Below are 72,089 nucleotides of genomic sequence, written 5' to 3' on the forward strand. Positions count from 1 at the left end.
ATGAGTGTGTTGCGATAGGTATCATCATGATTCATTCTAAAACATGGGTATCATTAGTTATGTTCATGACCACATAACTAATATTTCCACTTCTGAAGATAGATAATTGTGCAACTCCATTATAAATGCTCACACTCACGATACCCTCAGGCCCAGAATCCTACTGTGATAAAAAATGAACATGACCCAGAAGATAAATAAACCTGAACAAATTCACCAGTGACCCTTGAAGGGGTTGTGCAGTCAGGGTTGTGCTCTTCGCTCCGCTGTGAGAGAATGGCAACACCCTCACCTCAAGCTGAACCTAAAATGCAGCACCAGACCGAAATTTATGATGTAATATAAATTATGTTACTTCCATCCTAAACGGCTGCCAACTAACTTGATCAACATTGCAGCTCACAGCTTGTGGAAAAAATAATCAAAATACAGCAAGCTAGGTTCAGGTATAGAAACCTGCAGACTAACCTATTTGCGTTTTCCCGATTGACATAGAGATGCATATATTACCCCCACTAATAGTAACCACAAGTAAAAGGAAGAAATTTTTATACATAACTCTCGGTTCAAATTCTCGTACCACAAGTGTATTTTGTTCCCATTTTCTGAATCTACAATTTTTGGTACATATGTGAGTGCACAGTACAGTCCTTGGCTTGAAATTATTAGGTCAATTTGGTAAGATACACCCAAAAAGAGTTTCTACTGAATTGTGTGATCAAAAGAGGGGAATGAGGGGCAACATAAAATGGATGGCAGAATGAAGATTATTCGGTACATGTGAACAAAGAGTCGAGGTCCAGCCAGACAACTTGTAAATTCGTATATGAACAATTACAATCATAAGAAAAGAAAAATAGTACCTCCTTTTGCTGAAGTCTTTTTTTCAGATCTTGCAGCTCCATATCCAGTTTTTCATGTATGGATGAGTGTTCTCTTTCCTTTTCTCCTTCGTTAACTTCATCTGAAAAAGAAGAGTGCTTATTAGAGAAAGTGTCACGAACACATGATATTGTTTCTGTAACTTACTTGACACTTTGAGTGTTCCTACTTCACAACCAGAACATAGATCGTCTATAAGCGCATGCCCTTATCCAGTGCAAGTTGATCACGCAAACAATTTCTGCAGGCAGCGGAGAACTTCTGCAGTCTTAGTTCAGCTTCCAACTGCTGAATCTTCCGTATATATACGTCTTAATAAGGTCCATATTCTGCTCAGAAAAAAATATAACAATTCAAGTAGGGTGGCATGTCAATGTGCATACAAAACTATGCATCTAGTAATTGTTGGGTTGTAACCTTCCTTAGGCGAAACTTGTACAGGGAGAGCTCAATCTGCTGCTGAAGATTGCTCACATCTCGCAGAGTCAGCGAACTCTGGTCCTCACCCACATACTGCTTCATGATGATCTTAATCCTATTGCTCTCATTCTTCATCTTTGACATCTCATTGATGATTTTCTTTGCGGAAAATAAAAGGAAGATTATTAGGAAAAAGCCAACGACGTTATTAGGTTTAAACTAAATTGGTGCACCTGCTGGACATCCATCTCATCAAAGCAAATGATGTGGGCTTTCAAATATCTGTCAAAGATGCTTGTAATCCTGGTGAGGCGGATAGAATTAAAACCGGGGAGGATGAAGAGAAGATGTGTACGTGCCTTGTATCTGTACATCACATCAACCATGAAAATTTACTTTGATTCTCTGAATACCAAATCATGAAATCAAACCATCCCGGCCCAGTGAACAAAAGAAGCGATCAGTAGTAACGGCGATCGCCAAAGCAGCGCCGCAGGTCGTTTTTGCAGAGGGCGTAACAGCCGAGGCAGTAGGCGAGGATGAGGAGCGCGAGGGTGGCGGCGCTGGCACGAACTGCGGCCCTCCAGTTTCTCTTGGCGGTCGCCACCACGTCCACGTTGGCACGCCTTGCCCCGGAAGCACGTCACGGTAGGGATCGTTGCTCCACGCCTGGCAGTCCGCGCTCGTGGGTCCCTTGTATAACGTTGTGTTCACCGCCCTGGACCCTCAGTACGCCATCTTGCAGCTGAGCATGGCTCCGGTGAGCTCCTGTGACCCTGGCGGACACGAGGTTGAGGAACGGGTGGTGCCGGACAGCTCAAGGCTTGAACCACGATGTAAGCCTGGCCAACACAGGATGGCGGCACGCCGACGACCTGAGCGGGCGCGAGCTCGAAGTGCCCCAACTTCCCTTCCTCAGGAACATGCTTGCGCGCCTCGCCGCAAACTGATGCGTCGTCGTCGCCGCGAACTGATGCGTCGTCGTCATCTCAGCGGCCGAGGTTGCTGGGTTGCATACGTGTGTATGTGTCCCACTCCCGTCCCCTGCTCAAGGTGGAGGCCTAGCTTCCACACAGCCGGCCACCTCCGCGACGCGCGATCTGGTTCGACCCGCCGCCGAAGCTGAGGCCCGAGGGTGCCGTCGCGGAGATGAGCCGGATGATTGAGATCTAGTAACCGACCCCATCGAGACTGACGGAGCCAGCAACGCAGGGGAGCGAAAGGGTTGGGTCTTGGGTCGAGGGACTCGTCGACCTCGATGAAGCGGCTGACGCCGTCGGCTAGTAGCATGACGGACGGCGGTGGTGAATTTTCTCGGGATTGGGAGGAGCGAGGGGGTTGCTGGACGTGGGACGTGCGAGGTGTCCCTGTTACGGGTCGTGGGCTCGTGGCTGTTTTTTTTTCTTATCGCGGTTTTCTTGTTTCCTTTTATTGCGGGGGAGAGAGGGATCGTAGGAGGGTGGGGTGGAGGGAAGCGAGGGGATCGTAGGAGGTCGAACCATTACGACGACTGCAGATTCCCCTTTAATAGTAGAGAAATAGGCTCGCGGATGCGAGTCCCACATAAAAATTCCGGGACAACCCGATTTGGCTGATCTGCTCGGGCCGGGATATGGGATGAACCCCGCAAACTGACGGTTATTTTAACCGATGGCCCGGTTTGCGGGATCTCCCATAGATGCTATTACATCGTGGGACGGAGGGGATAGCTGTTTGTTTCAGAATCTTGTTGCGTGAAGCTGAAACACACAGGGGCGAAGAACGCCGCCGCGTCCCGGGGCCGCCGCCCCGGCTTGCTGCACTAGCCAGCGCATTGCTATCGCCACCAGGTCACCAATGCCACACCACCATGCGTCGATCACCACGGCACTCCCAGAGCTGGATACGCGCGTATGGAACGCCGGACCACGCTCGAGGTCGAGGCACCACGAGGCCCGTGGCCGAAGATCGAAGCCCGCCGGCGGCCTCGTCGCGGGGTGCCGGCGCGGCACTGAGAAACCTCTGGCGAAACGAGCTCCCTTCGAAGGCAATGCAAGTTACCGCCCACTAGTCCTGATGATGCCAAATTGCCAATGGCATGGCCGGATCAGCACAGAGCGCCTGCGACTGAGATCATGACATGCCCATGGCCTGTTTGCGTTTATGCCCAGCCAAAACCACTGCTTTTCCTGCATGCCAGGTAACGGTTGCTTTCAAGCCATGAACCCTGGTTTGACGCGGGTTGACTAATGACTTTAAAGAATTGAAAATTTACCGTGATTACCTTGACAGCGATGGACCTGGACGTGACAACGAAATGTTTTTTTTACTGAATTTGTTTTTTTTGCTGGGAGCAGATATTGGGGTTGGACATATGCGCGGACACCATCGTCGGTGACCAGATGCAGAGGGGCATATCTGGTGGCCAGAAGAAGCGTGTCACCACCGGTAATCTCATCATCGTGTCATGCTTATTTCATCATTTGTCACATGCGCATGCAAAATAACTGAAGAAGGTTGAGCTGCTGCTTCCAGCATTGGTTTCTTTCCTTTTAGAGGCCAGTAAGGGGAGAGAAGCGCGAATGGACGTCAATTTGGATCTAGGCGGAAATTAGAAGTCCCTCCTGAAAGGAGTTTGCTAAACATGTTGGTCTTTCTAGACTATTTGTTTTAGGTGACCATACGGTTTCTTCAGGCGTACGAATGACCGCCACGATCCAACTTCTAAATCAACTAATTGCAACACTGACATGCTAGAGTTTCTTGCCTGTTCTTTTAGGCTTTAGCAGCATCCTATGCCATAGAATTACTATGTGATGACAATTTACCGAGTTACTAAAACTAACTGACCAGAAGTGCAGGGAATAACATATGGCTGAAAATGTTCATGGTGATTTAACATTACGGGCAGGTTGCAGTTTACGTATGTTTCCACTTGTTAACTGATCATTCTTGCATGACGAGTTTTCTGGCATGTTCTGCTTTTCTAGAAACAAGACAGACCCATTACATATTTTGTTTTCAAATTGCATGTTATGTTTCTTCTTTATGGAAGGGCATTGCTTCTACCAATTTTCCAAGAAAAGAAAATACATTCCACATATTGAAGCCAAAAGTACAATCCGGAAAGCAGATTTTTTTATTACCTTAGAAATGTATACCAATGCGAAAGCAACAATTTCAAATCATTTCATGCGGATTTTGTGTTGAGGGGTCAATTGTTGGTGTCATCATGAGATTGCTTGTTATCAAACTGTATTAATTTCTTAATTAAAAAGCTAGAGCTTCTGCCAGGTTCCTTGAAAATAGTAATATTAATTACAATTACAATTATTATTCTTATTGTTATTATTATTATTATTATTATTATTACTATTATTATTATTATTATTATTATAGTGATAGAGTAATAGTAACTGATTGATGAATTAGAAGAATTTCGGAACATTGCCAGGATGCATGTTTTTGAAATAATTTCGCTCATTTGCATTTGCAGGAGAAATGATTGTCGGTCCGACAAAGGTGCTATTCATGGATGAGATATCAACTGGGTTGGACAGCTCCACCACCTTCCAGATTGTCAAATGTCTGCAGCAGATTGTGCACTTGGGCGAGGCCACGATCCTCATGTCCCTCCTCCAGCCAGCCCCTGAGACCTTTGAACTATTTGATGATATCATCCTCCTGTCAGAAGGCCAGATTGTTTATCAGGGACCCCGTGATTATGTCCTTGAATTCTTTGAGTTGTGTGGCTTTCACTGCCCAGAGCGCAAGGGCACCGCAGACTTTCTTCAGGAGGTATCATCAAGCAGTAGCCTAGTTATTACTACGTTCCTGAAAATTCCATGTCAATTATTATTTTTGAAGGGATGAATATTCCACGTTATGATATAAATGAAAGCGTTGTATCTGTCTAATTCTCAGGTCACATCAAAGAAGGATCAGGAGCAGTACTGGGCTGACAGGCAGAGGCCGTACCGATATATTTCAGTCTCGGAATTTGCCCAGAGGTTTAAGAGGTATCATGTTGGGCTACAACTCGAGAACCATCTCTCGGTGCCATTTGACAAGAGCCGCAGCCATCAAGCTGCCCTTGTCTTCTCCAAGCACTCGGTGTCAACTCAAGAGCTCCTCAAGGTATCCTTTGAGAAGGAGTGGCTCCTCATAAAGCGCAATTCGTTTTTTTACATCTTCAAGACCATACAGGTGGGCATGATTTTCCTGTCCATATCGCCACTTCTTAAAATCCACAATGCAGAGGACTTGACATTATTTCTCGGTGAACTCTGAAGCTCATCATTGTAGCCCTTATCGCGTCAACGGTATTTCTAAGGACCCAGATGCACACAACGAATTTGGACAATGGTTTTGTCTACATTGGAGCATTGATTTTTACTCTGGTTGTGAACATGTTCAATGGTTTTGCTGAGCTCTCTTTGACCATCACAAGGTTGCCTGTCTTCTACAAGCACCGGGACCTCCTCTTCTACCCTGCTTGGATATTCACACTACCGAATGTCGTTCTCACAATCCCATTTTCAATTATCGAAACCACAGTCTGGGTGGTTGTCACATACTACACTATGGGATTTGCCCCAGAAGCTGACAGGTACATATCAAGTAGACAACACTTTGTTACATGAATCAGGAACTATCACTTTTGTGACCCCTAAATTGCAATCTTTGTCCGCAGGTTTTTCAAGCAGTTGCTACTTGTGTTCTTGATCCAGCAGATGGCTGCTGGGCTTTTCAGAGCAATTGCTGCACTGTGCAGATCCATGATCATTGCTCAAACCGGAGGAGCCTTGTTCCTTCTCTTCTTCTTTTCCCTTGGAGGCTTTCTTCTGCCAAAAGGTCGATTACTTATCTTGTTCATTTTCACTTCACACTGACTTCTGCAGATCAGTGCTGCAGCTTTGCTGACTAGTCCTTCCCTCTCCATTGTTAACAGACTTCATCCCAAAATGGTGGACCTGGGGTTATTGGATTTCACCGCTGGTGTATGGATATAATGCTCTAGTAGTGAATGAATTCTATGCTACTCGATGGATGGACAAGTTTGTAACGGTTAGCTCATTGCAGCACTGATCTTTCACTGATTGAGGTGTATGCTTTTTTAACAAGCTGTGTTAATGCTGATAGGACAAGAATGGTGTTTCCAAAAGACTAGGTATAGCTATTCTAGAAGGCACAAACATCTTTACTGACAAAAACTGGTTCTGGATTGGAGCAGCAGGGCTGTTAGGTTTCACAATCTTCTTCAATGTGCTCTTCACTATGTCCCTCACGTATCTGAATCGTAAGTGTTGGAACATTAATCTAAGTGCCCCCTGAATTCTGATAATAATTTCTTTATCGGTATGTGACCCACTTACTCTTTGCTTGTTAGCCTTGGGCCAACCACAAGCTGTTATATCTGAAGAAACTGCAAAGGAAGCAGAAGGCAATGGCCTCCCAAGAGAGGCAGTTAGCAATGATAGTACAAGAAGATATGGCAGGATGAAATCGAAGGATGGTTCCAGTAATAGTAAGTAATTCTGACTGAACTCATATGTAAATGTGACAGAATAAGTAAAAAAATTCTAAAATTGATGAATAAAACTGTAACTATTTCAGAGGAAATGGGTGAGATGAGACCTATGACTCGTTTGGGCAATAGTTCATCAAATGCGATTTCACGAGTCAAGTCCGTTGGCAGAAATGATTCTTCTCCAAGAAGAGGAATGGTTCTTCCATTCTCCCCTCTATCCATGTGTTTTGAGGATGTGAACTACTATGTCGACATGCCTGCAGTGAGCCCACCTATGCACATTTTTTTCCAGAATTCTTTTCCTTCAATGTTGTCATGTTATTATCTTAACTTCCATCTCAGTTTAAAATCTGGAATATTTCTGAGCACTTTTTTTTTATCTATATAGGAAATGAAACAAAGAGTGACGGATGATAGGCTCCAATTGTTACGTGGCGTTACTGGATCATTTAGACCAGGAGTGCTAACAGCGCTCATGGGAGTCAGTGGAGCTGGAAAGACGACTCTTATGGATGTTTTAGCTGGAAGAAAGACTGGTGGTTATATTGAAGGAGATGTCAGAATTTCTGGTTATCCAAAAAACCAAGCAACATTTGCAAGGATTTCTGGTTATTGTGAGCAAAATGATATCCATTCACCTCAGGTCATGATTAGAGAATCTCTTATATACTCCGCCTTCTTGCGTCTTCCTGAAAAGATCGGAGATCAAGATATCACTGATGATATCAAGATAGTAAGTCATGTCTTTTTGCCTCTCGGAATGCCTATATCTGTAGTTGTTTCTCAAGTTATATTGGAATTATCAAATCATTTTGCTACTTCAACGAGTTGAATAAAAAGTTTCATATGCTTGTTATAATCAGTGTATATAGCTCTTGGATCTTGGTGTAAGTTAATTAGATGTTTGAGATTTGATAAATATGTCAAGAAACGTTCATGTAACTTGGAAATTTTCGTTTGCTTTATCAAGCAAGTATCTTACATGTTTCTATGGTTTCAGCAATTTGTTGATGAAGTTATGGAGCTAGTGGAGCTTGACAATCTGAAGGATGCTTTAGTCGGCCTGCCAGGAATTTCAGGGCTTTCAACAGAGCAAAGAAAGAGGTTAACTATAGCTGTGGAGCTTGTCGCAAATCCATCGATCATCTTCATGGATGAACCGACATCAGGTCTTGATGCAAGAGCAGCAGCAATTGTCATGAGAACAGTGAGGAACACCGTTGACACTGGACGGACAGTGGTTTGCACAATCCACCAGCCAAGCATTGACATCTTTGAAGCTTTTGATGAGGTGACTACTGAACATGGAAAAATAATTTTAAGCAGTAGTTCAACTTATCAGCATCTAAGCGATAACTCGTGATCTTTTCTGCAGTTGCTATTACTGAAAAGAGGAGGCCAGGTGATATACTCTGGGAAACTGGGTCTCAACTCACAGGAAATGGTCGAATACTTTGAGGTACAGATAATTTCACACGATGATGATCTCTTTTTTCAGTGGGAGATATCATATAAATAACTAAAAATCAAATTTTTTCTCTAATCTTATGTTCAATGCTACTAGGCAATTCCTGGAGTGCCTAAAATCAAAGATAAGTACAATCCTGCAACATGGATGCTTGAGGTCAGTTCAGTTGCTGCAGAAGTACGCTTAAACATGGATTTTGCTGACTACTACAAGACTTCAGATCTGTTTAAGTAAGCAAAACATGTTCTTTGTCGCATGGGCCTCTAATGTTTTTCTCAAAGCGTATAATCGACATACAACTTGATGTAACAAAATTCTTATGGAATACCCCGGCTGTATTTCTAGGAAAAACAAGGCATTGGTTAACCGGCTAAGTCAACCAGAACCAGGAACATCAGATCTGTATTTTCCTACAGAATATTCTCAATCCATTATAGGGCAGTTCAAAGCCTGCCTCTGGAAGCATTGGCTGACCTATTGGCGCAGTCCAGATTACAACCTCGTCAGATTTTCCTTCACTTTGTTCACAGCCTTGCTGCTCGGCTCCATATTTTGGAAGATCGGCACCAATATGTAAGTATTGTACTTATCTTCATCTTTGATTGCTTAAACCTAATGTATCAGCATCTGAATTTTTGGTGCCTTGTGATGCAGCGGAGATGCCAATACTCTTAGAATGGTCATTGGAGCAATGTATACAGCAGTGATGTTCGTCGGCATCAACAACTGTTCAAGCGTTCAGCCAATTGTTTCAATCGAGAGAACAGTTTTCTACCGAGAGAGGGCTGCTGGGATGTACTCTGCAATGCCCTATGCCATTGCTCAGGTAAGAAAATAGTAAAACTGAAAAGCTAAAGTAGCAAGATTGTCATTGGCTTCTTCAGGTATCTCAAGCCTTGTGTGTTGCTTCAGGTTGTCATGGAGATACCTTATGTCTTCGTCCAAGCCTCGTATTACACCCTCATCATATACGCGATGATGGGCTTCCAGTGGACAGTTGCCAAGTTCTTCTGGTTCTTCTTCGTCTCCTACTTTTCCTTCCTCTACTTCACCTACTACGGGATGATGACTGTATCAATCTCACCAAACCATGAAGTTGCAGCCATCTTCGCCGCAGCTTTTTATTCCCTCTTCAACCTTTTCTCTGGATTCTTCATCCCGAGACCGGTGAGTTCTGTTTCTTGATTAGAATATTGTTGCAGTTCCTTCTCTTTCGTAAGACCAATTACTTAGTTTCCTCTTGCTTTGTTTAGAAAATCCCCAAATGGTGGATCTGGTACTACTGGATTTGCCCATTGGCATGGACAGTTTATGGGCTCATAGTGACACAATATGGAGACCTGGAAGAGACCATCTCCGTCCCAGGACAATCAGACCAGCCAATCAGTTACTACATAAGTCATCACTTTGGATTCCACAGGAGCTTCATGGCGGTCGTTGCACCGGTGCTTGTGCTCTTTGCGGTGTTCTTCGCGTTCATGTATGCTCTCTGCCTAAAGAAGTTGAGCTTCCAACAACGATAGTAGGAACTGAAAGTCAACAGACAAGATCTCGGAAGGCAATATGGCTGATTTTTCCCGGAAACAACTCTTCTTTAGTCCTTCCATGTTTACCAGTGTAAGTATGGATGTACTCTTTTTTTTTGGATTACAAATAGATACACAAATATGGTGAGGATGCACACAACCTTCCAGGCTTGTAAGAGCAACTCTTGCAGGTTATGTAAAATTCCATTCTGTATAATGACTTTAGAGTGCACTGTAAAATAATTTTAGAGACCTTGTAGTTCTGCTAGATCCATATTCCGTAAAACCGCAGTCTGTATAAAATTTCTTACATTTGGGACCCGCTTGTCAGTGAGTCTTCGTTTCTTCCCTGATTCCCCACCTCCTCTTCCGCTTCACTCTCTCACCCCCGCCCCATGACCGCAACGACCAGGGCCACCGTCGTTGCGATCATGGGAATTCGGGAAAGAACAGGGACGCGGGAATTTGGGAAACGCGGCGAGCAAGAAAACAGGGACGCGGGAGACAGAGAAGTAGTAGCAAGCAATTTGAATCCGAGTCGGCCCAGGCATAGCTAAAACTGGCGGCAAGAGACTCGGATTCAAATTGCTTGCCACCTTTCCAACGCCTCGGAGAAAGCACAAATGAGCTCTCCATGCATAAAGCCCAGGAGAGCAAGATTAAACATGATGGCAAGATGTCAGAATCAATTTTGGTAGCGCAAATGATAAAGCCCTCTTGCCGGTATAAGAAATCTAAAACGCCGGTGTGCCAAAATCCTTACACTTTGTTAACTTTCTGGCCTGCTTGTACCAAAATCGACAATCTATACATATTGCAATACGCGCAATATTCTCTGAAAATTGCAATACCATTGTTTCTAAGCAAATCGACAATCTGAACATATTATTTCTGGAAGAAAAAACATGCCATGTCAACTATTTGTAACATTATTCTTGGAAACGAAATCAGCTACTCCCTCCCATTCATATTATTTTTTCTAGAACACGCATAAGCATGCGTATCATATATTCATAGAAGTAGTCAAGATAACCAATACAACGCCTTTCGGCAAAGTGCTACACCAAGAAGTTAACACCCACATCCACCAAGACAACACCGGCACACAACTCGCTTTGCCCACACTCAAGCCAAACAATGGTGAAGAGGACGGACACAGAGCACACAGGCCGCGTCCCAACCGCACCGAACACCTCAGAGCACGACAAAAACACCAAAGTAAACTAGACCAACGCACTCTCCACGCATGGCGCCTAGGAGATCGGCAAGTGGACAACAAGAGCTAGCCTATCTCGATGAAGACGCCGTAGATGAGGCGTCGATGATGGAGTACATAGTGCCCCAGATGTTCATGCCGATAGCAACAACCAACAAAAAGACAACCCGACACCCCAAGCCTCGCCGCTGAGGCGAATGAGACACCCACACCAGTTACTCCCCTGGAAGACACTCCAATCACCCAGGCAACACCTTCAAGAAGGGGACAACACCGTGCAGTCGCCGCTGCCCGGATCGGCGAACCAAGCATAGGGTTTCCTCCAGTGCAGAACAAGGGATGGACAAGGCCATGGCAATGCCTCCAGGGAAGAGACATCGCCCACAGGCGTCGTTGTTGCCTGCAGCCACATCAGCGCACATATCTTCTTGGCCTTGTCCGTCACGTGAGCGCCGCAAACTGGGAATGGAGGGTAAAGTCTTCACCTTTGGCCATCACAATGGAGAGGAGAAGCCGTATGCCCCCTTGCCGCCGCCCACGCCGCGAGAACAAGCGCGTCCACCAACCTCTGTGCCGGCCGGCAGCCACCGCACACCGGCCAGAACTCGCACCACTGCGCCTCCTTGTCGCACGGTTTTCTGGGGCCGCTGCCCCGGCTTCCACTGCGAGGATCCACCGCCCTACCATGGAGTCGGCCAACCCCTGATACGTCTCCAACGTATCTATAATTTTTTATTGTTCCGTGTTGTTATATTATCAATCTTGGATGTTTAATATATATTTATTAGCAAATCTATATTCTTTTTTGGACTAACGTATTGACATAGTGCCCAGTGTCAGTTGTTATTTTTTGCTTGTTTTTTACTTCGCAGAATATTGATAATCCCCAAGTGCAAGGAATCATCATAGCAATTTCCGAAGATGGAAATGATGTATGGAGTGTCGAACCCACAAGGAGCTAAATGTAAGATCAATATTCTCTCAAGTCCTATCTGCCACCGATACAACTCTATGTACACCGAGCGTTTGCTTTCATTTTAAAACGAGAAATAAAACTACGTTGTGGGTATAAAGAGGATAGCTTTGCATGATATCAGAGAGCTAAAATATAAAAATAGGTGTTGTTAACATAAAGCTAGAATATATACAACATATTATATATAGTGAGTGCGGAATAATGATGGATCAGTGTGCGAAATTGTCCTAGGCAATTGTTAACAAGATCGGTAATCATTATTGCAATTTTATATATGGGAGAGGCATAAGCTAGCATACTTTCTCTACTTGGATCATATGCACTTATGATTGGAACTCTAGCAAGCATTCGCAACTACTAAAGATCATTAAGGTAAAACCCAACCATATCATTAACGTATCAAGTCCTCTTTACTCCCATACACAACAACCGCCTTACTCGGGGTTTAACCTTCTGTCACTCTAGCAACCCACCATAAGCGAATCATGAACATATTGCAACATCCTACAACAGGAATCCCTCACGTGTGTGCGGCACGGAGGGCATCATATGACAACACCAATATAAAACATACAACTCAAATCAATCAATATCATCAATCAACCCAAAGAACAAAAAAGATCTACTAAAATATCGTAGGATGGAAACACATCATTGGATAATAATATGTGGCATAAAGCACCATGTTCAAGTAGGCGATTACAGCATGGTGCGGGAGAGTGGACCGCCAAAAAGAGATGAGGAAGGTGATGAAGACGGTGATGTTCATGAAGACGATCATTGCGGTGATGGTTCCCCCGGCGGCACTCTGGCGCCACCGAAAGAGAGAGAGGGGGGGAGAGAGTCTCCCCCTTGTGCTTCCTCCTCCATGGCCTCCCCTGGATGGGGAGATGTTCTCCCTCTGGTCCTTGGCCTCCATGGTGCCCGGAGGGGCAGGAGCCCCTCCGAGATTGGATCTCCCCCTCTGTTTCCTTCTGTCTGTGACCCTGTTTCTGGCCTTTCACCATTTCTTAAATTCCCAGAGATCCGTAACTCTGATTGGGCTGAAATTTTAACACGATTTTTATCTGAATATTATGTTTCTTGTGGCTAAAGAAGGGCACCAACCGCCTTATGGGATGGAGACAAGCCTCCCAGGCGCGCCCCTAGGGCTTGTAGGCCCCTCGGGCATCGTCTCGTGTTGATTCTTTTTCCCCAAAATCACAAATATTCCAAAATAAATATCCATAAATTTTTATCGCGTTTGGACTTTGTTTGGTATGGATATTCCGTGAAACAAAAACATACAACAAACATGAACTCGCACTGGGCACTGGATCAATACGTTAGTCCCAAAAATGATATAAATATATTGGCATGAAACAAGCAAAAATTATAGATACGATGAAGAAGTATCAACATCCCTAAGCTTAACTCCTGCTCGTCCTCGAGTAGGTAAATGATAAAAAAGATAATTTTTTATGTCGAATGCTACCTAACATAATTTTGATCATATAATCTAATCATGGCATGAATATTAAGACACGAGTGATTCAGAGCAATAGTCTATAATTTGATATAAAGACATCAATACTCAGGCATCCCAACAAACAATCATGTCTTTCAAAATATCAATGCTAAAGAACGTTATCTCTACAAAATCATATAGTCTTGTCATGCTCCATCTTCTTAACACAAAGTATTTATCATGCATAACCCCGATGACAAGCCGAGCAATTTATTCATACTTTTAACGCGCTTCAGCTTTTTCAACTTCACTCAATTCATGAGTGTGAGCTATGGATATATGTAACGCCCCAGATGTAACTTTCCATAATTATAACTCCAACACTTGCCATTTCCGACTACGTGATATGTTATTTTCGCGATGGTTGGGTTTTTGTCTTTCGTTTTGCATTTTGTTCATGTCATGCATTTAATCTCATATCATCATTCGCATCACATCGGCATTGTTTTCTTAAAACCTGCATCCGCTCATAGTTGCCGCTCCTCGCTTCTCTCCGTTGTGTTCGTTGACCGTTCCGAGACCAACTGTGTTTTCATTTCCCTCTTGTCAAACCACCTAACCTCTCTGCACAACCACCGACCCCCTCTTGCGCGCGTCCGAAAACTGCTCCGAACCCGAACTGGGCTGTCGTGACCGATGAGTCCGGATCATCCCCAAGCATCCCCCTAATATCTTCGGTTCTTTGTTGGACTCCCCTAAGCCATTTATTCACAACCGCTCGATTTGATCGGAGGATCCAAATTAACTCTGCATAAATCCCCTTGCTAGATAAACTAAATTCTAACCCTAAATCTTAGGAGCAATGTCCCATCCATTCCATTGCCCGCCACCACCTACCTACCTTCTTCCTCGGGATCCCTCCCGATCCCTCTCCCAACCAACCGGCCGCCTCCACTCCCCATCTCCTCCCGATCCAAATCCTCTCTGACCCCCTCCCTGTTTTTCAGCGCCGCCCAAATCGCAGCAGCGAACCACCATCCTCGCCCGTACCCAGCGCCTCCAAGGCACCAGCCTCCCGTCTTCGTCCTTCGCCCCCGAGCTCCTCTCATATCGCACAAGCTGCGTGACCCCGACGGCCACCTTGTCTGCCTCGTCGCCGGCCGACCGAACCAGCAGATGAGCCCCGCGTCGCTCCTCCTCCCCCTCCCCTGTGTTCTGCTCCTTCCTCTCACATCTCTCTCTCTGAACCAGGACCCCGCCTCGTCTCCGCCCGCGGGCTACCTCAGAACAGAGCTCCACCGTCGCCCTGGCCTCGGATCCGGCCATCTCCGACGCCTCCTCGCCGGAGCCTGCTGCAGCTCCGTCCCCGCCGCTGTTTGCCTCCGCTGCCGTCAGAGACGCCACGGCCGCGCCCGAGCTTGCCTCGTTCCCCGACCGTCGCCTGCCTCGTCGTCATCGCGCCAAGGTCGGCGCCCATCTACTCAGCTTGCCTCGCCGCTGCTTCCCGCGCCTGCTTCCGCCAAGCCTCGCCATCCTCCTGCCGGTGCCCACCCGGGGATGAACGCAGCATCGCCCCGCTCGCCTTCTTCGTGCACCTGCACTCCATGCCGAGCTCGTCCTCGAGCCCGACGCAGGTCCCATCGACGAGCCCTGCTCCTTTCCTCGCCATCTCTATTTCCTTCTCCTGTATCTCTCTCTTTATTTCCTTCCTCTGTTCTTCCCACATGGAACAACCAGAGCACCTTGGAGATCGCCGCCATCGGGATTCGCCAGGTCCAGCAAGGCCCTGCGTTCCTGGCCTCCTCCCCGCCAAGTTCACCGCCGCCGCTCCCCAAGCTCCTCCAGGCCGCCGCGCCAAGTCCGGCCACCTCCTCCTCTACTTCTGCTTCGGGCAGAAGTCCGACACCCCCGCCTCGAGCCACGACCGCGCGCACCTAGCACATTGACCGCGGCCACTCCATGCGCCTGGGCCGCCTCCTCTTCGCCCGTTGACCGAGGCCCAGTCCCACCTCACCGACCGGCCTCAAGGCCCAATGTGAGCAGCTCCTACCAGCCCAGTTCGCCTCAGATTCAGCATGTTCTGTTTTTTTTCTTTCCTGTGATTTTAGCTATTATCCGGAGTAAAATAGTTTTACAGAAAAGTCCCTCTAGATCATGCATTTAATAACTCACAAATGGTGCATCATATTAAAATGTTTTAAACATGTAAAATGCTTAGAATTTCATCTAGTTTCATAATTTGCAACATTCATCCATGCTTAAAATGTTTAAACTTGTTGTTTGTTTAATTTTGCATAAATGCCATGCTAAAATGATTAATTTCATAACTAAATAACCGTAGCTCCAATTTTAATAAACTTTATATATGTAATGGGGTGGAAAAATGCATAGATTAACTTGGTGCACTTTGTTTTACTGCTTAACAACATTAAAATATGGTTTAGGGAAGAACAGTACCAAATTCGAAATATGGACATGAGGATTTTCCAGAATTGTTGTTTGTTATTTCCGGCCTCATTTAAACTTGCCTAAATAGTTAGTTTACTTTGTTATTTTCCAGAATTGTTGTTTGTTATTTCCGGCCTCATTTAACAACATTTAATATTGTTGTGTACCTAAATGAGAGCGAACTAAATAACTCGAATGTGGTGTTTCGTTAATATGCAACTCGTCGCATATTGAGCTCCACTTAACTTGTAGTATTGTTTGTTGCACTTTGCCATGCCATGCCTCACTAAACTGGTCATGCATCATACTTGGTTGTGCATCGTGCCTTGTTTATGTGATGGTTGTTTACCTTGTTGTTTTCTTATTTCCGGTTGTGCTTCTTCTCGATAGTTCCCATTTCGTTGCAATCGTGAGGATTCGTTCGACTACGTTGGTTCATCTACTTCATGGACTCGTTCTTCTTCCTATCAGGATTTCAGGCAAGATGACCATTACCCTCGATATCACTTCTATCTTTGCTTGCTAGTTGCTTCGTTCTATTGCTATGTCGCGTTACCTATCACTTGTTTATCATGCCTCCCATATTGCCATGTCAAGCCTCTAACCCACCTTTGCTAGCAAACCGTTGTTTGGCTAAGATACCGCTTTTGCTCAGCCCCTCTTATAGCGTTGCTAGTTGCAGGTGAAGTTGAAGATTGCTCCATTTTGGAACAGGATTATTTTGGGATATCACAATATCTCTTATTTAATTAATGCATCTATATACTTGGTAAAGGGTGGAAGGCTCGGCCTTTTGCCTGGTGTTTTGTTCCATTCTTGCCGCCCTAGTTTCTGTCATACCGGTGTTATGTCCCTTGATTTTGCGTTCCTTACGTGACTGGGTTTATGGGAACCCCTTGACAGTTCCCTTTGAATAAAACTCCTATAGCAAGGCCCAACCTTGGTTTTACATTATCCTAACAACCTACTAACTTTCCCATGGATTTTCGTGAGCCCGAGGGTCATCTTTTTTTAACCCCCCGGGCTAGTGCTTCTCCAAGTGTTGGTCCGAACCGGGTGATGTCCAGCGCCCCCTAGGCAACCATGGTCTATGCCAACCCGACGTCTTACCCATCCGGTGTGCCCTGAGAACGAGATACGTGCGACTCCTATCGGGATTTGTCGGCACATCGGGCGGTCTTGCTGGTCTTGTTTTACCATTGTCGAAATGTCTTGTAACCGGGATTTCGAGACTGATCGGGTCTTCCCGGGAGAAGGAATATCCTTCGCTGATCGTGAGAGCTTGTGATGGGCTAATTTGCGACACCCCTACAGGGTATAAACTTTCAAAAGCCGTGCCCGCAGTTATGGGTAGATGTGAATTTGTTAATATCCGGTTGTAGATAACTTGACACTTGACTTAATTAAAATGCATCCACCGCGTGTGCAGCTGTGATGGTCTCTTCTTGGCGGAGTCCGGAAAGTGAACACGGTTTGGGTTATGTTTGAACGTAAGTAGTCTTCAGGATCACTTCTTATCACTTCTAGATGATGACCGTTGCATAGTTTCTCTTCCTACTCTTGTACTCGCCTGTTAGCCCCCATATTTTGCTTATCAAATGCTGCGACTCCACCTCATTACCTTGTCCTAACCTTAAGCTTAAATAGTCTTGATCTCGCGGGTTTTGAGATTGATGAGTCCTCGTGACTCACAAGATACTACCAAAACAGTTGCAGGTGCCGATGATATCAGTGCAGGTGATGCAACCGAGCTTAGTTGGGAGTTCGATGAGGATCTTGGTCATTACTAGCATTTGGGGTTATCTTATTTTCATTTGGTTTTGTCCGTGGCCGGACTATGTGTGAACTCCGAATGATGTATGAATTATATGATATTTGTGTGAAGTGTTGATTGTAAGCCAAGTCTTTATCCCTTTCTTGTTCATTACATGGGATTGTGTGAAGATGACCCTTCTTGCAAAACAACCACAATGCGGTTATGCCTCTAAGTCATGCCTCGACACGTGGGAGATATAGCCGCATCATGGGCATTACAAGTTGGTAATCAGAGCCATCCCCGACCTAGGAGCCCCCTGCTTGATCGAATCACTGACGTTGTTGAGTCTAGAACAAAATGTTTTGAGTCTTAGGATTATAAATATCGAAGAGTAGGATTCTTTTACTCCTTAGTCCTTTCGTCGCTCTGGTGAGGCCTCCTGACGTAGATGTTTTGTCTTTCCTCTCCTCAAAGTTCACTATTTTTTTAGGATCATGCGGGTATCTTGGAATCGTTCTGATAGTTTTGTGACGAGAACATTGTTCTTGGTGCCTTCTGACATTTAGGGTTGTGGCAGTGTCCCGGGGAGTTGAGCTCCGAGGTGTTGTCGTCACAATTTTATCGTTGCAGTTCTGGAATACCTGAGTTTTCGCCGACATTGAAAATCTCTTTTATGCAGTTAGTGGTGAGATAACCTCGATGCCACCCAGTACTGGGGCGGGAGTTCGGGAGTATTGCCATAACTTGTATAACAGATGCTTTTCGAAGGTTGAGGTACACGATTTCCGGAGTTTTCTTGGTTATGTGTTGACGGATGGATACAGCTAGATGTAGGGATTGTTAGTTTTGGGTGAGATATATATTGCTTCCTCTGTATCCCCAACACCAGATTGCATAACCAGAAAGTTTTGGGAGTTTATAGGTGGGAATTCAAGTAGCTCTAGTTTTTTTTCTTTCTGACAGATGCATGATATGAGATTGGGGTTCGATGTCTAGTGGTCCGCCTATCCATGATCGTTTTTACAGTGGTCTTGTTGTGTCTTAAAGAGTCCTTGGCTATGCTGGCTCGGGGACGCTTCGTATGTCATGTGCACTGCCTTGTACATGATGGTGTTGTACGATCAAGCCCGTGTGGGCCCCACCACAAAAACTTCGGACGAAATCTCTGTCATATGTTTGTTTCCGGCTTATCCTGCAAGCCAAATCCTTTGTTTTGTTTTGAGTTGTGGTATTCGAGTTGCTTTGATGTCAAGTGTTGATCCATACCTTCCCTAAATGGCGTTCTCATATTTCTATGGGAGTGCTAATCCTTCTTGATAATTGAGGTTGTCATGTTAATTCTTTTCCAACCGGTGTGCTTCTCTTCAAGTGTATCCGATCATTTCAACATTCGCCAGAACAATTCAAAGTTTTCTCAACGGTATCCATTCCATCTGCCCAAGTTGCCTTTGTTTTCCCGCCCTCCCACACCTTTTCTTCAAGGACTCAGAGATATCAAGTCAACTATCCATTTTATTGTGTGAAGTCTCTTCCATTTTTTTCAATCAATGTTCTTACCCGGTGATTATCATGAAGTCGGCCAGGAGTTTCAAGTTCATCATCCTCCATTCTCTTTTCTTCTCCGGTGGATTCAATTCAAGCTTTGTTGATCATATTCCTTTCCTTGTTGCAAATGCTTTATCATGCCGATGCACCTCTTAATCATTCACTTCTCGCTATTCATTTGTTCTGGAGTGCTAAAGATATCTCAGAAGGCTTGTCTTTTCATTCAAGATCCGTTCAAGCTATTTGGAGATTATTATCTCATTCAAGTCATTTAATTCAACCGGTGCAATCTCTCTTTCAAGTAATCTTTTCCAACAGTGTTTTCTTTTGAGTGGGTCCTAACCCACAGGTCTTTTTCCAGGATCTTACCTGACTCTTCTAATTTTCCCAGAGCCATTTCCCAAATTCTTTTTGAAGTTTGACATAAGAATGAATTTCATCAGTAAGATGTTTTCCAACATTGATTTCAAATTATTTTTCATTGTTGGCTCAACCTTTTTGTTTTTCATTCTCCCGGAGTATCTCAACAATTCATGGTGGTGTTTCTCGTTGTCATTCTCAACATTTGAAGACCGAAGAAGGATTTCTCTTAAATCTTGCTCCATTCTCTTCAAGATTCATGGTTCTAGCTTATGCTATCCTCTCATAATTGTCTTCGATTGTGAGAATTCTTTTCACCCATCCGGACCATTTTATGTGTTGTTTCCATTTCTTTCCTCCGCAAGCCATCAGGTCATAATTCTTCATTCTCAGCGTGTAGCTATCGTTCTCCAAATCTTACCGGTGAATCATTCAAATACCCTCTAATCAGTTCATGATCTCTTAGTTCTCAGGTATCTAAATCCCCTCAAGTATCGTCATTCATTTTCCAATTCTTCCTAGTGAATTGTGCCTTTGCTACTTTCATTTTCAATTTTTACGGTGGTTTGTTCAAGATTTCACTTCCTTCGTTATCATATCAATTCATTCATTGTTTCCAAATCCCAACGGTGGTTCCATCAATACCTTCTGAAGTTTGCGCTATATCTCTCTTAATCCTTTCTACGGGAATAAGTAGTATGCCAAATCCATTGCTTGTCATCAATTTAATTTGATGAAGGATAAGCATACAATAAATCTTATTCTTATTTCCTCGAGGTGGTACAATTCTTTTCTTCTGGAGATTGTTCATGATGAAGTAATTCTTGTTTCTAGTGTTTCATCTTTTCCTTTTCCGGAGTTCCAAGTTTTATTGGTTATATCGTCGCAAAGCTCCATCTAAATCATTGCAAGGCTTCACCTTGTGTTTTCAACCTCTCTTTCTTTCTATCATCCTTTTATAACCGGAGTTCTTCATGGAGGCTCTACATGATGGTTCGTCAAGGATTCTTTTCATTCTTCAATTGTTCTTCAAGATTTCTCTTGAAGTTATGATCCGCCAAGCTATACTCAAAATTAAACATGATGCTCAACACATGTTTTGTATTGAGGCGTTCAAGCATTCTTCATCTTGCATTCCAAAGTGCAATTCTCCTAACTTATCTTTTGAGATGGTGTTATATCATTCTTGACAATCTCCATTCATGTTTCGCAATTCACATGTTGTCAAGAATGAGGTATTTTAAATCCATTAATCTCTTCGTTGGAGTTATCTTGTGTCATATTTCACCTAAAGCCTTCCCTAAGGAATGTTGCTATTGTGGTGATTATCAATGGTCCAAGTTATCTCTCTATCATCATGGTGGAAGAAGTTTTTCATCTCGTTGGTGTTATCAATTATATTATTTGTTTCCGTAGTGGCAGAATTTCGCCTCAATTTTGAGAAGTTTTCCATAAGCCCACTACAAGTTTATTCGTTTTGTTGTTGGTTTTCCAACAACTCCGTTATAACCTTCTTGGAAGGGCGCTTTCCAAGCTCATTTGTGGCAGAAGTTTGCATTTTCTTCTCCATTCTGTTATTCCAATGATCTCTTTTCTTTCATTTCTTCCGGAGGCATTGTGATGTTGCTCTCTTCACCCATCATATCGCTTTGTCAAGGTCATGTTCTTTTGATGCTTATCCATTTAACCGGAGTGTCGTGCCTTCTTTTCAATTTCTTTTCATCTTATCAAGTCTTGCATCTCTTTTCAACCGGAGTGCTATCCGAATTTGTTCTTCCTTGTTCCTTGTTTATCTCGTTTCAACCAGAGTGGTTTCAATTCCTTCTTGTCCATTGTACTCGTTATTCACAGCTTTGCAACCTCCAAGGTTCATATGGTGTTCCTTGTTTCTATTTTCTACCGCAGTGCTCTCAATTGTGTTCAACTCTGTTGTGTTCTTTCTTTCAGCTTTTCAACATATCAAGGTTCTTTGGTTTCACTCATTTGTCGAAGAAGCAACTTAGTTTTACCTCTTCCCTTCCTCTTCGTTTCTCTCCGGTGCCATCCTAGATCTCGGGACGAGATCCTCTTGTAGTGGTGGAGTGTTGTAACGCCCCAGATATAACTTTCCATAAAATCAACTCCAACTCTTGCCATTTCCGGCTATGTGATAAGTTATTTCTGCCATGGTTGGGGTTTTGTCTTTCGTTTTGCATTTTGTTCATGTCATGCATTTAATCTCATGTCATCATTCGCATTACATCGGCATCATATCAATTCATTCGTTGTTTCCAAATCCCAACGGTGGTTCCATCAATACCTTCTCAAGTTTGCGCTATATCTCTCTTAATCCTTTCTACGGGAATAAGTCGTATGCCAAATCCATTTCTTGTCATCAATTTAATTTGATGAAGGATAAGCATAATATTTCCTCGAGGTGATACAATTCTTTTCTTCCGGAGATTGTTCATGATGAAGTAATTCTCGTTTCTAGTGTTTTATCTTTTCCTTTTCCGGAGTTCCAAGTTTTCTCGGTTATATCATCGCGAAGCTCCATCTAAATCATTGCAAGGCTTCACCTTGTGTTTTCAACCTCTCTTTCTTTCTATCATCCTTTTATTAACAAAGTTCTTCATGGAGGATCTACATGATGGTTCGTCAAGAATTCTTTTCATTCTTCAATTATTCTTCAAGATTTCCCTTGAAGTTATGATCCGCCAAGCTATACTCAAAATTAAACATGATGCTCAACACATGTTTTGTATTGAGGCGTTCAAGCATTCTTCATCTTGCATTCCAAAGTGCAATTCTCCTAACTTATCTTTTGAGATGGTGTTATATCATTCTTGACAATTTCCATTCATGTTTCGCAATTCACATGTTGTCAAGAATGAGGTATTTTAAATCCATTAATCTCTTCGTTGGAGTTATCTTGTGTCATATTTCACCTAAAGCCTTCCCTAAGGAATGTTGCTATTGTGGTGATTATCAATGGTCCAAGTTATCTCTCTATCATCTTGGTGGAAGAAGTTTTTCATCTCGTTGGTGTTATCAATTATATTATTTGTTTCCGTAGTGGCAGAATTTCGCCTCAATTTTGAGAAGTTTTCCATAAGCCCACTACAAGTTTATTCGTTTCGTTCTTGGTTTTCCAACAACTCCGTTATAACCTTCTTGGAAGGGTGCTTTCCAAGCTCATTTGTGGCAGAAGTTGGCATTTTCTTCTCCATTCTGTTATTCCAATGATCTATTTTCTTTCATTTCTTCCGGAGGCATTGTGATGTTGCTCTATTCACCCATCATATCGCTTTGTCAAGATCATGTTCTTTTCATGCATATCCATTTAACCGGAGTGTAGTGCCCTCTTTTCAAGTTCTATTCATCTTATCAAGTCTTGCATCTCTTTTCAACCGAAGTGCTATCCGAATTTGTTCTTCCTTGTTCCTTGTTTATCTCATTTCAACCAGAGTGGTTTCAGTTCCTTCTTGTCCATTGTACTCGTTATTCACAGCTTTGCAACCTCTAAGGTTCACATGGTGTTCCTTATTTCTATTTTCTACCGCAGTGCTCTCAATTGTGTTCAACTCTGTTGTGTTCTTTATTTCAGCTTTTCAACCTCTCAAGGTTCTTTGGTTTCACTCATTTGTCGAAGAAGCAACTTAGTTTTACCTCTTCTCTTCCTCTTCCGTTTCTCTCCGGTGCCATCCTAGATCTCGGGACGAGATCCTCTTGTAGTGGTGGAGTATTGTAATGCCCCAGATGTAAATTTCCATAATTGTAACTCCAACTCTTGCCATTTCCGCCTACGTGATACATTATTTCCGCCATGGTTGGGTTTTTGTCTTTCGTTTTGCATTTTGTTCATGTCATGCATTTAATCTCATGTCATAATTCGCATTACATCGGCATTGTTTTCTTAAAACTTGCATACGCTCGTAGTTGCCGCTCCTCACTTCTCTCTGTTGCGTTCGTTGACCGTTCTGAGACCAACTGTATTTTCATTTCCCCCTTGTCAAACCACCTAACCTCTCTGCACAACCACCGCCCCCCTCTTGCGCGCGTCCGAAAACTGCTCCGAACCTGAACTGGGCTGTCGTGACCGATGAGTCCGGGTCATCCCCAAACACCCCCCTAATATCTTCAGTTCTTTGTTGGACTCCCCTAAGCCATTTATTCACAACCGCTCGATTTTGATCGGAGGATCCAAATTAACTCTGCCCAAATCCCCTTGCTATATAAACTAAACTCTAACCCTAAATCTTAGGAGCAATGCCCCATCCATTTCCCTCCCCGCCACCACCTACCTACCTTCTTCCTAGGGATCCCTCTCGATCCCTCTCCCAACCAACCGGCTGCCTCCACTCCCCATCTCCTCCCGATCCAAATCCTCTCCGACCCCCTCCCCATTTTTCAGCGCCGCCCAAATCGCAGCAGCGAACTACCATCCTTGCCCGTACCTAGCGCCTCCAAGGCACCCGCATCCCGTCTTTGTCCTTCGCCCCCGAGCTCCTCTGTTATCGCACAAGATCCGCGACCCCGACGGCCACCTTGTCCGCCTTGTTGCCGGTCGGCCGAACCAGCAGATGAGCCCCGTGTCGCGCCTTCCTTCCCCTCCCCTGCGTTCTACTCCTTCCTCTCACATCTATCTCTCTGAACCAGGACCCCGCCTCGTCTCCGCCCGCGAGCTACCTCAGAATGGAGCTGCACCGTCGCCCTGGCCTCGGATCCGGCCATCTCCGATGCCTCCTCGCCGGAGCCTACTGTAGCTCCGTCCCTACCGCCATTTGCCTCCACTGCTGTCAGCGATGCCACGGCCGCGCCCGAGCTTGCCTCGTTCCTCGGCCGTCGCCTGCCTCGTCGTCATCACGCCAAGATCGGTGCCCATCTGCTCAGCTTGCCTCGCCGCTGCTTCCCGCGCCTGCTTCCGCCAAGCCTCGCCATCCTTCTGCCGGTGCCCACTCAAGGATGAACGCAGCATCGCCCCGCTCGCCTTCTTCATGCACCTGCACTCCACACCGAGCTCGTCCTCGAGCCCGACGCAGGTCCCGCCGATGAGCCCTGCTCCTTTCCTCGCCATCTCTATTTCTTTCTCCTGTATCTCTCTCTTTATTTCCTCCCTCTGTTCTTCCCACAGGGAACAACCAGAGCACCTCAGAGATTGCCGCCACCGGGATTCGCCAGGTCCAGCAAGGCCCTACATTCCCGGCCTGCTCCCCGCCAAGTTCACCACCGCCGCTCCCCAAGCTCCTCCAGGCCGCCGCGCCAAGTCCGGCCGCCTCCTCCTCTACTTCTGCTTCGGGCAGAAGTTCGACACCCCCGCCTCGAGCCACGATCGCGCACGCCTAGCGCGTTGACCGCGACCACTCCATGCACCTGGGACGCCTCCTCTTCGCCCGTTGACCGAGGCCCAGTCCCAGCTCACCGACCGGCCTCAAGGCCCAATGTGAGCAGCTCCCACTAGCCCAGTTCGCCTCAGATTCAGCATGTTCTGTTTTTTCTTTCCTGCGATTTTAGCTATTATCTAGAATAAAACCGTTTTATAGAAAAGTCCCTCTAGATCATGCATTTAATAACTCATAAATGGTGCATCATATTAAAATGTTTTAAACATGTAAAATGCTTAGAATTTCACCTAGTTTCATAATTTGCAACCTTCATCCATGTTTAAAATGTTTAAACTTTTTGTTTGTTTAATTTTGCATAAATGCCATGCTAAAATGATTTATTCATAACTAAATAATCGTAGCTCCAATTTTAATAAACTTTATATATGTAAATGGGGTGGAAAAATGCATAGAGTAACTTGGTGCACTTTGTTTTACTCCTTAACAACATCAAAATATGGTTTAGGGCAGAACAATACCAAATTCGAAATATGGACATGAGGACTTTCCGCAATTGTTGTTTGTCATTTCCGGCCTCAGTTAAACTTGCCTAAATAGTTAGTTTACTTATGTTTCACCTCTTGCATGTTTACCAACACTTAATATTGTTATGTACCTAAACGAGAGCGAACTAAATAACTCGAATGTGGTGTTTCGTCAATATGCAACTCGTTGTATATTGAGCTCCACTTAACTTGTAGTATTGTTTGTTGCACTTTGCCATGCCATGCCTCACTAAACCGGTCATGCATCATACTTGGTTGTGCATCGTGCCTTGTTTATGTGATGGTTGTTTACATTGTTTTTGCTTCTTTTCGGTTGTGCTTCTTCTTGATAGTTCCCGTTTCGTTGCAATCGTGAGGATTCGTTCGACTACGTTGGTTCGTCTATTTCATGGACTCGTTCTTCTTCCCATCGGGATTTTAGGCAAGAAGACCATTACCCTCGATATCACTTCTATCTTTGCTTGCTAGTTGCTTCGTTCTATCGCTATGTCGCGTTCCCTATCACTTGTTTATCATGCCTCCCATATTGCCATGTCAAGCCTCTAACACACCTTTCCCAGCAAACCGTTGTTTGGCTAAGATACCGCTTTTGCTCAGCCCCTCTTATAGCGTTGCTAGTTGCAGGTGAAGTTGAAGATTGCTCCATGTTGGAACATGATTATTTTGGGATATCACAGTATCTCTTATTTAATTAATGCATCTATATACTTGGTAAAGGATGGAAGGCTCGGCCTTTTTCCTGGTGTTTTGTTCCACTCTTGCCGCCCTAGTTTCCGTCATACCGGTGTTATGTTCCTTAATTTTGCGTTCCTTACGCGACTGGGTTTATGGGAACTCCTTGACAGTTTGCTTTGAATAAAACTCCTCCAGCAAGGCCCAACCTTAGTTTTACATTTGCCTAACAACCTACTAACTTTCCCTTGGGTTTTCGCGAGCCCGAGGGTCATCTTTTTTTCAACCCCCCGGGCCAGTGCTTCTCCAAGTGTTGGTCCGAACCAGGCGATGTCCGGCGCCCCCTGGGCAACCAGGGTCTATGCCAACCCGATGTCTTGCCCATCCGATGTGCACTGAGAACGAGATATGTGCGACTCCTATCGGGATTTGTTGGCACATTGGGTGGTCTTGCTGGTCTTGCTTTACCATTGTCGAAATGTCTTGTAACCGGGATTCCGAGACTGGTCGGGTCTTCCTGGGAGAAGGAATATCCTTCGTTGATCGTGAGAGCTTGTGATGGGCTAAGTTGGGACACCCCTGCAGGGTATAAACTTTCAAAAGCCGTGCCAGCGGTTATGGGCATATGGGAATTTGTTAAAATCTGGTTGTAAATAACTTGACACTTGACTTAATTAAAATGCATCCACCGCATGTGTGGCCGTGATGGTCTCTTCTTGGTGGAGTCAATGAAGTGAACACGATTTGGGTTATATTTGAATGTAAGTAGTCTTCAGGATCACTTCTAGATGACGACCGTTGCGTAGTTTCTCTTCCTACTCTTATACTCGCCTATTAGCCACCATATTTTGCTTATCAATTGCTGCAACTCCACCTCATTACCTTGTCCTACCCTTAAGCTTAAATAGTCTTGATCTCGCGGGTTTTGAGATTGCTGAGTCCTCGTGACTCACAAGAGACTACCAAAACACTTGCAGGTTCTGATGATACCAGTGCAGGTGATGCAACCGAGCTTAGTTGGGAGTTCGATGAGGATCTTGGTCGTTACTATGTTTCTTTTCCGGATGATCAGTAGTGATGCCCAGTTGGGACGATCGGGGATCTAGCATTTGTGGTTAACTTCTTTTCATTTTGTTTTGTCCGTAGCCGGACTATGTGTGAACTCTGAATGATGTATGAATTATATGATCTTTGTGTGAAGTGGTGATTGTAAGCCAACTCTTTATCCTTTCATTTTCATTACATGGGATTGTGTGAAGATAACCCTTCTTGCAAAACAACCACAATGCGGTTATGCCTCTAAGTCGTGCCTCGACACGTGGGAGATATAGCCGCATCGTGGGCGTTACAAGTTGGTAATCAGAGCCATCCCGACCTAGGAGACCCCTACTTGATCGAATCGCTGACGTTGTTGAGTCTAGAACAAAATGTTTTGAGTCTTAGGATTATATATATTGGAGAGTAGGATTCTTTTACTCCTCAGTCCCTTCGTCGCTTTGGTGAGGCCTCCCGACGTAGATGTTTTGTCTTTCCTCTCCTCAAAGTTCACTATTTTTTTAGGATCACGCGGGTATCTTGGAATCGTTCTGATAGTTTTGTGACAAGAACATTGTTCTTGGTGCCTCCTGACATTTAGGGGTTGTGGCAGTGTCCCAGCGAGTTGAGCTCCGAGGTGTTGTCGTCACAATTTTATCATTGCAGTTCTGGAATACCTGAGTTTGCGCCGACATCGAAAATCTCTTTTATGCAGTTAGTGGTGAGATAACCTTGATGCCACCCAGTACTGGGGCGGGAGTTCGGCAGTATTGCCATAACTTGTATAACGAATGCTTTTCGAAGGTTGAGGTACACAATTTCCGAAGTTTTCTTGGTTATGTGTTGACGGATGGATACAGCTAGATGTAGGGATTGTTAGTTTTTGGTGAGATATATATTGCTTCCTCTGTATCCCCAACACCAGATTGCATAACTAGAAAGTTTCGAGAGTTTATAGGTGGGAATTCAAGTAGCTCTAGTTTTTTTCTTTCCGACAGATGCATGATATGAGTTTGGGGTTCGACGTCTAGTGGTCCGCCTATCCACGGTCGTTTTTACAGTGGTCTCATTGTGTCTTAAAGAGTCCTTGGCTATGCTGGCTCGGGGACGCTTCGTATGTCATGTGCACTGCCTTGTACATGATGGTGTTGTACGATCGAGCCCGTGTGGGCCCCACCATGAAAACTTCGGACGAAATCTCTATCGTATGTTTGTTTTCGGCTTATCCTGCAAGCCAAATCCTTTGTTTTGTTTTGAATTGTGGTATTCGAGTTGCTTCGATGACAAGTGTTGATCCATACCTTCCCTAAATGGCGTTCTCATATTGTTTTCCCGCCCTCCCACCCCTTTTCTTCAAGGACTCGGAGATATCAAGTCAACTATCCATTTTATTGTGTGAAGTCTCTTCGTTTTTTTCAATCAATGTTCTTACCCGGTGATTATCATGAAGTCGCCCAGGAGTTTCAAGTTCATCTTCCTCCGTTCTCTTTTCTTCTCCGGTGGATTTAATTCAAGCTTCGTTGATCATATTCCTTTCCTTGTTGCAAATGCTTTCTCATGCCCATGCACCACTTAATCATTCACTTCTCACTATTCATTTGTTCTGGAGTGCTGAAGATATCTCAGAAGGCTCATCTTTTCATTCAAGATCCGTTCAAGCTATTTGGAGATTATTATCTCATTCAAGTCAATTCAACCGGTGCAATCTCTCTTTCAAGTAATCTTTTCCAACAGTGTTTTCTTTTGAGTGGGCCCTAACCCACAGGTCTTTTTCCACGATCTTACCCAACTCTTCTAATTTTCCCAGAGCCATTTCCCAAATTCTTTTTGAAGTTTGACGTAAGAATGAATTTCATCAGTCAGATGTTTTCCAAGATTGAGTTCAAATTATTTTTCATCGTTGGCTCAACCTCTTTGTTTTTCATTCTCTCGGAGTATCTCAACAATTCATGGTGGTGTTTCTCGTTGTCATTCTCAACATTTGAAGACCGAATAAGGATTTCTCTTAAATCTTGCTCCATTCTCTTCAAGATTCATGGTTCTAGCTTATGCCATCCTCTCGTAATTGTCTACGATTTTCACCCATCCGGAGCATTTTATGAGTTGTTTCCATTTCTTTCCTCTGAAGGCCATCATGTCATAATTCTTCATTCTCAGCATGTAGCTATCATTCTCCAAATCTTACCAGTGCATCATTCAAATACCCTCTAATCAGTTCATGATCTCTTCGTTCTCATGTATCTAAATCCCCTCAAGTATCTTCATTCGTTTTCCAATTCTTCCCGGTGAATTGTGCCTTTGCTACTTTCATTTTCAATTTTTACGGTGGTTCGTTCAAGATTTCACTTCCTTCGTTATCATATCAATTCATTCGTTGTTTCCAAATCCCAATGGTGGTTCCATCAATACCTTCTCAAGTTTGCGCTATATCTCTCTTAATCCTTTCTACGGGAATAAGTCGTATGCCAAATCCATTTCTTGTCATCAATTTAATTTGATGAAGGATAAGCATAATATTTCCTCGAGGTGATACAATTCTTTTCTTCCGAAGATTGTTCATGATGAAGTAATTCTCGTTTCTAGTGTTTTATCTTTTCCTTTTCCGGAGTTCCAAGTTTTCTCGGTTATATCATCGCGAAGCTCCATCTAAATCATTGCAAGGCTTCACGTTGTGTTTTCAACCTCTCTTTCTTTCTATCATCCTTTTATTAACAAAGTTCTTCATGGAGGATCTACATGATGGTTCGTCAAGGATTCTTTTCATTCTTCAATTATTCTTCAAGATTTCCCTTGAAGTTATGATCCGCCAAGCTATACTCAAAATTAAACATGATGCTCAACACATGTTTTGTATTGAGGCGTTCAAGCATTCTTCATCTTGCATTCCAAAGTGCAATTCTCCTAACTTATCTTTTGAGATGGTGTTATATCATTCTTGACAATTTCCATTCATGTTTCGCAATTCACATGTTGTCAAGAATGAGGTATTTTAAATCCATTAATCTCTTCGTTGGAGTTATCTTGTGTCATATTTCACCTAAAGCCTTCCCTAAGGAATGTTGCTATTGTGGTGATTATCAATGGTCCAAGTTATCTCTCTATCATCATGGTGGAAGAAGTTTTTCATCTCGTTGGTGTTATCAATTATATTATTTGTTTCCGTAGTGGCAGAATTTCGCCTCAATTTTGAGAAGTTTTCCATAAGCCCACTACAAGTTTAGTCGTTTTGTTGTTGGTTTTCCAACAACTCCGTTATAACCTTCTCGGAAGGGCGCTTTCCAAGCTCATTTGTGGCAGAAGTTTGCATTTTCTTCTCCATTCTGTTATTCCAATGATCTCTTTTCTTTCATTTCTTCCGGAGGCATTGTGATGTTGCTCTCTTCACCCATCATATCGCTTTGTCAAGGTCATGTTCTTTTGATGCTTATCCATTTAACCGGAGTGTCGTGCCTTCTTTTCAATTTCTTTTCATCTTATCAAGTCTTGCATCTCTTTTCAACCGGAGTGCTATCCGAATTTGTTCTTCCTTGTTCCTTGTTTATCTCGTTTCAACCAGAGTGGTTTCAATTCCTTCTTGTCCATTGTACTCGTTATTCACAGCTTTGCAACCTCCAAGGTTCATATGGTGTTCCTTGTTTCTATTTTCTACCGCAGTGCTCTCAATTGTGTTCAACTCTGTTGTGTTCTTTCTTTCAGCTTTTCAACATATCAAGGTTCTTTGGTTTCACTCATTTGTCGAAGAAGCAACTTAGTTTTACCTCTTCCCTTCCTCTTCGTTTCTCTCCGGTGCCATCCTAGATCTCGGGACGAGATCCTCTTGTAGTGGTGGAGTGTTGTAACGCCCCAGATATAACTTTCCATAATTGCAACTCCAACTCTTGCCATTTCCGGCTATGTGATAAGTTATTTCTGCCATGGTTGGGGTTTTGTCTTTCGTTTTGCATTTTGTTCATGTCATGCATTTAATCTCATGTCATCATTCGCATTACATCGGCATTGTTTTCTTAAAACTTGCATCCGCTCGTAGTTGCCGCTCCTCGCTTCTCTCCGTTGCGTTCGTTGACCGTTCCAAGACCAACTGTGTTTTCATTTCCCCCTTGTCAAACCACCTAACCTCTGTGCACAACCATCGACCCCCTCTTGCGCGCGTCCGAAAACTGCTCCGAACCCGAACCGGGCTGTCGTGACCGATGAGTCCGGATCATCCCCAAAGATCCAATAAAATCTTCGGTTCTTTGTTGGACTCCCCTAAGCCATTTATTCACAACCGCTCGATTTTGATCGGAGGATCCAAATTAACTCTGCCCAAATCCCCTTGCTATATAAACTAAACTCTAACCCTAAATCTTAGGAGCAATGTCCCATCCATTCCCCTGCCCGCTGCCACCTACCTACCTTCTTCCTCGGGATCCCTCTCGATCCCTCTCCCAACCAACCGGCTGCCTCCACGCACCATCTCCTCCCAATCCAAATCCTCTCCAACCCCTCCCTATTTTTCAGCGCCGCCCAAATCACAGCAGCGAACTACCATCCTCGCTCGTACCCAGTGCCTCCAAGGCACCAGCCTCCCGTCTTTGTCCTTCGCCCCCGAGCTCCTCTGCTATCGCACAAGCTCCGTGACCTTGACGACCACCTTGTTCGCCTCGTTGCCGGCCGACCGAACCCGCAGATGAGCCCCGCGTCGCTCCTTCCTTCCCCTCCCATGCGTTCTACTCCTTCCTCTCACATCTCTCTCTCTGAACCAGGACCCCGCCTCGTTTCCGCCCGTGGGCTACCTCAGAATGGAGCTCCACCGTTGCCCTGGCCTCAGATCCGGCCATCTCCGACGCCTCCTCGCCGGAGCCTGCTGCAGCTCTGTCCCTGCCGCCGTTTGCCTCCGTTGCTGTCATAGATGTCACGACCGTGCCCGAGCTTGCCTCGTTCCCCGGTCGTCGCCTGTCTCATCGTCATCGCGCCAAGGTCGGCGCCCATCTGCTCAGCTTGCCTCGCCGCTGCTTCCCGCGCCTGCTTCCGCCAAGCGTCACCATCCTCATGCCGGTTCCCACTCGGGGATGAACGCAGCATCGCCCCGCTCGCCTTCTTCATGCACCTGCACTCCACACCGAGCTCGTCCTCGAGCCCGACGCAGGTCCCGCCGATGAGCCCTGCTCCTTTCCTCACCATCTCTGTTTCCTTCTCCCGTATCTCTCTCATTATTTCCTTCCTCTGTTCTTACCACAGGGAACAACCAGAGCACCTCGGAGATCGTCGCCACCGGGATTCGCCATGTCCAGCAAGGCCCTGCGTTCCCGGCCTACTCCCCGCCAAGTTCACCGCCGCCGCTCCCCAAGCTCCTCCAAGCTGCCGTGCCAAGTCCGACCGCCTCCTCCTCTGCTTCTGCTTTGGGCAGAAGTTTGACACCCCCGCCTTAAGCCACGATCGTGCGCGGCTAGCGTGTTGACCGCGACCACTCCATGCGCCTGGGCCGCCTCCTCTTCGCCCGTTGACCGAGGTCCAGTCCCACCTCACCGACCGGCCTCAAGGCCCAATGTGAGCAGCTCCCACCAGCCCAGTTCGCCTCGGATTCAGCCTATTTTGTTTTTTTTCTTTCCTGCGATTTTAGCCATTATCCGGAGTAAAATAGTTTTACAAAAAGTCCCTCTAGATCATGCATTTAATAACTCACAAATGGTGCATCATATTAAAATGTTTTAAACATGTAAAATGCTTAGAATTTCATCTAGTTTCATAATTTGCAACCTTCATCCATGTTTAAATTGTTTAAACTTTTTGTTTGTTTAATTTTGCATAAATGCCATGCTAAAATGATTTATTTTATAACTAAATAAACGTAGCTCCAATTTTAATAAACTTTATATATGTAAATGGGGTGGAAAAATGCATAGATTAACTTGGTGCACTTTGTTTTACTGCTTAACAACATTAAAATATGGTTTAGGGCAGAACAATACCAAATTCGAAATATTGACATGAGGATTTTCCGGAATTGTTGTTTGTTATTTCCGGCCTCATTTAAACTTGCCTAAATAGTTAGTTTACTTATGTTTCACCTCTTGCCTTGTTTAACAACATTTAATATTGTTGTGTACCTAAACGAGAGCGAACTAAATAACTCGAATGTGGTGTGGTCAATATGCAACTCGTTGCATATTGAGCTCCACTTAACTTGTAGTATTGTTTGTTGCACTTTGCCATGCCATGCCTCACTAAACTGGTCATGCATCATACTTGGTTGTGCATCGTGCCTTGTTTAGGTGATGGTTGTTTACCTTGTAGTTTCCTTCTTTTCGGTTGTGCTTCTTCTCGATAGTTCACGTTTTTTTGCAATCATGAGGATTCATTCGACTATGTCGGTACGTCTACTACATGGACTCGTTCTTCTTCCTATCGGGATTTCAGGAAAGATGACCATTACCCTTGATATCACTTCTATCTTTATAGCTAGTTGCTTCATTCTATCGCTATGCCGCGTTACCTATCACTTGTTTATCATGCCTCCCATATTGCCATGTCAAGCCTCTAACCCACCTTTCCTAGCAAACCATTGTTTGTCTAAGATACCGCTTTTGCTCAGCCCCTCTTATAGCGGTTGCTAGTTGCAGGTGAAGTTAAAGATTGCTCCATGTTGGAACATGATTATTTTGGGATATCACAATATCTCTTATTTAATTAATGCATCTATATACTTGGTAAAGGGTGAAAGGCTTGGCCTTTTGCCTGGTGTTTTGTTCCACTCTTGCCGCCCTAGTTTCCGTCATGCCGTCTTTGAATAAAACTCCCCCAGCAAGGCCCAACCTTAGTTTTACATTTGCATAACAACCTACTAACTTTCCCTTGGGTTTTCGCGAGCCCGAGGGTCATCTTTTTTTGACCCCCGGGCCAGTGCTTCTCCAAGTGTTGGTCCGAACCGGGTGATGTCCGGCGCCCCCTGGGCAACCAGGGTCTATGCCAACCCGACGTCTTGTCCATCCGGTGTGCCCTGAGAACGAGATACATGCGACTCCTATCGGGATTTGTGGGAACATCGGGCGGTCTTGCTAGTCTTGTTTTACCATTGTCGAAATGTCTTGTAATCGGGATTTCGAGACTGATCGGGTCTTCCCGGGAGAAGGAATATCCTTCGCTGATTGTGAGAGCTTATGATGGGCTAAGTTGTGGCACCCCTGCAGGGTATAAACTTTCGAAAGTCGTGCCCGCGGTTATGGGCAGATGGGAATTTGTTAATATCCGACTGTAGATAACTTGACACTTGACTTAATTAAAATGCATCCACCGCGTGTGTAGCCATGATGGTCTCTTCTCGGCGGAGTTCGGGAAGTGAATACGATTTGGGTTATGTTTGAACGTAAGTAGTCTTCAGGATCACTTCTTGATCACTTCTAGATGACGACCGTTGCGTAGTTTCTCTTCCTACTCTTGTACTCTCCTGTTAGCCACCATATTTTGCTTATCAATTTCTGCAACTCCACCTCATTACCTTGTCCTACCCTTAAACTTAAATAGTCTTGATCTCGCCGGTTTTGAGATTTCTGAGTCCTCGTGACTCGCAAGATACTACCAAAACAGTTGCAGGTGCCGATGATACCAGTGTAGGTGATGCAACCGAGCTTAGTTGGGAGTTCGATGAGGATCTTGGTCGTTACTATGTTTCTTTTCCGGATGATCAGTAGTGGTGCCCAGTTGGGACGATCGAGGATCTAGCATTTGGGGTTATCTTATTTTCATTTGGTTTTGTCCCTAGCCGGACAATGTGTGAACTCTGAATGACGTATGAATTATGTGATCTTACTGTGAAGTGGTGATTGCAAGCCAACTCTTTATCCCTTTCTTGTTCATTACATGGGATTGTGTGAAGATGACCCTTCTTGCAAAACAACCACAATGCGGTTATGCCTCTAAGTCGTGCCTCGACACGTGGGAGATATAGCCGCATCATGGGTGTTACAATATAGCATTATGAGTGGAATAGAATGCGGTGGTAGGGACCAATAGTAGAAGGAAGAAAGTCTCGCATTAACTAGGCGGATCAACGGGCTATGGAGATGCCCATCAACTGATATCAATGTGAGGACTAGGGATTTCCATGCAACAAATACACTAAGAGCTATATGTGTATGAAAGCTCAAACTGAAAACTAAGTGGGTGTGCATCCAACTTGCTTGCTCATGCAGACCTCGGGCATTTGAGGAAGCCCCTCATTGGAATATATAAGCCAAGTTTTATAATGAAAAATCCCCACTAGTATATGAAAGTGACAACATAGGAGACACTATATATGAAAAACATGGTGCTACTTTGAAGCACAAGTGTGGTAAAGGATAGTAGCATTGCCCAGTCTCTCTTTTTCTCTCATTTTTTCATTCATTTTTTTTGTTTTGGGCTCTTTGGCCTTTTTTATTTTGGGCTCTATGGCCTCTTTTTATTTTATTTTTAAGTCCTGAGTCTCATCCCAACTTGTGAGGGAATCATAGTCTCCATCATCCTTTCCTCACAAGGGACAATGCTCTAACAATGATGATAATCACACTTTTATTTACTTACAACTCGATAAAACTAATACATGATGACTCTATATGATTGCTGCCTCTGTCAGTGTCCCAGGATGTGCAATGATCTAGCATAACAAAGATATCAAAAAACGGACAAGCCATGAAAATATAGTGCTACCTATTTTAAGATCATGCAAAAAAATATGATAATGAATGCTCAAGTCATGTATATGACGATGATGGAAGTTGCATGGCATTATATCTCGGAATGGCTATGGAAATGCCATGATAGGTAAGTATGGCGGTTGTTTTGTGGAAGGTATAATGAGGGTTTATGCACCGGCGAAAGTTGCAGGGTACTAAAGAGGCTAGCAATGGTGGAAAGGTGAGAGTGTGTATAATCCATGGACTCGACATTAGTCATAAAGAACTCATATACTTATTGTGAAAGTTTTATTAGCCCTCAAAGCAAAGTACTACTACGCATGCCCCTAGGGGATAGATTGGTAGGAAAAGACCACCGCTCATCCCCGACAGCCACTCATAAGGAAGACAACCAATAATAAATCATGCTCCAATATCATCGCATAACAAGAGACCATACGTGCATGCTTCGGGAATCACAAACCTTAACACCAATATTCTTACTAAACCACAATCATTCACTAGTACCTCCCACATATTACCATCTCTATATCGCAAAACTATTGCAAGGAATCAAACATATCATATTCAGTGATCTCCAAGTATTATGTAGGATTTAATGACTAACCATGTGAATGACCAATTCCTGTCAACTTTCTAAATAGATCTAAGTGAAGCATGAGGTTTTAATTCTTTCTACAAAAGATATGCCCACGCTCTAACAAATATAAATGAAGCAGAAGAGCATTCTACAAATGGTGGTTTTCTATGTTTAGAGATACAGTCAATCCAAACTTCAAATGATACAAGTGAAGCATATAGAGCATTCTATAAAGCCATACTCAAAAGATATAAGTGAAGTGCAAAGAGCATTCTATAAATAAACCAAGGACTATCTCATACCAGCATGCTTCATAAAAGAAAAAGGAAAAACAAACACAAAATACGCTCCAAGAATTTGCGCATATCATGCGACGAATAAAAATATAGCTCCAAGTAAAATTACCGATGGTCGTTAGAAGAAAGAGGGGATGCCTTCCGGGGCATCCCCAAGCTTAGCTGCTTGGGAGTCCTTGAGTATTACCTTGGAGTGCCTCGGGATTCCCCAAGCTTAGGTTCTTTCCACTCCTTATTCCTTCATCCATCGTGATCTAACTCAAAACATGAAAACTTCAATCACACAAAACTTAACAAAACCCTCGTGAGATCTGTTAGTATAATAAAGCAAATCACTACTTTAAGTACTGTTGTGAACTCATTCTAAATTTATATTAGTGTAATATCTATTGTATTCCAACTTCTCCATGGTTCATACCCCCTGATACTACCCATAGATTCATCAAAATAAGCAAACAACACAATGAAAACATGATCTGTCAAAAATAGAACAATCTGTAGCAATCTGGAAATTTAGTATACTTCTGGAACTCCAAAAAAACTTTAAAATGAGGACAATATGGGAAATTTGTATATCAATCTTGTGTAAAAAATTCAGATCAAAATCACATTTCTGTGAATTACAAAAATTCTAGAGCTTGGAGCAAAAGTTTCTGTTTTTCAGCAAAATCAAATCAACTATCAACATAGACCACCCCAAAGGCTCAACTTCGCACAATATTTTTATAATACAATGAATTTGTATAGGGGGGTAATTGCTTTTGTTGAAAATTTTCTGTAATTCAAGATTTACAAAGTTTCCATGGGCATGAACAAAGTTCAAGGAGCTCCCCCACTTCAACGGTGCTCGTCTTTCTTACTTTCACTTATCCTTTTGAAAAAGTGTTTGATTTCCCTATACATATACACACACACAGATATATATATATATATATATATATATATATGTATATATATATTGTTTCACCCACAACTAAATAAAGAGAAAAAGAAAGCAAAAAATTAAGGAAAAGAAAATCTACTTAGTGAAGAAAGCAAACAAGCATACACGAAAATATTAACCCCACGCTATTGCTCCACGGCAATGGCGTTAGAAAAGAGCTTGAGAATCCCCAAGTGCAAGGAATCATCGTAGAAATTTCCAAAGATGGAAGTGATAAGTATGGAGTGTCGAACCCACAAGGAGCTAAAGGTAAGATCAATATTATCTCAAGTCCTATCTGCCACTGATACAACTCTGCGTACACCGAGCATCTGCTTTCATTTAGAAATGAGAAATAAAACTATGTTGTGGGTATAAGGAGGATAACTTTGCATGATATCGAAGAGCTAAAATATAAAAATAGGTGTTGTTAATATAAAGTTAGAATATACTATATATTATAAATAGCAAGTGTGGAATATGTTGGAAATATGCCCTAGAGGCAATAATAAATTGATTATTATTATATTTCCTTGTTCATGATAATCGTTTATTATCCATGCTAGAATTGTATTGATAGGAAACTCAGATACATGTGTGGATACATAGACAACACCATGTCCCTAGTAAGCCTCTAGTTGACTAGCTCGTTAATCAATAGATGGTTACGGTTTCCTGACCATGGACATTGGATGTCGTTGATAACGGGATCACATCATTAGGAGAATGATGTGATGGACAAGACCCAATCCTAAGCCTAGCACAAGATCATGTAGTTCGTATGCTAAAGCTTTTCTAATGTCAAGTATCATTTCCTTAGACCATGAGATTGTGCAACTCCCGGATACCGTAGGAATGCTTTGGGTGTGCCAAACGTCACAACGTAACTGGGTGGCTATAAAGGTACACTACGGGTATCTCTGAAAGTGTCTGTTGGGTTGGCACAAATCGAGATTGGGATTTTGTCACTCCGTGTAAACGGAGAGGTATCTCTGGGCCCACTCGGTAGGACATCATCATAATGTGCACAATGTGACCAAGGGGTTGATCACGGGATGATGTGTTACGGAACGAGTAAAGAGACTTGCCGGTAACGAGATTGAACAAGGTATCGGTATACCGACGATCGAATCTCGGGCAAGTACCATACCGCTAGACAAAGGGAATTGTATACGGGATTGATTGAGTCCTTGACATCGTGGTTCATCCGATGAGATCATCGTGGAACATGTGGGAGCCAACATGGGTATCCAGATCCCGCTGTTGGTTATTGACCGGAGAACGTCTCGGTCATGTCTGCATGTCTCCCGAACCCGTAGGGTCTACACACTTAAGGTTCGATGACGCTAGGGTTATAAAGGAAGTTTGTATGTGGTTACCGAATGTTGTTCGGAGTCCCGGATGAGATCCCGGACGTCATGAGGAGTTCCGGAATGGTCCGGAGGTAAAGATTTATATATAGGAAGTCCTGTTTCGGCCATCGGGACAAGTTTCGGGGTCATCGGTATTGTACCGGGACCACCGGAAGGGTCCCGGGGGCCCACCGGGTGGGGCCACCTGCCCCGGGGGGCCACATGGGCTGTAGGGGGTGCGCCTTGGCCTACATGGGCCAAGGGCACCAGCCCCTAGAGGCCCATGCGCCAAGATAAAGGAAAAAGGGGAGAGTCCTAAAGGGGGAAGGCACCTCCGAGGTGCCTTGGGGAGAATGGACTCCTCCCCCCTCCTTAGCCGCACCCCTTCCTTGGAGGAGGGGGCAAGGCTGCGCCTCCCCCCTCTCCCCTGCCCCTATATATAGTGGAGGGGAGGGAGGGCATCCATACCTGAGCCCTTGGCGCCTCCCTCCCTCCCGTGACACCTCCTCCTCTCCCGTAGGTGCTTGGCGAAGCCCTGCAGGATTGCCACGCTCCTCCATCACCACCACGCCGTTGTGCTGCTGCTGGATGGAGTCTTCCTCAACCTCTCCCTCTCTCCTTGCTGGATCAAGGCGTGGGAGACATCGTCGAGCTGTACGTGTGTTGAATGCGGAGGTGCCGTCTGTTCGGCACTAGGATCATCGGTGATCTGAATCACGACGAGTACGACTCCATCAACCCCGTTCACTTGAACGCTTCCGCTTAGCGATCTACAAGGGTATGTAGATGCACTCCCCTTTCTACTCGTTGCTGGTCTCTCCATAGATAGATCTTGGTGTTACGTAGGAAAATTTTTGAATTTCTGCTACGTTCCCCAACAGTGGCATCATGAGCTAGGTCTATTGCGTAGATTCTATGCACGAGTAGAACACAAAGTAGTTGTGGGCATTGATTTTGTTCAATATGCTTACCGTTACTAGTCCAATCTTGATTCGGCGGTATTGTGGGATGAAGCGGCCCGGACCGACCTTACACGTACTCTTACGTGAGACAGGTTCCACCGACTGACATGCACTAGTTGCATAAGGTGGCTAGCGGGTGTCTGTCTCTCCTACTTTAGTCGGATCGGATTCGATGAAAAGGGTCCTTATGAAGGGTAAATAGCAATTGGCATATCACGTTGTGGTTTTGCGTAGGTAAGAAACGTTCTTGCTAGAAACCCATAGCAGCCACGTAAAACATGCAAACAACAATTAGAGGACCTCTAACTTGTTTTTGCAGGGTATGCTATGTGATGTGATATGGCCAAAAGGATGTGATGAATGATATATGTGATGTATGAGATTGATCATGTTCTTGTCAAAGGAATCACAACTTACATGTCGATGAGTATGCCGGTGACAAGATGATCATGGAGCCCCAAGATGAAGATCAAAGGAGCTATATGATATTGGCCATATCATGTCACTATTTGATTGCATGTGATGTTTATCATGTTTATACATCTTATTTGCTTAGAACGACGGTAGTAAATAAGATGATCCCTCATTAAAATTTCAAGAAGTGTTCTCCCCTAACTGTGCACCGTTGCTACAGTTCGTCGTTTCGAAGCACCACGTGATGATCGGGTGTGATAGATCCTTACGTTCACATACAACGGGTGTAAGACAGATTTACACAGCAAAAACACTTAGGGTTAACTTGACGAGCCTAGCATGTGCATAGACATGGCCTCGGAAGACCGAAAGGTCGAGCATGAGTCGTATAGAAGATACGATCAACATGAAGATGTTCACCGACGTTGACTAGTCCGTCTCACGTGATGATCGGACACGGCCTAGTTCACTCGGATCATGTAATCACTTAGATGACTAGAGGGATGTCTATCTGAGTGGGAGTACACAAGATGAACTTAATTATCCTGAACATAGTCAAAAGGATTTTGCAAATTATGTCGTTGCTCGCGCTTTAGTTCTACTGTTTAGATATGTTCCTAGAGAAAAAATTAGTTGAAAGTTGATAGTAGCAATTATGCGGACTAGGTCCGTAGACTGAGGATTGTCCTCATTGCTTCTTAGAAGGCTTATGTCCTTAATGCACCGCTCAGTGTGCTGAACCTCGAACGTTGTCTGTGGATGTTGCGAACATCTGACATACACGTTTTGATAACTACGTGATAGTTCAGTTAAACGGTTTAGAGTTGAGGCACCACAGACGTTTTTTGAAACGTCACGAAACATATGAGATGTTTTGAGGGCTGAAATTGGGATTTCAGGCTCGTGCCCACGTCAAGAGGTATAAGACCTCCGACGATTTTCTTAGCCTGTGAACTAAGGGAGAAAAGCTCAATTGTTGAGCTTGTGCTCAGATTGTCTGAGTACAACAATCACTTGAATCAAGTGGGAGTTAATCTTCCAGATGAGATAGTGATGTTTCTCCGAAGTCATTACCACCAAGCTGCTAGAGCTTCGTGATGAACTATAATATATCGAGGACATATATGATGATCCTTGAGATATTCGCGATGTTTGACACCGCGAAAGTAGAAATCAAGAAGGAGCATCAATTGTTGATGGTTGGTGAAACCACTAGTTTCAAGAAGGGCAAGGGCAAGAAGGGATACTTCATGAAACGGCAATTCAGCTGCTGCTCTAGTGAAGAAACCCAAGGTTGAACCCAAACCCGAGACTAAGTGCTTCTGTAATAAGGGGAACAACCACTGGAGCAGAATTACCCTAGATACTTGGTAGATGAGAAGGCTGGCAAAGTCAATAGAAGTATATTGGATATACATTGTGTTAATGTGTACTTTACTAGTACTCCTAGTAGCACCAGGGTATTAGATACCGGTTCGGTTGCTAAGTTTTAGTAACTCGAAATAAAAGCTACGGAATAAACGGAGACTAGCTAAAGGTGAGCTAACGATATGTGTTGAAAGTGTTTCCAATGTTGATATGATCAAATATCGTACGCTCCCTCTACCATCGAGATTGGTGTTTGCGTTGAGCATAGACATGATTGGATTATGTCTATCGCAATACGGTTATTCATTTAAGGAGAATAATGGTTACTCTGTTTATTTGAATAATACCTTCAATGGTCTTGCACCTAAAATGAATGGTTTATTGAATCTCGATCGTAGTGATACACATGTTCATGCCAAAAGATAGTAATGATAGTACCACCTACTTGTGGCACAGCCACGTAAGTCATATCGGTATAAAACGCATGAAGAAGCTCCATGTTGATGGATCTTTGGACTCACTCATTTTTGAAAAGTTTGAGACATGCGAACCATGTCTATTGGTGTGTATGCATGAAGAAACTCCATGCAAATGGACCGTTTGAACTCACTTGATTTTGAATCACTTGAGACATGCAAATCATACCACATGGGCAAGATGACTGAAAGCCTCGGTTTCAGTAAAATGGAACTAGAAAGCAACTTGTTGGAAGAAATACATTTTGATGTGTGCAGCCCAATGAGTGCTGAGGCATGTAGTGGATATCGTTATGTTCTTTCTTCACAGATGATTTGAGTAGATGTTGAGTGCATTTACTTGATGAATCACGAGTCTGAATTATTGAAAGGTTCAAGTAATTTCAGTGTGAAGTTGAAAGATCGTCGTGACAAGAGGATAAAAGATCTATGATATGATCATAGAGATGAATATCTGAATTACGAGTTTGGCACAGAATTAAGACATTGTGGAAATTGTTTCACAACTGATACAGCCTGGAACACCATAGTGTGATGGTGTGTCCGAACATCATAACTGCACCCTATTGGATATGATGCATACCATGATGTCTCTTATCAAATTACCACGACAGTTTATGGGTTAGGCATTAGAGACAACCACATTCACTTTAAATAGGGCACCACGTAATTCCGATGATATGACACTGTATGAACTATGGTTTAGAGAAACCTAAGCTGTCATTTCTTGAAAGTTTGGGGCTGCGACGCTTATGTGAAAAAGGTTTCAGGTAGATAAGCTCGAACCCAAAGCGGATAAATGCATCTTCATAGGACAACCCAAAACAGTTGGGTATACCTCCTGTCTCAGATCCGAAAGCAATAAGGGATTGTTTCTAGAATCGGGTCCTTTCTCGAGGAAAAGTTCCTCTCGAAAGAATTGAGTGGGAGGATGGTGGAGACTTGATGAGGTTATTGAACCGTCACTTCAACAAGTGTGTGGCGGAGCACAGGAAGTTTTTCCTGTGGCACCTACACCAATTGAAGTGGAAGCTTATGACAGTGATCATGAAACTTCGGATCAAGTCACTACCAAACCTCGTAGGATGACAAGGATGCGTACTACTTCAGAGTGGTACGTAATCCTGTCTTGGAAGTCATGTTGCTAGACAACAATGAACCTACGAGCTATGGAGAAGCGATGGTGGGCCCGGATTCCGATAAATGGCCCGAGGCCATAAAATCCGAGATAGGATCCATGTATGAAAACAAAGTGTAGACTTTGGAAGAACTACTTGATGGTCGTAAGGCTGTTAGGTACATATGGATTTTAAAAGGAAGACAGACGATAATGGTAAATGTCACCATTTAGAAAGCTCGACTTGTCGTTAAGATGTTTTCTGACAAGTTCAAGGAGTTGACTACGATGAGACTTTCTCACTCGTAGCGATGCTAAGAGTCTGTTGGAATTATATTAGCAATTACTGCATTATTTATGAAATCTTGCAGATAGGATGTCAAAACATTGTTTCCTCGACGATTCTTGAGGAAAGGTTGTATGTGATACAACCGGAAGGTTTTGTCCATCCTGAAATATGCTAATAAGTATGCAAAGCTCCAGCAATCCTTCTGAGGACTGGAGTGAGCATCTCGGAGTTGGAATGTATGCTTTGATGATGATCAAAGATTTTGGGTGTATACAAAGTTTATGAGAAACTTGTATTTCCAAAGAAGTGAGTGGGAGCACTATAGAATTTCTGATAAATATATGTTATTGACATATTGTTGATCAGGAATGATGTAGAATTTCTGGAAAGCATATATGATTGTTTGAAAAGTGTTTTTCAATGGAAAACCTGGATTAAGCTACTTGAACATTGAGCATCAAGATCTATAAGGATAGATCAAAACGCTTAATAGTACTTTCAAATGAGCACATGCCTTGACGTGATCTTGAAGGTGTTCAAGATGGATCAGTCAAAGAAGGAGTTCTTGCCTGAGTTGTAAGGTATGAAGTTAAGACTTAAAGCTCGACCATGGCAGAATAGAGAGAAAGGAACGAAGGTCGTCCCCTATGCTTAAGACATAGGCTCTACAGTATGCTATGTTGTGTACCGCACCTGAAGTGTGCTTTACCATGAGTCAGTCAAGGGGTACAAGAGTGATCCAAGAATGGATCATAGGACAGCGGTCAAAGTTATCCTTAGTAACTAGTGGACTAAGGAATTTTCTCAATTATGGAGGTGGTAAAAGAGTTCGTCGTAAAGGGTTACGTCGATGCAAGCTTAACACCTATCCGGATAGCTCTGAGTAGAGATACCGGATACGTATAATGGAGCAACAATTTAGAATAGCTCCAAGTAGAACAGTTATTTGGAATAGCTCCAAATAGAACGTGGTACCTGCATCTAGGAGATGACATAGAGATTTGTAAAGCACACACGGATCTGAAAGGTTCAGACCCATTGACTATAACCTCTCTCACAAGCATAACATGATCAAACCCAGAACTCATCGAGTGTTAATCACATGGTAAATGTGAACTAGATTATTGACTAGTAAACTCTTTGGGTGTTAGTCACATGGGGATGTGACCTTGAGTGTTAATCACATATCGATGTGAACTAGATTATTGACTCTAGTGCAAGTGGGAGACTGTTGGAAATATGCCCTAGAGGCAATAATAAATTGATTATTATTATATTTCCTTGTTCATGATAATCGTTTATTATCCATGCTAGAATTGTATTGATAGGAAACTCAGATACATGTGTGGATACATAGACAACACCATGTCCCTAGTAAGCCTCTAGTTGACTAGCTCGTTAATCAATAGATGGTTACGGTTTCCTGACCATGGACATTGGATGTCGTTGATAACGGGATCACATCATTAGGAGAATGATGTGATGGACAAGACCCAATCCTAAGCCTAGCACAAGATCATGTAGTTCGTATGCTAAAGCTTTTCTAATGTCAAGTATCATTTCCTTATACCATGAGATTGTGCAACTCCCGGATACCGTAGGAGTGCTTTGGGTGTGCCAAACGTCACAACGTAACTGGGTGGCTATAAAGGTACACTACGGGTATCTCTGAAAGTGTCTGTTGGGTTGGCACGAATCGAGATTGGGATTTGTCACTCCGTGTAAACGGAGAGGTATCTCTGGGCCCACTCGGTAGGACATCATCATAATGTGCACAATGTGACCAAGGGGTTGATCACGGGATGATGTGTTACGGAACGAGTAAAGAGACTTGCCGGTAACGAGATTGAACAAGGTATCGGTATACCGACGATCGAATCTCGGGCAAGTACCATACCGCTAGACAAAGGGAATTGTATACGGGATTGATTGAGTCCTTGACATCGTGGTTCATCCGATGAGATCATCGTGGAACATGTGGGAGCCAACATGGGTATCCAGATCCCGCTGTTGGTTATTGACCGGAGAACATCTCGGTCATGACTACATGTCTCCCGAACCCGTAGGGTCTACACACTTAAGGTTCGATGACGCTAGGGTTATAAAGGAAGTTTGTATGTGGTTACCGAATGTTGTTCGGAGTCCCGGATGAGATCCCGGACGTCATGAGGAGTTCCGGAGGTAAAGATTTATATATAGGAAGTCCTGTTTCGGCCATCGGGACAAGTTTCGGGGTCATCGGTATTGTACCGGGACCACCGGAAGGATCCCGGGGGCCCACCGGGTGGGGCCACCTGCCCCGGGGGGCCACATGGGCTGTAGGGGGTGCGCCTTGGCCTACATGGGCCAAGGGCACCAGCCCCCAGAGGCCCATGCGCCAAGATAAAGGAAAAAGGGGAGAGTCCTAAAGGGGGAAGGCACCTCCGAGGTGCCTTGGGGAGGATGGACTCCTCCCCCCTCCTTAGCCGCACCCCTTCCTTGGAGGAGGGGGCAAGGCTGCGCCTCCCCCCTCTCCCCTGCCCCTATATATAGTGGAGGGGAGGGAGGGCATCCATACCTGAGCCCTTGGCGCCTCCCTCCCTCCCGTGACACCTCCTCCTCTCCCGTAGGTGCTTGGCGAAGCCCTGCAGGATTGCCACGCTCCTCCATCACCACCACGCCGTTGTGCTGCTGCTGGATGGAGTCTTCCTCAACCTCTCCCTCTCTCCTTGCTGGATCAAGGCGTGGGAGACATCGTCGAGCTGTACGTGTGTTGAACGCGGAGGTGCCGTCTGTTCGGCACTAGGATCATCGGTGATCTGAATCACGACGAGTACGACTCCATCAACCCCGTTCACTTGAACGCTTCCGCTTAGCGATCTACAAGGGTATGTAGATGCACTCCCCTTTCTACTCGTTGCTGGTCTCTCCATAGATAGATCTTGGTGTTACGTAGGAAAATTTTTGAATTTCTGCTACGTTCCCCAACAGAATAATGATGGATCGGTGTGCAGAATGGTCCTACGAAATTGTTAACAAGATCGGTAATCATTATTGTAATTTTATATGAGGGAGAGGCATAAACTAATATACTTTCTATACTTGGATAATATGCACTTATGATTGGAACTCTAGCAAGAATCCTCAACTACTAAAGATCATTAAGGTAAAACCCAACAATAGCATTAAAGTATCAGGTCCTCTTTACTCCCATACGCAACAACCCCCTTACTCGGGTTTAAGATTCTAGCACTCTAGCTACCCACCATAAGCGAATCATGAACATATTGCAACACCCTACAATGGGAATCCCTCATGTGTGAGCGACATGAAGGGCGCCACAGGACAGCACTAATATGAAACATACAACTCAAATCAATCAAGATCATCAATCAACCAAAGAACAAAAGAGAGCTTCTCAAACATCATAGGATGGCAACACATCATTGGATAATAATATGTGGCGTAAAGCACCTTGCTCAAGTAGGGGATTACAACGGGTTGCGAGAGAGTAGACCGCCAAAAAGAGATGAGGAAGGTTATGTAGACGGTTAAACCCGGGCATGGACAACCCGCCCAACGACCCGGCCCGAAAAACCCCGGCCGGGCCGGTGAAAGTGCAATCATGCCCTTAATCATATTTTGATGTTGATGACAACACATATGCTCGGGACTAATCATGTTTATCAAGTATATCTCAGGATTATGTTCCAAAGACCGTGTGCATGGATCATGACTAGGGACAAAAGCATATAACTCAAGAATGGAGATACAAGATGTTGACTTCATTTATGGTTTGTTGTTGAGTATAGGGATCCCGCACTATTAAGAGGGGATCGATGGATCTAGTGAAAAACTTGCTCAAAAGTTACTATCTCTATACATTGCCTTCGGACGTCCGGTGTTGTACGGACGTCCGGTCCTTCCTAATTGCCCGGACGTCCGGACACTTCCGGACGTCCGACACTTCCACAACAGAAACATTTCTACGGATGTCCAGAACCCTCCGGACGTCCGACACTTTCACAACAGAACCATTCTTATGGATGTTCGGCCCCGCTGGGACGTCTGTATCTTGTACACTAGATTGTGGGTCACACTTTTCACAGCGGCCGGTCGTCCGATGGCTGTCGGACATCCGGACCCATTTGGGCCTCCGGACGTTCAACGTTCTCCGGACGTCCGGCCATCCTGTACCCCCAAACGGTCACTTCTTCCCACCACCTATATATATACCCTTCCCTTCCACGGGATAGGGTTGAACATTCACTTTGAGCCTCACAAGAACACTCCTCACTCTCTCTCTCATTCATCCACACTAAATCCTAGATTCCCAAGTGTTCTAGGAGCATTTGAGAGAAGTTCTCCAATCAAGTGATAGATCCACTTCTTCCCCTTCTTTGCACCAAAGGAATTCGTGACTTGAGCAAGTTTTGAGCATTTCCCCATCTTTCTTGTTACTCTTGGAGGTTGGAGACTCCTAGGCGATAGGAGTCATTCGGAGAGGAATCGAACTTTGTGATTACCCTCGGAAAAGTTTGTGAGGGTTTGGAGACCACCCCAAGGTCTACCACTAGTGGTTGAGAAACGCCTCCGTGGTGTTGTCTCAAAGGGAGAATAGGGTGAGCCTTCGTGGCGTTGGTGTGCCTTCGTGGTAACATCCACCCCTCTAACGGTGACTAGCTTCCCTCCAAGGAAGTGAACATCGGCTTACATCCTCGTCTCCCGGAGTTGCGGTTATTCCTAACCTTAACTCTCTACTTGTGGTTACTTGTCTCTTTACACTTACGTACATTATATTGTGCTTTCCTACTTACGTATTTGTGTTATTTGCTTAGTACTTTGTGCTCACGTGCAATTGTTAGGCTCATCTTCATATTCCGCATTATTGCCTAAAAATTGCCAAGTAATAATTAAAATTTGTAATTGTACCTATTCACCCCCCTCTAGGTCCATCTCGATCCTTTCAATTGGTATCAGAGCCTCGTGCTCTATTCTTGTGGCTTAACCGCCCTAGAGCGAGATGAACCCAGATGGGACTCCCCTGGTTGTAGATCCTAAGGATAAAGGCGAGGCTTCTTCTGAAGTCAAGTCCTTTACGTCTCAGGATCTAGAACGGGCCCTTGCTAAGCAAAAAGAGGAGCATGATGCTTCTCTTGAGGCCTTGGTCCAACTAAGATTAGCCACGTTGTCCGCGGTGCTTGCACCACACTCAAGTGGTGTGGGTCCGAGGCTAACCGTGCCTACATCATCACTTGGTCAACAACCTCCTAACAATGAACACGCCAGTGTTCCTTGGCTTTATGCAAGACCTCAGGTTGAGAAACCAAGATATAATTCTCAAGGTAAACCTCCTTTACTTACTGCTACTGCCGATTTTGCCTTGTGGAAAGTTGCTATGCAGGATCATCTTCGACATGGAAACGATGAGATGCTGGAGATTATAGAGTATGGCTATCATGTGGTTGATCCAAAGAACCCCACACCAAGAGAAATATATGACAAGAACCTCAATGACACGGAAATCATGTGTATAAGGAGAGGTATGGATGAAAAGCAAAGGAGACCGTTCATACACATCAAAAGTGCCAAGGAACTATGGGAAAGTATTATACGATCCAGGACTGGCACTTCTACCCTCCGGAGTGCTCAATATGAAATTGCCAAGGGGCAATTGCAAAATTTTTGTATGGAAAAAGGTGAAACCCCCAATCAACTCCTTGAGCGTCTCATGACTCTCACTGCGGATATTGAGTCATGTGAGTGTGACAAGACACAAGATGGATTCAATATGACTAAGAGGTTTCCGGTGGATAAGTTGCTTCATGCTCTTGCTCCATATCATCATCAAATGGTGTGGGACATAAGACAACACCATACCTTCAAGGAAATGACTACAGATGACATCATATCCACCTTCCAACTATTTGAAGAGTCAAAGGCCAATGCCACAAAACATCTTGCCATGCATGGTTCCCCTTCATCAAAAATCAATCTTGCATTGAAGGCCAAGCAAGTATGTGAAGATGAGCAAAGTGAAGAAGAAGAAGAAGATGATGATCATGAAGATGGTAATGAGATTGACTCCGACGAGGGCCCTTCGTATGAAGACATGGCTCTTTTTGTCAAGAAGTTTAGCACCGGAAAATTCAAGGGAAGATTTCAAAAGAAGAAAGTGAGAAAATGCTACAACTGTGAAGAAACCAGTCACTTCTCCAACGAGTGCCCTTATGAGAAGAGAGAAGATAAACCAAGGTTTCCCAAGACCTTTCCCAAGAAGAATTGCCAAATCCTTTAAACTCCAAGCTCAAGAAGAGAGATGGAATGGCAATGGTTGCTCAAGAAGAATCGGATCCGGATGATGTTAGTGGTGTTGCCGGAGTTGCTCAAGACTCTCAAAACACGTTGAGGTTAGTAAACAAGAGTGGTGACGTGGTCACCTACAACTACATGAAAGATTACAAGGGCAACGCTCACAAGTGCCTAATGGAAAAGGCCATGGTTGAAGAAGGAGAGGACCAAAGCTCTTCTGACAAGGTCAAGGTAACTCCACGATCAAATCCTCCTCTTTTCACACCTTCTACTCCTAGTGATGAGTACCTTGATGAGGAGGATAGCTATGAGGATGATGATCTAGATGATCCTATGATTGCTAAACTTAATAAGTTCATGTGCTCCCTCAAAGGAAAGAAACTCACTATGTTTCGTATGCTTATGGAGATGGTGAGTAAGCACACCATCACCATTAAGGAACTCGAAACCCTCGTCACCGAGAAAAAGGAAAAGTGTGAAATCCTTGAGCGGAAAGTCCAATATGAGGAAACACGAAATGATGAACTATGCTTAAAAATTGGTGCAAACATTGATGTTCACACTAATGATCTTGCCTCCTTGAAAAAGGCTATTGACTCTTGTGAAGAGTTAATGAATGATAAAAGCAAGCTTGTGAAGTCTCATGCTTCTCTATCTAAGGATTGTGAGCTTCTATCCGTGTCTCTCAAGACTAAGGAAGGAGAGCTCACCGTTCTTAGAAAGAGTTTTGAGACGCTCAAACTTACTTATCTTGAAACTTTAGCCAAGGCTTACTCTTCCCCTATTATAAATGTTTATGCTTGTGCTACTAACTCTAGTAGTGATCTAGCATCTATTCTTGAGGAAAATCGTTTTCTCAAGGCTCAAATTGAGAAAGGTCTCATGACATGTGCTCAAGGGCAAAAGAATCTTGATGATATTTTGAGCCAACACAATGAGGTGTTTGCCAAAGAGGGATTTGGGTTTGACCCTAGCACAAGCAAGAAGAAGACGTCCTCCCAAAAGTGCACAACTCCTCTAAACGAAACTTTTGTAAGAGAAGGGCACAAGGAGAAAGGTAAGGTTGTGAGTGGGAAGGCCACAAGGGGCATGCCCACTCTCAACAAGCCTAAAGAGTTCATGCCTCCTTCCTATGTACTTCGTAAGACTAAGGATGGAGAAGTCTTTGCAAAATTTGTTGGTCCTCGAAATGCATTCTGGTTCTATGCTATTTGGGTCCCTAAGACCCTTGTAACTAACTTGAGAGGTCCCATTGCAAAATGGGTGCCTCTAACCAAGTCCTAATTGTGTGTAGGTAAGCTTCTCCGGTGGAGTGAAATGGGTGATTGATAGTGGATGTACAAATCATATGACCGGAGATAGCAAATTGCTCTACGATTTCATGGAAGCTATTCAACCATTCATGAGCATTATGTTTGGTGGAGGTTCAAAAGGACAGGTACTCGGGTTGGGCAAGGTGGCTATCACCAACGACATGTCTCTTGCAAATGTTATGCTTGTCCAATCCCTTAAATACCACTTGCTTTCTGTTCGCCAATTGGCTTCTGTTGGTTATGATACACTCTTTGGACTAACGGATGTGAAAGTCTTTAAGAGAGATACTCTCGAAGTGGCCTTTGTTGGAGAGTTGGATGGCAACCTTTACACGGTTGATTTCTCGAAAGAGAGCACATTCCATGCAACTTGTCTAATGGCCAAGGCTGACAAGGGGTGTCTATGGCATCGCCGGCTAGCCCATGTCGGCATGAGAAATCTTCAAGATCTATTAAATGGGAATCACATCCTTGGACTAACCAATGTCTCTTTTGAGAAAGATCGTGTGTGTAGTGCATGCATAGCCGGGAAGCAACATCAATCAAAGCACCCACCCAAGAACATAGTATCTACTTCAAGGCCCCTGGAGCTCCTTCATGTGGATCTTTTTGGGCCTCCTTCATGGGATAATCTTGGTGGGAAAAAGTATGGGCTTGTCATTGTTGATGATTACTCAAGATATACATGGGTGTTCTTCCTCAAGTCCAAGGACGAAACGAAGATCACCTTCATTGATTTTGCCAAGCAAGCCCAAGGCAAGTTTGACAAAGAAATCCAAGCAATAAGGAGTGACAATGGCTCTGAGTTCAAGAACTATACTTTGGAAGAATTTCTTAGTGATGAAGGGATTGAGCATCAATATTCAGCTCCATACACTCCTCAGCAAAATGGTGTAGCCGAATGGAAGAACCGTACACTTGTAGAGTTGGCAAGGTCCATGTTGGATGAATACAAGTCACCACATAGTTTTTGGGCTGAAGCTGTCAATACCGCATGCCATGCATCAAACCGACTCTTCCTCCGCACTATATTGGAAAAGACTCCATATGAGCTTCTAACTGGAAACAAGCCAAATGTCAAGTACTTTCGTGTATTTGGGTGCAAATGTTTCATTCTCAACAAAAGAGAACGGTTAGGAAAATTTCAATCCAAAACAATTGAGGGTATATTTGTTGGTTATGGATCAAACTCTCACGCCTATAGAGTCTACAACAAATCCAATGGATGTGTTGTAGAAACTTGTGACATGGTGTTTGATGAATTTAATGGCTCCCATTGGGAGCAAGTTGATCTAAGTGATGTAGGTGAAGAAGATTCTTCTCAAGACATTTTGAACATGGGTGTTGGTGCACTTCTTCCTATGGAACAAGAACCTCATGATGATGAAGAAGAAGATGGAGGTCTCACGCATCATCAAACTACTTCAACATCCATACCAACACAAGTTCCTAGTGTTCAACCTATACCCTTAGCCCAAGTTGATGAGGTTGATCAAGTCTCTCTTAATGATAATCATCAAGAACAAGATCATCATCAAGAGCAAGAACAAGAAAGTCCAATCATGGATGACGAACCTCAACAAATGCAACATGAACAAGAAGATCTTCCTCCACATGTAAATGATCCATATGTTGAAGATGTGGATGATGGACATGAAGTTGAACCTCGTGAAACCCTCACCTCCATCATGCCTCGAGTGGTTGGTCGTGTTGATGTTGACAAAATCCTCTCTGGCATCTCGGAAGGTAGAGTCACTCGTAAACATTTGACAAACTTTTGTGCTCACTTATCGTTTGTGTCTAGTATTGAGCCACTCAAGGTACAAGAGGCATTGATGGACAACGATTGGCTTGTTGCTATGCAAGAAGAGTTGAACAGTTTTGAACGCAACCAAGTGTGGTCACTAGTCAAGAGGCCATCCACTGAGCACAATGTCATTGGAACAAAATGGATTTTCAAGAACAAGCAAGATGAAAATGGTGTAATCATCCGCAACAAGGCAAGGTTAGTGGCACAAGGGTACTCACAAGTTGAAGGTTTGGACTTTGGTGAGACCTTTTCCCCCGTTGCCCATCTTGAATCCATTCGCATTTTACTTGCTTATGCCGCTTTCAATGGTTTTACATTACATCAAATGGATGTGAAGAGTGCTTTCCTTAACGGTCCTCTACAAGAAGAAGTATATGTGTCACAACCACCCGGGTTCGTTGACCCCTTTCACAAAGACTATGTGTATAAACTTCATAAGGCTTTGTATGGCCTCAAACAAGCACCTCGTGCTTGGTATGATCATTTGAAGAAGTTTTTACTCGATGATGGTTTTGTGAGAGGGGTGATCGATCCCACTCTTTTTACTAAGAGGGACAAGGATGATTTGATTCTATGCCAAATCTATGTAGATGACATCATTTTTGGTTCTCCTAACATTCATTTGTGCAAGAAGTTTGCGGATTCAATGACCAAGAATTTTGAAATGTCACTCAATACGGATTTGAAGTTCTTTCTCGGATTTCAAATTCAACAATTTCAAGAAGGAATTTTCTTATCTCAAGCAAAGTACCTCAAGGATATTCTAGAAAAGTTTGGTATGTCTGACGCTAGTCCATGCAAGACACCCATGCCAACCAAAATTACTCTCACTGAAGACACAAATGGTACTCCTTTCGACCCATCTACTTACCGCTCTATGATTGGTTCATTGCTTTATCTTTGTGCATCTAGACCAGACATCATGTTCAGTGTATGCATGTGTGCTAGATTTCAAGCTTTCCCTATGGAAAGTCATCATAAGGCGGTTAAGCATATTCTTAGATACCTTGTTCACACCCCAAAGTTGGGCCTCTGGTACCCCAAGGATGCTAAGTTTGATCTCATTGGGTACACGGATGCGGATTGGGCTGGAGACAAAGTGGATCGTAAGTCCACATCCGGTGCATGTCAGTTTCTTGGAAGATCCTTGGTGAGTTGGTCCTCGAAGAAACAAAATTGTATTGCTCTCTCTACCGCAGAAGTTGAATACATTGCTGCCGCTAGTTGTGCAACTCAGTTGTTATGGATGAGGCAAACTTTGAAGGATTACGGTATCACCTATAGAAATGTGCCTCTTCTGTGTGATAATGAAAGTGCCATCAATATTGCTGAGAACCCCAAAGATCATCTCCGCACCAAACACATTGATATTAGGTATCATTTCTTGAGAGATCATGTTGAAAAGGGTGATATTCACATTGATCACATTGGTACAGATTTTCAACTAGCAGATATCTTCACCAAACCTCTAGATGAAGCAAGGTTCTGTCGACTTAGGCGTGAACTTGGTATCTTGGAGCTTGACAACATTATGTGAAATCTAGTACCCATTCATGCATGAATCTAATGTCTTGTCATGATGTAGGCATATAATTAGGGGGAGACATTCAATTCATGAATGTTCTCGCCCTACTCAATGCATAAAAAGAACCAACACTCTCAAAGTATCCATGGGCCTAGACCTATGGTGCTTTAACATGATGGAGTAGTGACTATGCACTCAAAGTTCAAGTCTTTCCGTGTCATGTCATGTCTACTCAGACATTGTGGCATTAGCCACCACTTGTAGTATATGGCTATGATTGAGTAAGGTAGGGTATGAGTTACTACATAAATAAGTTTGACTGTGAATTTTTTTTGCCTTTCTCCTCATCATGATCAACACTTGCATTCTTGCCTCCTGTCAAAACTTCTGGCGTCGGACGTCCGTAGGTTCCGGACGTCCGTGTGGTATTTCACTGCCGGACGTCCGTAAGCATCTGAATATCCGTATATTCTTCTCTGATTACCTTCGACTGGTCGTCCGGCCTCTTCGAACGTCCGTAAAATCCACTCTGGTTCCCTTAAGTTGGTCGTAGCACCGAAAATCCGGACGTCCGTAAGACTCCGGACGTCCGTCAAAAACTTCCTGTTACAATCTGTCCGGTCGTCCAAAGCCGTCGGTCGCCGTAGAATCATCTCTGTCATCCTCTACCTTCTATTGGTCCCGACTCCGGTCGTCCGTACTCTCCCGGACGTCCGGACCCATATTTGACTCCGGTCGTCCATAGGCTCCGGATGTCCGGACGTTTTTACTGGCCACTATATAAACTGCGCCGTAGGGTTTCTAAACTAACCACATCCTATCCACTACTTTCCCCACCGCCGCTGCCGTTCCTGCCGAGCGACCACTCCCCGCAGCCGCCCGCCGCCATGCCCCTCACCGGGGTTTCTCTCCGCCGCGAATCTGCGGCTCGCCGTTCGGACCGTCCAGCCCGTTCAGCCCGGAGCTTCTCTCCCCGGCCAGCCCGTCGACCCCCTGCTCCAGCATGCCGCTCGGCTCCTCCGTGTTCTTCCTCTGAAGGTAGGGCACAACCCCCCCCCCCCTCATGTTCACCCTGATCTATGGAGGGGTGTTGACATGTGCCTTCCTTCTCCCCTAGGCCAGGATGCCTCGATCCAAGCACTCCGCTCGCAAGCAGGTCACCGGAGGGCCGGCTCGTCCGTCTCGTCGTGGTGGCTCCGACGACTCCTAGGAGGAAGATCGCCCTCGGAAACATGCCTCTCATCCTCCCAGCTCGTCCAGTGATTCCTCTTCGGAGGGGTCGGATTTTGAGGATGAGCTTGAAGAGGTGGATCCGTCCCCAATGGTTGGCGTCCGCGTCGCTGCCCCCAAGCCAGGCACTCATCGTCCAACCTTTCAACCTCCTCCTCCTCCGGTGCAACCCCACAGTGATGCTCATCACATCTCAATTGAGCCTCCACTGTCACTAGGCCGTCATGTTAAGCATTTCAACGAGGTCCCCAAAGCTTCATATCTTAATTGCATCGTGATGTAGATCAATTTACTGTTGTTAGGGATTCTCAAGATAGTCGCTTTCGCACAAATGTCCAAGCCGGCATCTTCACCACGATTGTCATCCCTAAAGGCTTGTCACTTCATGTTTGCATTGATCTTGAGCACATTCGCACTCATCCGGAGAAATATCCGGGAGCCATTGAGCTCATTGAGTCGTCAAATCTAGCTGCTCCATTCGCTTTTTCAACACGATTTTAACCACGCTGCCATCCATCAGTTTTATGCCACATGTTACTTTTCTCCTGATAACAATGTCACATGGATGACCTTCGACACTGCACTCACAACAACTTATGCTCAGTTTGTCACTGCACTTGGATTTCCCGACACTGGGTTCAAAATCCACAAGGATGATCCCAACCATAAGCCCAAAGGCATTGCGGTCTGTGCGGATCTCCTTAGACCCATATCATCTTTGTCTAGCACTGACAAACACAAGGGTCTAAATCAAGTCTCCATTTGGCGTTTTCCATTCAACATCATTTATCAGTGTGTCATCCGCACCATTTATCCCAAGATGGGTGACAAGGGCTCCTGCAGCAGCTACTGCATTGATCTCATGCATCGCCTCTTCACATCTCCTAAAGGGAAGATAAATGTTCCACACTTTCTATGGCATGAGATCCGCCTTGCTAGCTTCCAGCACAAGCGGGCTTTTCCTCATGCACCTTTTATTTAGGCATTTATCGAGAGTGTAGCTCCCTTTCCCATTGCACGCACTCATATACATGAGAGATGGGTCATTTCAGCTCACATGGCGGCTGACCATGTTCCTCCTCCTCCCGCTACTGCTAGTCGCACCGCCGCTAGTTTTCCTTCTCACGCTACTCATCCTCCTTCCAGTGCTGCCCCCTTTGGGCGCATTGCTCGTTTTCTTGGGAAGGCTCATTCAGCCATGATGAAGATGTTCACCTACCATTGCTCCCAACACCACGATGTGGTCACTCGCATGGTCACTTCCAAGACCGCTCTGAAGGCTCGTCTGAGAGACTCAGGCGTATATGATGTGAGTGACGATGAGCGTCTTCCTGCAGACCCCCCTTCTGATTTTGGTTTTCCCTCCGGTCCTGAGTGGGCTGATTTCTTCGACGAGGCTGGTGGCAGTGGTGTTCATGATGATGATGATGAGGATGATCTCTAATGTCGTTCTATCATTCCCCCCTAGTTCTTTTCTTTGGATACTTGATGCCAAAGGGGGAGTAGGCTCCATATGCATGTTACTCTAGCTCATTATGTAGTTGAACTATGTTATGAGTTTGTTGAACTATGTTATGAGTTTGTTGAACTATGTTATGAGTTTGTTGAATCTGAGATTTGGTGAATCTATATGAAGTGTAACTCTTGATTATCGTATGTTATACTAGAGGCATCAGTTTGAGGGGGAGCCCTCGTCATTTTTGTTTTAGTAGTATCTGTGGTATCACTTTGAGGGGGAGCTCGCTCGCTACTCATTCTTATTATGGTTATTGAGCTCCACAACAAATACTTCCAATTACTATTATGATATGCATGTGAGTTGTCATCAACTACCAAAAAGGGGGAGATTGAAAGTGCAATCATGCCCTTAATCATATTTTGATGTTGATGACAACACATATGCTCGGGACTAATCATGTTTATCAAGTATATCTCAGGATTATGTTCCAAAGACCGTGTGCATGGATCATGACTAGGGACAAAAGCATATAACTCAAAAATGGAGATACAAGATGTTGACTTCATTTATGGTTTGTTCTTGAGTATAGGGATCCCACACTATTAAGAGGGGATCGATGGATCTAGTGAAAAACTTGCTCAAAAGTTACTATCTCTATACATTGCCTTCAGACGTCCGGTGTTCTACGGACGTCCGGTCCTTCCTGATTGCCCGAACGTCCGGACACTTCCGGACGTCCAACACTTCCACAACAGAAACATTTCTACGGATGTACGGAACCCTCCGGACGTCCGGCACTTTCACAACAGAAGCATTCTTACGGATGTCCGGCCCCGCTGGGACGTCCGTATCCTATACACTGTATTGTGGGTCACACTTTTCACAGCGGCCGGTCGTCCGATGGCTGTCGAACGTCCGAACCCATTTGGGCCTCCGGACGTCCGACGTTCTCCGGACGTCCGGCCATCCTATACCCCCAAACGGTCACTTCTTCCCACCACCTATATATATATACCCTTCCCTTCCACGGGATAGGGTTGACCATTCACTTTGAGCCTCACAAGAACAATCCACACTCTCTCTCTCATTCATCCACACTAAATCCTAGATTCCCAAGTGTTTTAGGAGCATTTGAGAGAAGTTCTCCAATCAAGTGATAGATCCACTTCTTCCCCTTCTTTGCACCAAAGGAATTCATGACTTGAGCAAGTTTTGAGCATTTCCCCATCGTTCTTGTTACTCTTGGAGGTTGGAGACTCCTAGGCGGTAGGAGTCATTCGGAGAGGAATCGAACTTTGTGATTACCCTCGGAAAAGTTTGTGAGGGTTTGGAGACCACCCCAAGGTCTACCACTAGTGGTTGAGAAACGCCTCCGTGGTGTTGTCTCAAAGGGAGAATAGGGTGAGCCTTCGTGGCGTTGGTGTGCCTTCGTGGTAACATCCACCCCTCTAACGGTGACTAGCTTCCCTCCAAGGAAGTGAACATCGGCTTACATCCTCGTCTCCCGGAGTTGCGGTTATTCCTAACCTTAACTCTCTACTTGTGGTTACTTGTCTCTCTACACTTACGTACATTATATTGTGCTTGCCTACTTACGTGTTTGTGTTATTTGCTTAGTACTTTGTGCTCACGTGCAATTGTTAGGCTCATCTTCATATTCCGCATTATTGCCTAAAAATTGCCAAGTAATAATTAAAATTTGTAATTGTACCTATTCACCCCCCCTTTAGGTCCATCTCGATCCTTTCATCTGGGCTCAAGCTTCGTTTTGCATCCCAAAAGATAGTTCGAGCCAGGCTTGGGCTTCTATTTTTCTGAATTTTGGGCATGGGTTTCGGGATTTGGGCCGGGCTTGCATGTGTGCGTACTAAAAAACAGCATTCTGACCATGCTTTCAGGCTTGATTTCGGGCCAGGCTCGGACTTGAAAACATGGAGTATTTTGGGCTTCGGGCCATGCTTGGGCTTGAGAAATGAAGGTCGGGATTTTACAAGCCCGGCCCGATGTTTCCCCGGGTTTAAACATAGTGATGTTGATGAAGATGATCACCCGGCGATGGTTCCTCCGGCGGCACTCCGGCGCCACCGAGAGAGAGGGGGAGAGAGTCCCCCCTTGTGGTTCCTCCTTTTGGACGACACTTGAAGGAAGTCACTAGGTACCTGAACATCAGAATATCAAGCTTCACCGGGACGTAAATCACCACTTTACCAGAGGAGGAGCGTTGGATGATTCGAGTTCAAGTTCCAGGAAGGACGTTCATGCTAGTCACTGAGCCCATAGATTTTTCCTTTGATGCACCAACCTAGAGTCTAGGAAAGAGCATGGCAACCCACATCACCATGGGACGCATTGGAGAAGTTTATCACAAGGATCTCAAGGATACTATCTACCAGATTTGTGGGCGCCAAGATGAGCAATAGGAGATGATCAGCACCAGGAAGGATAGGTCCATTGCAACTTTCATCCAGGAGTTAAACCTACACATTCGCCGCCAGGAGAACCAAATGTGCGCAGGCATGATAGATCTGAAGAAGGCAATGATCAAGATCATGGAGCTATAGGAAGAACTCATGAAAGCACAAGTGCTCCCTAGGTGATTTTGGTAATTTATGTCAACATATCTCTTGTTGGATTAATACCTTTACCCAGTATGTTTCAAATAAGTTCAACAATGGAGTGGCATGGACGCGAGGAAGTGGACCCCTCAAAATGCTACGGACAAAAGGATTGGCTCAAGTTGAAAGCTCAAGACTCTACATTTTCTATTTTAGTGATCCAAGATCACATTGAGTCTATAGGAAAAGCCAATACTATGAAGAAGGGATGAGGTGTTGCTTCATGAGGTTCTTGCTTAAAATGCTTAGTGATATGCTCCAAAGCCCTCAACTACTTTCTCACATCCACATATGACCTAAACCAAAAGTCAATCTCGGCCCCATCGATTCTTTCTATCCGGCACCACCGAGTTCAGATGTCATAGCCACTGCCACAAACCCTAGGCAAATCGGTCTCACCGATAGGGATCTCGGTCTCACCGAGATGGGATTGTAATCTCTCTGGTTAGCTTATTACCAAAATCGGTCCCACCGAGGTTGAGTAATTGGTCCTACCGATATTACAATGTAAACCCTCTATTTCCCTTTCGTAACATTTTGGTCCCACCGAGATGAGCGAATCAGTCACACCGATTTTACCTGACCAACTCTCTGGTTAGCTTACTACCAAAATTGGTCTCACCAAGTTTGTGTAATCGGTCTCACCGAGATTACGTTATGCCCTAACCCTAACCATATCGGTCCTACCGAGTTGCATGTCGGTCCCACCAAAAATCCAAACGGTCACTAGATTTACTGAATCGGTCTGACCGAGTTTCTAAATTTGGTCCCACCAAGATTGGTAAGTTGTGTGTAACGGTTAGATTTTGTGTGGAGGCTATATATACCCCTCCACCCCCTCTTCATTCGTGGAGAGAGCCATCAGAAAATACCTACACTTCCAACTTACATTTTCTAAGAGAGAACCACCTACACTTGTGTTGAGGTCAAGATATTCCAATCCTACCATATGAATCTTGATCTCTAGCCTTCCCCAAGTTGCTTTCCACTCAAACCTTCTTTTCACCACGTCCATATCCCGTGAGAGAGAGTTGAGTGTTGGGGAGACTATCATTTGAAGCACAAGAGCAAGGAGTTCATCATCAACACACCATTTGTTACTTCTTGGAGAGTGGTGTCTCCTAGATTGGCTAGGTGTCACTCGGGAGCCTTCGACAAGATTGTGGAGTTGAACCAAGGAGTTTGTACGGGCAAGGAGATCGCCTACTTCGTGAAGATCTACCCCTAGTGAGGCAAGTCCTTCGTGGGCGACGGCCATGGTGGGATAGACAAGGTTGCTTCTTCGTGGACCCTTCGTGGGTGGACCCCTCCCTGGACTCACGCAACCCTTACCCTTCGTGGGTTGAAGTCTCCATCAACGTGGATGTACGATAACACCACTTATCGGAACCACGGCTCAAAAATCTCCGTGTCTCCAAATTGCGTATGCACATTCCAATCCCATCCCTTTACATTCTTGCAAGGTGCATGCTTTACTTTCCGCTGCTCATATACTCTTTGCATGCTTGCTTGATATGTATTGTGATTGTTAAACTTGTGCGAAAACTCCACTTAAACTTAAGGAAATTAAAAACTGCAACTTTTGGTACATAGTGTCTATCACCCCCCTATAGACACCTCTTCTCGATCCCCTTTCAATTGGTATCAAAGCATTGGTCTCCATTGCTTTGGTTTAATCACCATTGGAGGAAGATGGATGAGTCTACTTTGGGAGTCTTAGACATAGAGTGCCTATACTTGACGGAGAGTACTTTCATGAGTGAAAAAATGAGATGCTTGTGATCTTCAATCAATATCATTTGAACAAGTACATTGCTAGTCCTTGTGCGCCTCATGCCGATCCTATGCATCCTACCCCTGATGAGTCAATTGACATGATTAGAAATCTTAGAACTGTTAATCTTATCACTAGAGGCTTGCCTAGAAACTTGATTGGAAATTTGCCTACTCTTGAGTGTGCCTACACTATATGGAAATTTCTTGAGGAACGATTTCTGAATTATTCCTTGAAAAATCTAGATGAAATTCTTCATAAGTCTATTGGCTTAAGTAAGATGAATTCCAATGATCCTATGTTTGGTAATTGTCTATTTGAACTTACAAACCTTATGCATGCCAAAGGAAATGTTGGAATCATTAGCGATATTATCTCTAAAGCTACTAGAATTCATAAAGGGAAATCATTGTGAAACTCATTCTAATGAATCACCCTCTCTAGGAATTGATCCACCACATGACGATGTTGAACATGGATACTATGATGAGGATGATGATGTTGATGACTTTGATCTTGATGATGCAATGAGAGACTTTGGTCTTATGGCAAATCTTCGGGGATATATGGCAGGTGGAAAGGAATGGGTTCTTGATAGTGGATGTACCGATCACATGACCAGAGATAAAGACATGTTTCATGAGCTTGCTGAAAACGACGGTCCTCGAAAGTTTGTCACTTTCGGTGACAACTCAAAGGGTAAGGTGGTTGGCCTCAGTAAGGTGGCCATATCACATGATAGCTCCATAAAAAATGTTAGGCTCGTTGAATCTCTTGGATACAACTTACTTTCAGTATCTAGACTTGCTAATTTCGGTTTCAATGTCCTATTTACTGAAATAGATTGCCAAGTGTTTCGTAGAGATAATCATAAAATGGTCTTTACTGGCATTCGTAGAGGTGATCTATACATTGTTGATTTCACTAAAAAGGCTCAACCTAGAACTTGCTTCATTGCTAAATCTTCCAAAGGTTGGTTATGGCATAGACGATTAGGTCATGTGGGCAAGCGAAACCTTGACAAGCTTATTAAAGGTAATCATATCCTTGGTGTTAACTATGTCATATTTGATAAGGATAGACTATGCAGCGCTTGTCAAGCAGGTAAACATGTTGGAGGAAGGCATCCCGTGAAGAACATCATGACCACAAGGAGGCCACTCGAGCTACTTCATATGGATCTTTTTGGTCCCAACGCTTACAAGAGTCTCGGTGGAAATTCTTTTGGTCTAGTTATAGTTGATGATTTTTCAAGATTTATGTGGGTGTTCTTTCTCAATGATAAATCGCAGGTCCAAAAGATATTCAAAAACTTCGCAAGGAAAGCCCAAAATCAGTTTGAAGTGAAGATCAAGAAGGTTCAGAGCGACAACGAAACGAAGTTCAAGAACGCAAATGTGGACACCTTTCTTGACGAAGAAGGGATTTCACATGAGTTCTCAGCTATGTACACACCTCAACAAAATGGAGTTGTTGAGAGGAAGAACCGGATGCTCATCGAAATGGCGAGAACGATGCTTTCTGAGTACAAGACACCGAAGCACTTTTGGGCAGAAGCGGTTGAGACATCTTGTCACGCAACAAATCGCTTGTATCTTCACAAGCTACTCGGCAAGACGGCATACGAGCTCCTCACGGTAACAAACCCCAAGTAGGATACTTTCGAGTATTCGGCTCAAAGTGCTACATTCTTGATAAGCATCGTCGCTCTAAATTTGCTCCTAAGACTCATGAAGGATTCCTACTTGGTTATGGCTCAAACTCTCACACTTACCACGTCTACAATAATTTCACCCGAAAGGTTGAAGAGACGGTAGATGTGAAGTTTGATGAATCTAACGGCTCGCAAGTAGAGCAATTGCCAATTGATGTAGGAGATAAAGATCCTTCGGAAGCAATCCAAGACTTGTCTATTGGCAAGGTTCGTCCAACGGAGGTGAAGGAGAGTACCTCGTCCATCCAAGTGGAAGCTTCTACCTCACAACAAGGTGAATCAAGAGTTGATACGGAAGCATCCACTAGTGGGACACACCAAGACGAAGAAAACAAGGAAGTACACCAAGATGAACATCAACAACCTCCTTCTCCACCACGACAAGAGAACGACAACGTCAACAACAATGAAGAAGGACAAGAAGAAGAATAAGATGAAGAAGATGTTCCACCAAGATCCAAGCAAAGGCTTTCACGAGTTCGAGTAAGAGTTGCCAGAGACCATCCCGTCGAGCAAATCTACAATGATATCGAAACTGGGAGAATCACTCGCTCTAAAACTCGTTTAGCTAACTTTTGTGAACATTATTCATTCATCTCTAGCATTGAACCTATGAAGGTTGAAGAAGCATTGGAAGATCCGGATTGGATAAACGCCATGCATGAAGAGCTACACAACTTTGAGACAAACCAAGTCTGGACATTGGTTGAGAAGCTCGACAACAACCACAACATCATTGGTACCAAATGGGTGTTTCGCAACAAGCAAGATGAAGATGGACAAGTAGTTTGCAACAAAGCACATCTCGTCGCCCAAGGCTACACTCATGTCGAAGGTATGGACTATGGTGAGACATATGCCCCTGTTGCTAGACTTGAGTCCATTCGCATCTTACTTGCCTATGCTAATCACCATGATATCACCTTGTACCAAATGGACATAAAAAGTGCTTTTCTAAATGGTGAAATAGAGGAGGAAGTTTATGTTAAACAACCTCCCGGCTTTATCAATCCTAAGAAACCCAATCATGTTTACAAACTTCGCAAAGCTCTTTATGGTCTTAAACAAGCTCCTAGAGCTTGGTATAAATGCTTGACCAAATTTCCTATTGAAAAAGGCTTTGAGATTGGAAAGATTGATTCAATTATTTTTACTAAAAGGGTTAATGGAGAATTATTTGTATGCCAAATTTATGTCGATGATATTATATTTGGATCAACTAACCCTCATTTTAGTGAAAAATTTGGAAAGCTAATGTCGGAGAAGTTTGAGATGTCGATGATGAGTGAACTCAAATTCTTTCTCGGGTTGCAAATCAAGCAAACTAAGGAAGGAACCTTTGTCTGTCAAACGAAGTACACCAAGGACTTATTCAAGAAGTTCAATATGCAAGAATGCAAAGGTATGTCTACACCCATGCCTACGAGTGGACATCTTGATTTGACCAAGGATGGTGAACCGGTTGATCAAAAGGTTTATCGCTCTATGATTGGTTCATTGTTATACCTATGTGCTTCACGTCCCGATATTATGCTAAGTGTGTGCATGTGTGCATGATATCAAGCTGCTCCTAAAGAATGTCATCTTAAGGCTGTGAAAAGGATAGTGAGATACTTAATTCATACACCAAATTTTCGCATTTTGTATCCAAAGAGGACCTCTTTCGATCTTGTTGGCTACTCCGACTCGGACTATGCCGGTGACAAGGTTGATAGAAAGTCCACTTCGGGTACCTGTCAATTTCTTGGCAGATCCCTTGTGTCTTGGTCTTCCTAGAAACAAAACTCGGTATCCTTATCCACCGCCGAAGCAGAATACATTGCCGCTGGTTCATGCTGTGCCCAATTACTTTGGATGACCCGAACTCTTAAGGATTATGGGATATATGTGAAACATGTTCCATTACTTTGTGACAATGAAAGTGCTATCAAGATTGCTCACAATCCTGTGCAACATTCTCGAACTAAGCATATTGAAGTTCGACATCATTTCATTTGAGATCATGTTGCCAAAGGGGACATTGACCTTAAGCATGTTCGCACTGATAAACAATTAGCGGATATATTCACTAAACCACTTGATGAGAAAGTGTTTTGCAGGTTGAGAGGTGAACTGAACATCATTGATGCTTCAAACTTGGAGTAGGAACTCCATTCGGATACATGCAAGGCTTGAGCCTATGACTAATCCTTGATATTTCTCTTATGATGATAATCTTATATCTTGGATATATTTGCACCTTGCATGTCATCTAATCCTTGTAGGTACTTGGGTGAATCTAAATCCATGAGATTGCAACACATTCACATCTTGAGCTATCTCTACATCACCAAGTCTCTACACAATGGTGGTTGAAGACAAGGAAGCACGACACCATTCAAACATATCCTTTTGACCAATTCTAGTTTGAACTTTATGATTGTCATTTTGGATACACAAGTGCTCTTCCTTGCAAAACTAACCCATGTAGGTAGATGAACTCACACTCCAAGTGGTGCTCCCAACTCTTGATGAGCAACTTCAACCTTGAGCAATCCACACAAGTTCAACTACATGATCAACACCACCACCTAAGGTATGTTATTCCATCTTAGAGAAGCTTTACTCCAAGTCATGAATCAAAGCAACTCAACAAGATGTGAATACATCAAAATGCTTAAACGAAAAATGGTAACCCCATTTTGAGCTTAAATGATGAGTATGACCTATGATCAAGTGATCTCACTTGACTCCTATGTCAATATACTCTAACATAGGTGACTTTGTCGCCGACCATTTCTAGATGAAGTTCTCTCGTGCTCTTTTCTGTGCTCTTGCATTTGTCTCATGCATATTTGTTTCCCCTTTCAAAAAAAACTTCATCTAGATTTCTTTTCTTTATTTCCTTGTTTCTGCATTTCCTGGCATCTAATTCCTTGCAAATCTTTGTGAGATCTTACTTGTCTAGTGAGCTGAGGTGACAAGTGTTTTCTTTGTCATGAACTCGGTCACACCGGCCTGTTATTTTAAGTCCCACCGAAACCTTTCGGTGCTACCGAAGCATACAACTCGGTGCCACCGATTTCACAACAGGAAAAACAGCTTGCCACTTGTTCCTGTGTTCTTTTGATCCAGCTCCACTCAATGTATCTTTTCCTCTACCAACATCACATTTTTCTTGCTGCTTTGATCTGTGACTCAAGGATCAAACCCATTTATGACAACAAATCTAGAAGACCCTTCTTGGAAATTGATGTCAAAGGGGGAGAGAGAGATCACATCAAAGCTTAATCATATCTCTAGGGAGAGAGAATACTCAAGGAGAGAGAGTAATTTTCAAGGATCCCAGATGCTTGGTGTTCAAGAGGAGAGAAGTCACATGTCTTTTAGAAGGGAAAAGACATGTTCATATTTGTTTACATTAGCTATGCCTTGTGTTATTTAGCTCTGATTTTCTGTTCCCTATCTTCTCCTAGTATCCCATGTTAGATTCAGGGGGAGCAAGACATCTAAGGGAAGAGAATCCTTGAATTCATTGCACATCTTTACCTTTGGGGACATGTCTCTATCAATGGAGTACTCAGTACTTACTCTCTACATGTGATCCCAATCTTGGTACTCTTGTGGTTTCTTTTGTTTGCTCTGGCTAGTAGGTTCATATGTGTTATCTAACCTTGTTTTCACAGGTTCATCCCATCCTAAGCCAACTCAAGACCACAAGGTAAGTATATTCATCACAATCATGTGTATGAGGATCTCTTGCTGATGTACATACTGTTTGCAAGAGGGACTCATGAGCATGAAGGTACATTTCTCATATTCACATCTCTTGCTCTGATGCATATAGCCAAGATACATGTAACACATTGCCTTCTCCGTCATGCTTATGCATTCACATGCTTCTATATTCCATATTTACATGATTGCATACATGTAGGGGGAGCCTATGCATGTTGCATGTCTTTCCAAAGCTTTACTTGTTATTCTCTATATCTTTATCTAAAGCTTTGATGTATGTTGTCATCAATTACCAAAAAGGAGGAGATTGAAAGCACAAGTGCTCCCTGGGTGATTTTGGTAATTTATGTCAACATATCTCTTGTTGGACTAATAACTTTACCTAGTATGTTTTAGATAAGTTCAACAATGGAGTGGCATGGACTAGAGGAAGTGGATCCCTCAAAATGGTAAGGACAAAAGGATTGGCTCAAGCTCAAAGCTCAAGACTCTACATTTTCTATTTTAGTGATCCAAGATAAAATTGAGTCTATAGGAAAAGCCAATACTATCAAGAAGGGATGGGGTGTTGCTTAATGAGGTTCTTGCTTAAAATGCTTAGTGATATGCTCCAAAGCTCTCAACTACTTTCTCACATCCACATATGACCTAAACCAAAAGTCAAACTCGGCCCCACCGATTCTTTCTATCGGGCGCCACCGAGTTCAGATGTCATAGCCACTGCCACAAACCCTAGGCAAATCGGTCTCACCGATAGGGATCTCGGTCTCACCGAGATGGGATTGTAATCACTTTGGTTAGCTTATTACCAAAATTGGTACCACTGAGTTTGAGTAATCGGTCCTACCGAGACTACAATGTAAACTCTCTATTTCCGTTTCGTAACGTTTCGGTCCCACCGAGATGAGCAAATCGGTCACACCGAGTTTACCTGACCAACTCTCTGGTTAGCTTATTACCAAAATTGGTCTCACCGAGTTTGTGTAATCGGTCTCACCGAGATTACGTTTTGCCCTAACCCTAACCATATCGGTCCTACCGAGTTGCATGTCGGTCCCACCAAAAATCCTAACGGTCACTAGATTTACTGAATCGGTCTGATCGAGTTTCTCAATTCGGTCCCACCGAGATTGGTAAGTTGTGTGTAATGGTTAGATTTTGTGTGGAGGCTATATATACCCCTCCACCCCCTCTTCATTCGTGGAGAGAGCCATCAGAACATACCTACACTTCCAACTTACATTTTCTGAGAGAGAACCACCTACACTTGTGTTGAGGTCAAGATATTCCAATCCTACCATATGAATCTTGATCTCTAGCCTTCCCCAAGTTGCTTTCCACTCAAACCTTCTTTCCACCAAATCCATATCCTGTGTGAGAGAGTTGAGTGTTGGGGATACTATCATTTGAAGCACAAGAGCAAGGAGTTCATCATCAACACACCATTTGTTACTTCTTGGAGAGTGGTGTCTCCTAGATTGGCTAGGTGTCACTTGGGAGCCTCCGACAAGATTTTGGAGTTGAACCAATGAGTTTGTACGGGCAAGGAGATCGCCTACTTCGTGAAGATCTACCCCTAATGAGGCAAGTCCTTCATGGGCGACGGCCATGGTGGGATAGACAAGGTTGCTTCTTCATGGACCCTTCATGGGTGGATCCCTCCGTGGACTCGCGCAAGAGTTACCCTTCGTGGGTTGAAGTCTCCATCAACGTGGATGTACAATAGCACCACCTATCGGAACCAAGGCTCAAAAATCTCTGTGTCTCCAAATTGCGTTTGCACATTCCAATCCCATCCCTTTACATTTTTGCAAGTTGCATGCTTTACTTTCCGCTGCTCATATACTCTTTGCATGCTTGCTTGATATGTATTGTGATTGTTAAACTTGTGCCAAAACTCCACTCAAACTTAAGGAAATTAAAAAGTGCAACTTTTGGTACATAGTGTCTATCACCCCCCCTCTAGACACCTCTTCTCGATCCCCTTTCAACTCAAGTCTTCACGCGATGGATATGAAGAGGAAATGACGATACTAGTGGAGAAGAACGACGATCTAACAAGGAAGCTAGGAGTATTCATCGAAGACCCCGCGCCATGAGGAGAAGACGACGATTCCATTCGTTCGGGGATCTACATCATCATCGACGACACCGACTAAGACCCTGATGATAGCGATGACGACTATGTTGATGAAGCTGGAGCAGATATAATGGAGTCTTCCACCAATCAAATTTTCTAGTCAATCACCATATCAATAGTAGTTCCACCCCCCAAGTATATAGTATAGTCCGAGCACTTTTGTAACGATAGTTAGACCGATTGTATGCCCTTGTTTGAATTGATTGAAGTGATATGTTTGTGTTTGTCTCATGTGCATATGGGTAGTGTTTTCCCTTTAGACCTCATTCTATTCTGTTTTCTCATCTTTTCTAAACCCATCAGATGCCCCCAAGACGTGACAATGGATTTGCTTTCCCGCCGGAGCTCAATCAGCTGATCCAGCAGTAGAATACCATGATGCAGCTACTAGTTCGAAATCAGAACCAAGGCAACAACAACAACAACCCACCACCACCACCTATTGGTCACTTAGCACGTTTTCTAAGGCTGAATCCGCCGGTGTTCTCTAGTAGCACCGAGCCGATTGTTGCAGATGATTGGCTCCGCAAGATTGGAAGGGAGCTAACCACTGCAGGATGCACATATGCGGAGAGAGTGCATTTTGCCGCACACCAGCTTGATGGACCCGCAACATCATGGTGGGAGAATTTCACAACCACTTACCCCATCGACACTGTCACATGGGACCAGTTTCAGCAGGCTTTTCGCACTGCCCATGTTTCAGCAGGAGCTATGGCCATGAAGAAGCGCGAGTTTCACAACTTGCGCCAAGGAGGACACACAGTAGGCCAGTATGTGGATGATTTTAGTAAGTTAGCATGTTATGCTCCAGACAATGTTGCTACAAATGCAGCTAAGCAGGAGAAGTTTCTGGAAGGACCGAATGATGAGCTAAGCAAGCAGTTGATGGTGGCAACCTTCAACAACTACCGGGAGTTGGTAGATAGAGCTCTTATGATTGAAGGAAGCAGCAGAAGATAGAAAACCGCAAGAGAAAGTATGGACAAGGGAAGTACAATTCAGGAGCTCAGCAGAGACCCCGTTTTACCCCAAACTCGGGAGGACATCTTCACCATAACCATGGAGGCCATAATTCCAATGGAGGGAGTTCGCACAACCATAGTGGCCCCAAGAATGGGAATGGGAATGTAGTAAGCAACGGCCAAAACCGTTCCAACCCAGCAACGCCCGCCAAGAAGGATCTAAGTCACATTACTTGTTTCAAGTGCGGGAAGAATGGACATTATGCCACGGAGTGTTCTAAAGCTAAGAATGGAAATGGCAATGGAAGCTCTGGGAAGAAGCCCAACCCTTTCAATAGGGGACAAGTGAACCACGTTAACATGGAGGAGGTTGAAGTGCAGCCAGATGCAGTAATAGGTAAGTTTTTGGTTAAGTCATTTACTGCAATCGTTCTTTTTGATACTGGTGCATCGCATTCATACATATCAAGGGGATTTGTGTATAAGTATAAGTTTCCCACCAAAGTCCTTAGAACACATATGTTAGTAAGCACGCCAGGAGCGGAGCATATGGCAAGCCAAGGATGTTTTCAGGTGCCATTGACCATAGGTAGGCATGTTTTCCCCTCAGATCTGATAATTCTGGAGTCGCAAGGTTTGGATGTGATTTTGGGTATGGATTGGCTATCGATGTATGGAGGGAACATCGATTGCGCCAGTAAGTCGATTATGCTCACCGCCCCAGAAGGAAGAAGGATTAAGTATGTATCCCAGCATGTGCCAAAGAGGACTCAAGTGAATTCCTTATCAGGAGTTATACAGGAGGAAGTACCAGTGGTGAAGGATTTCCTTGATGTATTTCCAGAGGAGTTGCCAGGCATGCCACCGGATAGAGACATCAAGTTTTTGATTGAGCTTTTGCCAGGCACAAGGCCAATATCTAAGAGACCGTATCAGATGCCCGCAAATGATTTGGAGGAAATTAAGAACCAGATTAAGGAGTTACTGGATAAAGGCTATATTCGCCCAAGTTCGTCACCTTGGGGATCACCAGTGCTTCTAGTGGAGAAGAAGGATGGATCATTGAGGATGGTTGTTGATTATCATGGATTGAATGAAGTGACAATCAAGAGCAAGTACCCACTGCCGATGATCAATGATTTGTTTGACCAGTTGCAAGGAGCTAAGGTATTTTCCAAGATCAATCTGCGATTAGGATACCACCAGCTGAAGATTCGAGAGCAGGATATACCTAAGATAGCTTTTACCACAAGGTACGGGCTATATGACTATACCATTATGTCATTTGATCTGACTAACGCACCTGCCTATTTTATGAAGATGATGAACAAGGTGTTTATGGAGTTTTTGGATAAGTTCGTCATGGTGTTCATTGATGATATATTGGTCTACTCAAAGAATGAAGAGGAGCATAAGGAGCATTTGCGTTTGGTTCTCGAGAAGCTCAGGGAACATCAGTTATATGCTAAGTTTAGCAAGTGTGAATTTTTTTGGTTGAAAGAAGTTGGATTCCTCGGACATGTTAGATCGGGAGAAGGAATAGCAGTAGACCCCACCAAGGTTGTCACTGTGAATAATTGGGAAGCACCCACGATAGTTGGAGAGATCGGAGTTTTCTTGGACTCGTAGGATACTACAGGAGGTTCATTGAGAATTTCTCCAAGATTGCCAAGCCCATGATGGAGCTGTTGAAAAAGGACACCAAGTTCAAATGGACTGAGGAATGTGAAGCCAATTTTTTTTGTTTTGAACAAACGTTTGGTTACAGCCCCAATGTTGATTCCCCCAGATCAATGCAAGGATTATCAAGTGTATTGCGATGCTTCTCATCGAGGACTTGGAGCAGTGCTTATGCAGGAGCGGAGAGTTGTTTCATATGCCTCACGACAGCTTAAAACCCACGAGTTGAATTATGCTACCCACGATTTGGAGTTAGCAGCCGTAGTGCATGCATTGAAGACGTGGAGACATTTTCTC

At 44.1% G+C, this 72,089-nt stretch overlaps 1 protein-coding gene across 1 annotated transcript; it reads left to right on the plus strand.

Annotated features, from left to right (window-relative positions):
• Positions 1-2,860: 2,860 nt before the first annotated feature.
• LOC119341589 (ABC transporter G family member 42-like) lies at positions 2,861-10,089 on the plus strand. Its single transcript, XM_037613461.1, has 18 exons — positions 2,861-3,481; positions 3,639-3,729; positions 4,778-5,079; positions 5,206-5,487; positions 5,574-5,890; positions 5,975-6,135; positions 6,233-6,348; positions 6,424-6,580; positions 6,671-6,808; positions 6,898-7,073; positions 7,200-7,544; positions 7,812-8,102; positions 8,187-8,270; positions 8,376-8,509; positions 8,625-8,852; positions 8,934-9,105; positions 9,192-9,446; positions 9,533-10,089. Exons 1-18 carry the CDS (start codon positions 3,422-3,424, stop codon positions 9,800-9,802), a joined length of 3,579 nt encoding a protein of 1,192 aa, XP_037469358.1. The 5' UTR covers positions 2,861-3,421; the 3' UTR covers positions 9,803-10,089.
• The last annotated feature ends 62,000 nt before the right edge of the window (positions 10,090-72,089 follow it).

Source organism: Triticum dicoccoides, chromosome 7B (genome assembly GCF_002162155.2).
Source record: "Triticum dicoccoides isolate Atlit2015 ecotype Zavitan chromosome 7B, WEW_v2.0, whole genome shotgun sequence".
Classification (NCBI taxonomy): domain Eukaryota; kingdom Viridiplantae; phylum Streptophyta; class Magnoliopsida; order Poales; family Poaceae; genus Triticum; species Triticum dicoccoides.

Excerpts from the sequence above, each read along its gene's own strand:
- LOC119341589 (XM_037613461.1), top strand. The coding sequence starts at position 3,422 with ATGCCCATGGCCTGTTTGCGTTTATGCCCAGCCAAAACCACTGCTTTT. Across the intron at positions 3,730-4,777 it reads GAAGAAGCGTGTCACCACCG|GAGAAATGATTGTCGGTCCG; the intron begins GTAATCTCATCA and ends TTGCATTTGCAG. Across the intron at positions 8,510-8,624 it reads AAGACTTCAGATCTGTTTAA|GAAAAACAAGGCATTGGTTA; the intron begins GTAAGCAAAACA and ends CTGTATTTCTAG.